The following is a 72089-nucleotide window of genomic DNA, read 5'->3' on the forward strand; positions in this document are numbered from 1 at the left end:
TTGATGACCCGCCTGGGTGATAGCTTCCGCATCTACACCAGTGGCATGGTTGGTGATATTATGAGAGATATGCGGCCAGTGGGATGACATGCAGTGTGATAGCCATATTGGATCACTAGAGACTGGCATAGTTATAGTGCCAACTTATTTAGTTGGGTTCACATTATGGACCATTCCTTGTATGTTGTAGTAGTTGAGTAATAACCCATATATTGTGTACTCTTATCTTTATATTATGTTGGTTGAGAAGAGAACTATTATCTTTATGTTATGTTATTTTTTCAGCCAGATTTGCGTTATTACGGGCCTCGTTTTGTCACTACAGGGTATTTTTGGTAGTTTTCTAGAAGTTCTGCTAGAGAACTTTTTCTACTCAAAATCTGGTTATTGCAGTGCAGCAATGCATTTTGGAAGTGCTGACAAGGTTTGCACATGTATTGTTGATACTGGGTGTATGTACATGTACTCTAGTCACATTTGGTGACACACAGGTTGTGCTAAAGTACCGTTGCTTTGGCACAATAGTTTACAGGAGATACTGTTGTATTACAGGTTGCATACAGAAGTTGTCTATTTGTAGGTTATTTGATTGCTGTAGGAAAACATGTCTGATAGAATTAATCAGATTGTTAGTGAGAAGCTGGATAAGAATACCTTCCATGCCTAGAAGTTCAAAATAACTAATTTCCTAATGGTGGGTAAAGGATTTTGGGATTATGCAGAAGGAGATAATGAGGAGCCTCCAGAGTTATCTGAGGAGAATGCCACTCCTGCAGATATAAAGGCATTCAAGGATTGGAATTAGGGTGCAAGAAAAGTCATGTACTGGCTTTCAATTAGTGTCACAAACACTATGATAGGACACATACAGGATGCAAACACTCCAGCACTTGGATGGCAGAATGTGGTTCAGATGTTCAAGACTAACATAAAGGCAAGGAAGTTACAGTTAAAGCAAGAGTTGCAGACTATGGAAAAGAAAAGCATGTCCATCAATGAATATGCCTTCAAGATCAAGGGAATGGTTAAATCCCTTGGATCCATCAATGTATCAGTGGAGGATGTTGAGTTGGTGAGTGTCTATCTGAATGGGCTTGGCAAAGAGTACAAGCCATTCAAGACCTCCATTGCAGTTAGGGAGAATATTCCCAACTTTCGGGACTTGATATCTATGCTGATCATAGAAGAAAAGGCTTTAGGTGAGGATTCGTCTTCACAAAGCAAGAACACATTGGAACAGGCCTTCTACTATAATTTAGGTAGACACAGAGGTAGAGGCTATGGTCAAGGCCAAGGTGGTGGCCGACAAGGAAATCAGAATTCTGGACAACAACAGTCCAATGATTCACATCAGCAAAATCATAGAGAGGTGGAAGAGGTCATTCTAAAGAAAGGGGGAGCCAAAGAGACCGAGGTGGTTTACAAAGCAATCAAAATGCAAATAGCATAGAGTGCTATTACTGTGGCAAACTAGGACACATGGCAAAGGACTGCTACAAAAAGCAGAATAACATTAAAAGTGGGAACTTGCAGCAAGGCAACTATGCATCATCTACTAGCAAACATGGAGGTGATGATAGAAGTGAGTAGTTGTTTGTAATGCAGCACATGCATCATCTACTAGCAAACATGGAGGTGATGATAGAAGTGAGTAGTTGTTTGTAATGCAGCACATGCTTAGTTCCATAATAGGGGATGTGTCAGGATCTCAAGATATATGGTATGTGGATTCTAGCACCTCTAACCACATGACCAGTCATGCTGAGTGGTTTAGAGATATGAAGAAAATGGAAAAACCAGGTTATGTAGAAACAGGTGATGATACTGCGCATCCCATTGCGCATGTTGTTGGTAAAGTGCCATTGTCTATGCAGGATGGAAAATGAAGTACTTGGCTAATGTACTTTGTGTTTAAAGGCAGGTCCATCTATGATAATATTTTAGTAGCTTTACTGGGAAGGGATGTGGCTATTAAAACAAAGCAGAAATGCATCATGTTGCAATTGAACTTAGAGAAAGGTTATGATAGGATTGAGTGGTCATTCATAGCTAGGGTGATGGAAAAATTGGGTTTTGGAATCAAAACGGTAACATGCATTTACACTCTTTCATTGGCTGGATTTTCTAAAGTGTTTCTTAATGGAAGAGTTGTAGGGGGATTTAAGATCAAAAGATTAGTTAGACAAGGTTGTCCATTAGCCCCCTTGCTCTTTGCTATTGCTTCCCACCCTTCAATAATGTCATTAGAATTAGCATGCATTGAAGGAAAGATTATTGGGTTAAAACTCAAGCACAATGAATAGTTAGTTATACAATGCTTTGCTGATGGCTCTTTATTGTTTCTATGGGCTGAGAACAATAATGTGAGATTGGCCTTAGAGTTAGTGCAGGAGTTTGCCAATGCTTATGGCTCTAAATGTAACATTCTGAAATCTAGAATTATAAGCCTGATTGAGGATAATGATTTTGATCTTCAAAAGTGGGGCCGTGAGGTGGTGCAAAAAGGCAAAATTGTCAGACTGCTTGGTGTTCCTTTTGGTGTCGGACTTACTAATAAACAATTGGTAATGTGGGCCATTGATAGGTTTTTGGACAAATTGAAAAAGTGGGAAGGATTTAGAGTCTCCTTTCATAATAGGGTTGATATTTGCAATTCAGTACTGAATGCCGATGTCATGTTTTTATGCCCTATGCTAAACTTTGGAAAGTGCCACTATAAGAAAATCATTGGCCCTATCAGAGATTTTCTGTGGGGAAATGGCAACGGGAAAAAAAGAGTTTCTGCTTGGCTTTCTTGGGATAAACTTTTAGTTCCTAAAAAGGAAGGGGGCATTGGTATTATTCACTTGCCCACTCATTGTGTTGCCAGAAGGACTCCAGAAGATGCTTCCTAGATTTTTATGTCAAAATGTCACCTGGGCTCTAATGATGAGGGAACTCATGGAGCTTGCTGATGTTATGGCTAATGGCAAATGGGGAAACCTAAACTGGAAGGATAAACGTTTCTCATGTGCCCCTCTTAAGATCACATGCTCAGATCTTTGCAAATTGTTATGCAAATGTGGAAAGACAGTTTGGGTTTCATGGTTTGGGATGGAGGTGGAAGGGTAACAGGTAATTCCATGCTTACTTTCGGAACTCATGGTGGACTCATAAGTTTAATCCTCCTCTAGCCATGCTTGATGACAAAGAATCTTAACAATAAAGGCATTAGGTATCTGGCTGACTACAAGAACAGGCATCTCGCAGGGTGGAAAGATGTGAACCTGCTATCTGTGGAATTTCAGCAAGCTAGAAAGGGAAAGAGATTTTATGGTTTAGGTTTTGGAGGTGCTTCATAGGGAATTATGTTCCACAACAACTGACTCCTCAGTTTGGATCAAGGATTGGACTTGGATCAATGGTGTTAAACTTAAGGAGGGAAAAACCAGGGACATTTATGCATTAATGAGAAATGGGGATGCCAATGTGTTGTATTGTAATAAAATCTGGAATGTAAAGTGGAGCTCCTCTAGCTGGAAAAAGAGATGGAGTTTGATTTGGGATTGTCAGATCCCTACGAAGTTTTAAGTATTTCTGTGGAAGGTTTGCATGTGGGCATTACCTACTATCGGCTCTAAATTGCAAAGAAGAAATATCTCTAGTGGCATTTGCCCCAGGTGCAAGTCTCTAATTGAAGATAGCAAACATGTGTTTTGGGAATGTCCAGCTATTAGGGGTACTTGGTCCAAAATGACTAAATGGATAGGTATGAAAACATATTGGGGGGACTGGTGGATCTTTGGTAATTGGTCAGTTACTTAGTGATGAACACAGTGGGCTGGTGTTTAATATTATTAGAGCATGCATCTTATGGAAAATATGGTCTAGCAGGAATGCAATTGTATTCTCGAGGGTAGCATGTACAGGCTTGCAAGATTCAGAGTTGATGCATAAATGTGTGTGCATGTGTTGGTCTGTATGTACTGTGAATAAAATTAGGTGTCCTGAGATTGATTTGTTGATTCAGAATCTGCAGAGGAATATGCTCTGAATGTTGCCCAGGGATTCTTAGTAAGCTTCAAACATACTAGGGTTATTCCCCTTATGTTGGATTGTTTGATGATGCAGGTGAGATGTTGGGAGGGGAAGAAAAGGCCTCTTGAATTTGGACCTAAAACCTTGAGGTGGTACCGCAAGGAAAAACAAACTGATCATACATTTGTTGCTTTTATTGAGAATCTAGTTGGTACCAAACCCACTATTAAAGTTTGGTCGAAGAGAGGGGGAATGCTGGAAAAACAGTCCCCCCATGGTTTCACTAAAGAAGCTATGATGGAGGCTTGCTTACTGTTGGAGTATCAGATCTCTTGGTATCAATCTTTCTGAGGATGAAAGATGGGAATTTTGATGCAAAATTTTGAATGAGGTGGAGAAAGAGTAGTACGTGGTAATCTGGTTTTGGTTGTATGATAACTTTTGAACAGTTAATATAAATAAATATTATTAATCCCAAAAAAGAAGAAGGGAGGGGGGTTCTTGTGGAGAGAAGAGGGCAAAAGGAAAGGAAGAGGCAGGGCAAGGCTTGGATCATTGCAAACAGAAGGTGTTGCTTGTGACATGCTCTCTCAACTCTCTCTTTCTCTCACACGAGCCACCCATTTCCTCTCCTCCTCTTGAGCTTGGTAGGATGGGGGGAAGTCTAGTCCTATCACTTTTTCAACTCCTATGACTTTGAGACCCCATTCTCAAGGAAGCTAAGAGAGAAAAAATTATGAGGACTCAATGATGGGATAGTATCAGAGATGTGTGTTATATATAAGAAAATTAGCTTTTATAAATCTATATATTTATAATTACTAATGTTTTTAAAATTTTATTTTCTTTGATGATATAACTATATTTTCTTCCATAATGTGTTTTTTTAAATTTTATTTAAAGGTTTTTCCTACACATAATAATACCATGAAATATTAATTTAAAAAATATTTTTAAAAATGAAATAACATGGAAATTAAAAATTTACTATTTAAAAATTTTAAAAATATAATCCTTTGAAATTAGTGATTTTAAATTCTTTTATATTTATAAGTTATATATTTTATTCTTTCAAATTTATATTTTTATTCTCTTTCTTTTTTTAAAAATTACTAAAAATATATTAAAATTTCATATTTTTATTCTCTTTCTATGTATGTTTCTCTATGTATGATGTTATCTTTAGAAGATTAAAATATATTAAATTAATTTAAAAATTAAAAATTAAAAATATTAATGAAAAGATTGGAGGAAGGTGCCACAAGGCAAGCGTGCATGCCACATGGCACTTACCTAACATGTGGCACCATTATGGCTAATGTGGCTATATTCCCCATATTTACATGGGTTAACATATAGAGGGATGATGTGGAATGATGCATGACATGGCATTCCATGATGTGGCATGCCATGTCACCAAGTTCAAGGTGGCATGCAAAAGTGACAAGAAGATGTGGAATTAATGATGACTACGATGATGAAAGTCAACTAGGTGGATCCTCTAATATAAGATTTATGCCCATGCAAGGCTCACACATGGCATGATCTCTAGGCTTTGAAGATTACAAAGCCTACATTTCCAAACCTAGCTAGGATTGGTTTTAGACTTGAAATCGGAAGGGTGGACACAATATAGGAATTTTCACCTGAGAGGATTGAAAATGGACCTTTTTGTACTCAAATGAAGCCAAAATTTTTAAATAAATTTATGTTGACAAGTATAGTAATCCCTAGAGTTTTTAGATCAAAAGATTCAATATTTTATTTTTTATAATTAAATTATAATTGATTTAATGGGCCTCTAATAGTCAGAATAATTTTTACAAATTACATCTACAAAAATCCAATCGTTAGATTTTTAATTTTACCTTAGATCCACGTTCGACTAATACTTCTTAATCCAATCATCACTAGATCCATAAAAAATGAGCATTTTAAATGGTAGATGTGGTAGGAGGACAAAATAGTATATTTTTTAACCAATTCTAATGCTTTTTAAATAATATAGAAAATATAAAAACACATTTAAAATTACTCGATAAATCAAGTTAAGCCCTATGTTATATGAGTTTGTGATATACAAAGTGGGAACATCATATGAGTAATAATGTAAAAGTTATAGGCAATTTACTCACATTTAGTATACCTATTCAAACCTGGGGGACAAGGTCTGTGCATAATTTTTATGCCCAAACAAAAGGGGATTTGCAATTATTGGATATTCAATTGGATTATAGTTTTAGTTGCCCAAATTTGCATGTGATGTTTCATTAGAAGACCTTGAAGTGAAACCCCTTGGATGATGTTTCATTATAGTTTTAGTTGCCCACCTTTGCATGTGATGTTTCATTAGAAGACCTTGAAGTGAAACCCCTTGGATGATGTTTCATTATAGTTTTAGTTGCCCACCTTTGCATGTGATGTTTCAATATAGTTTTAGTTGCCCAACTTTGCATGTGATGTTTCATTATAGATTTAGCTGCCCAACTTTGCATGTGATGTTTCATTAGAAGACCTTGAAGTGAAACTTCTTGGATGATGTTTCATTATAGTTTTAGTTACCCAACTTTGCATGTGATGTTTCATTATAGTTTTAGTTGCCCAACTTTTCATGTGATGTTTCATTATAGTTTTAGCTGCCCAACTTTGCATGTGATGTTTCATTAGAAGACCTTGAAGTAAAACTCCTTGGATGACTAGGAGCTGACCAGGAGAGACTGGCCATTCTTCTTGAAAAATTGCCTGTTTTCAGGCTAAACCCAAGGGTGCCCACTAAACAAAACTAGATAACCTCATCTTGCAACCACCCATAGGAACCTTATAGTACCATGGATCCTAGCCCTTGGTAGGACACATTGGTACAAACCATCACCTAGATAAACATTAATCTCGTAGGTACCTCTAAAGAGCTTCAAATGAATATAACCTTTACCTTTAACTCAATTTCAGCACAAATACAACCTCACCTTGGCTAACATATTATAGCCTCAAAGAGGCCTAATCTTTAAGCATCAAGCTGTGAGATCTGGGACTGTCATGCTAAGAAGGTTCAGAGTGCCATCTATGCATGCAAGTCATTCAATGGTAGCGCTGATTCCACCAATCAAAAGCCATGGGATGCCTCTACCTACAGCCATGTGATTTTGAAGGGCCCAAGCCACTTTCAAAAGCCATGGGATGCCTCTACCTACAGCCATGTGATTTTGAAGGGCCCAAGCCACTTTCATAAGAGAAGGAGGCTTTAGATGAAGAGCTTCTATTTCATGCCACCTCAACAAGCTACCTACTACTACCACCAGGGTGACCCAAAGATTATTGCCAACATGCCCTGCATCCGATTAGTCTCAAAGATACCACTTAATCTTGTATGCTGAATTCACAACATATCCTGGACCATCCAAGCTTCTCTGACTGGCAACAAACTTCACCACCAAACTGGTGTAAGAACACAGTCACCATTAGGAAGGGGATATGTTAATAATCGCTCTGATTAACATGGTTTTATACACCCATCTTTTTGTAAGGTGTTCTGTAAGGTGATTTGCCATTTGTGGGCTTGAATGGGTACCTATCTTTTGTAAGACGACACTTGAACATGTAAAGCGGCTTGTTACAAAAGCCTAAGGGCTTCTTCTATATACTTGCTTAAGACTAGTAATAGTGACCTAATCCTTTTCAAGTTTTAGTTGGCCTAGTGTGAAAACTAGCTACTTATATATAAGTCAATTTTGATAATAAGCAATACACATGCATTACCTTAGAATATAAGTCAATTTTGATTTCATCCCTTGTATTTTTTAACATTAAGAGAAAAAAAAGTAACCAATACATCCACACGCTTTTCTAAATGTTGATGCAAAAATAGTAACCAATGCATGCACACCCTTTTCTAAATGTTGATGAAAAAATAGGGTGGCCATGCATTGGTCACTCTTTCATAGAGATAGAAAAAAAGAGTAAGAGTAACTAACGAATGCCCACCCTTTTTAAATCTTGATGCAAAAATACTGCAGCCATACATTGGTCACCCTTTTACAGAGATAAAAAAAGAGAAACCAAAAGATGGTTACGAGCTAGTCTAAAGTGATGACCATAAAACCATCTTTTAAGCTAGTCAACATGCTAGTTTCAAGCCACATTTTCAAGCCCTCTTTCTTGTAATCTTGAAAACATAAATTTTTCAACATCCACATTGTTAGTAACTCAACATTTAACAAGAGATTGAACAAGCCTTTGATCTTTATCTGCAACATGAGAGTTTCCTTTTTCTCCAAAGTATCTATGAGTTTTCTACTTTCAATGATGTTGCTTAAAAGACCTAGTAGAGCCATTGTGAACTTCAATACAAAAGATCTTGATATGTAGTAATGATTTTTTCATGTAAAAATATATATGTACATTAAAGGTAATTTTCACTAAAAGTCCAATGAACTAACTTTGAAGATGATATTATCTCTTAAGAATTAGCTTATATAATTAAAAATTGGGAAATTCTCGTGCTTAAAGTGAGTAAAACTTCCATGGCTACTAAATGTTTGATTATAATATCATTGCTTACATGAGGGTTTGCATTTAGAGGCATAGATAAGTTTGGTGGATTCCATTATCTTTTTATTCTTAAAAAGGACTAAATTACTGATAATTAAGGCATGGATTACAAAAACAAATGAACTAGATTTTCTTAACTTAGATATATCACCTTACCATCATCTCTTACCACTAGTCGACCCAAAGATTGTTTTTTTGATTAGTAAGCAATACATTTAAAAAAATAGAAATAACTAAGAAATGTACTCTTATAAAAAGAGCTATATTATGTCTTTACACGACTCAATGAAACATTTGGCACATGGTCTATATACATGAAATAATTTAAATAAAACACCGGTACGACAGGTCGTTTTTGTGCATTTATTTATTTATTTTCCGAAAATTTGCAGGAATTTTGAAAATAAGAGGCCTTTATTTAATGTCTTGTTCGAGTACTCTTTCCTTCGCTCGCTCTCTCTCTCTCTCTCTCTCTCTCTCTCGCGCACACACGCGCACACACAGACAGACACACAGGTTTCCTCTTTAAGAGCTCATCGCCGAGCTTTGCCTGTCTGTCTTCACCTGTCTTACGATTTCACCTCCTCTCGAGTAACCTTTCGCTCTCTCGAGTAACCTTTCCCCCTCTCTCTCACACACACAGACAGATACACACGTACGTCCTTTTCCTCTTGCTCATCGCCAAGCTTTGCCTGTCTGGCCTCACCTACCTGTCTTACGATTTCACCTCCTTTGCCTCAGATCAGTCTCGCTGCAACAGCCATGGCCAACTGTCATGAGATAGCGCTTAATCATCCAAGCTCCCTCCATGATATCGATGATTCTGACCATCAGGAGTCGCGGCCTCACGCAGATCCGACCTGCAGTAGCGATGGCGAAGAGCATCGTGGTGGCGTGCCTAGTAACCCTAATATCATGGACGTGGTGGTGGAGAAGAAGGGCGGCAAATACAACGCCCGCGGCAAGATCCCCATACGCAGGATTGAGAACACAACCAGCAGGCAGGTCACCTTTTCGAAGCGCCGCAGCGGCCTCCTCAAGAAGGCCTTCGAGCTGCCCTCATCATCTTCTCCCCTACTGGCAAGCTCTTCGAGTATGCTAACCCCAGGTACGTCTACATACTAGTAATTAAGTGTTTTTTAATTTGTCTGATTTTTTTTTTGGTTAAAACAGTGGAATATATTAAAAAAAAGGTGAGGTTACAAGTCCCCATGAGGAAGGTCTATGGGGAGACCCTTAGAACTATTAAACCCGCTAGATAATGGGATTAACTTATATAACTTGAAACTTCAAAAGCAGATTAAAATTGAAGATGAAGCAATAGACATAATCAAAGGTTTCATGAATCCAAAACTTGATGAACAGTTTTATGAATCCAAAACTTGATGAGCAGCCTGATGAAATCGGCTGAGGTGAACATAATCCAAATGCAGCTTGAATTCCTTCTTTTCGGGGAGAGGAGCTGCGCAATCTTTCTTCTTTTCCTCTTGTAAGGTCATGGTCGAACAACGTGAAAAGTAGCTTGAGTTCGGGAGGGATTAAAGGACCCCTCGGAAGCCTTCTCATGCCTGAATGTGATGAGCAGAGTGCTGAAGCCTTCTTTGACATTCGATATCCAAACCTTGTAGCATAGTTTTCTTCTTTTTGCAGAGCGAGGAGCTGAGAACCCTTTTCCATTTCCTCCATGGCAGGTCTTGCCAACGATCCACCTCCATAGGAACACCAGTTGGTTGGAGATGATGGATAAGCTTGCGGACACCGTCAAGAAAGAGATAAAAATGGTGATTAGTTTTAACTTCATAAAGAGCTTCATTCCGTTGATTCCATACATGCCATAGAAGCAGCATTCTGACGGACTGCCACGTTAAGGGGTCCAGGGTGTGACATTCTCCTAAGAGGACTTCTTTCCAACTGAGAGGGGAGTTCCTAATCTTCATGAAAGCCTTGTTCAGAACACTCAAGAACTGCCTAGTGTTTGGGCAAGAGAAAAAAAGATGTGGGACAGTTTCTAGCTTGGTTTTGCAACGGGGACAAAGACCATTCCCATGACCAATCTTCATAGCCTTGTCGAGTGTCCAGGTTGCTTTGTGGATGACCAGCCAGGCTAGAATGGCGTGTTTTCTTTCTTGAGCGAAGGCCCAGATTAACTTGAAGCGAAAGGCCCAGATTAACTTGAAGCGAAAGGCCCATTGATGTTTGTTCCAGGACAAGGACCATCTGTTGTTAAGTTTGAGAACCAGGTTCCCTGCATGAAACAAGTTAGGAAGCTTGACCAGATTACTAGAATACCCCCACAGAAGAGATTTGTCTGATTTTTTATCTTATGCTATGCTTTCTATGACTTGTATCTACATCTTTTTTTTTGAACAATAATAATTATATATTTATATTCACAAGGCAAAAACATCCATTTACAATTCTCTATTGAGAAGATCACATATTAAGTCCCACCTCTCATCCTCCCAAACAACCGAAGATGTTTTCCAAAATATATGGAAGCTCAACTGTATACAAGCAATCAACAAATTCTCAGAAGTAAAACCCTTTGTGGTCTGCTCTTCAAAATAGTCTCCTTTAGCCCAGAACTTCACCACGGGTCTCCTCCTCCCATAGGGTTTTCAATTAATGCCAGAAAGAAATCCACTGGTTGTTTCTCCTTTTGGTACCACCTTTTGGTTTTCGGCCCAAACTTGGGATATTTTGCCCTTATATCTTTCCAAGTGTACACTTGCCTTATACTAACAAACATTAGGGTATCCTAGTATATGTTAATACCCCCCATAGGCAACACTATCTTATAATACAAAATATTAACTCCACCTTTTTTGTCCCACTCATTAAGCTCCCCCGTAGCTAGTCACCCCATGACCCCTAACCCCCAAGCTCTCAAAACCCCTTGGTTGCAGGGCAATCCCAAAAAAAAGCATGCTTCCCCTCTTCAATGATTTGCATCTGGGACAGATTCCAGTAGTAAAGTTTCTTTGTAGCAGTTTGAATCCAAGGGGTAAGGCCAACAAAAGATGTGTCTCTTCCAGTTGGATCTCCCAATTGTCTTTAAAAAAGAGTCTGCATGGGTAATGCGATACCAAAGGTCTCCCAGTGTAGCATTTATGACCAAGGGACCGTCCTTGCACAAATACGGGTAGTGCATCTAGGGTGATAGGTTTAGGGACTCCTCTGTAGATCAAAATGGCCTTGTTTAAATACTCTCTCTCTTACATAACTTGAGGATTTGATTGTCTAGCCTACCTATACTAGGGATCTCCAAGTTGTATAACAAGATTCTCTCATCCTACCAATCAAGTGTACACTACCAGTCTACCTTGCCAGATTTTTCAGGTCTCTTAGCAACTCCATATGGAATATTGAGCGGACATGAAAGTTGCGAAGTATTGCGGGCATTTGGGATCTTCTTTGAGCAAGATTTCTTAAAAAAAAAGCATTTAGAGTTTTTTTTTCTCAAGGTTGGGAGGGGGAAAACGTACTGTACAATATCGTACGGTACCGTATGAATCGTATGATACGAATAGATTTGTACCGGTACGAGAAATAACCCTGGAAGAAACCATTTTGATGTAATTTGTTTAGTGATTGGTTTGGGGCAGCTGGGTACTTCTCACTCGGGGCAACCGACTCTAGAAATACTTGGAATAGAGATCGAGGCAACCGTCTTCGTTGGGTAATCCACCATGGGGTGGGGCGAGGGTTCTTTCTAGTAGTTACAAGCTTGAGATGGAAAGGTCTTCCATAGCAAGAAGAGGGTGAAGGGGACACTTCTCATTCTACTATGCAAGTGATTTTTCGTCACGACGGTTGCTCTAGACTGTTTTGTGACTCGGTGAGCCGAGGAATTGGAGATGGTGGATAAAACTCAAGACTTTGAGAGTTTGAAATTACAGTTGTTCGTATGATGAATTTCTTTTTGTGTGTAGGCTGATTTGATTAGAAAACAATGTATTCATTAAGAGATAAAGGAACCTTTGCATAAGAACAAATAAATGAATCATGTTGTAACTTGCATCAGTGAAACAATGTGCCTAGTAATTTGGATAAACCTCATAGATGAACGGTTCTAGTCACTGGGAAGCGGATGGTTGGGTGGACCTGATAAGTTGGGTGTTTTCTTACAAGAGACTAGAAATTGAAAAGAGATCCTTGATATATTCAGTAAGATCCCCAACCATGTGGAGATTGTTTATAAATCGGATCGTCCAAGAGAGGCATCGATGAGATAGCTCTCACAATGGGTTGGGATTGATCTTACCGAGTGAGGTGCCTCCCTATCCCTAGTGACGGGGATGGGTGGTATCTTACATTTCAAAGCAATCTGGTGAATATTCCCAAATTCCTAGCCTCTCTCATCTCTGACTTGTCCTTGCAATTCCCTGCTCCCGCTATCTTTGGTTAACCCAAACATATATCTAGTTAGTTTCTTGTCACTGATGTTAAAAGATATCCACCTATCCTCCTTTTCTCTTTTCTTATGTAGCTTGTTATCCTTCTTCTTTAGATGCTCTTGGCGCTCCACATATTGGTCAATATCTATCCTAGACAAGTCTTCCATCTACCTCTTCTTTTGTAATGATTCCAACAAATCTCTCATTATTTCCTCTCGTCTTTTTTGAAGGCTCTTAATTTGTCCACCCTTCTAATAATGCCTTGCTTCTTGTTAGAAAATTTCCTCTAAGACCCCTCTCTTCTCCCTTTGTTCTTTAGCCTGGTACTAGCCTCTTATGTGAGGAGAATGAATAATTCATCTTGCAGTAGCTTAACGTTCTCACTGGAAAATTTTTGAGTTCCTCCTCCCCTCAGTCAGCTAATTGCCATCCCCAAATTAAAGGCATCTTGGAAAATTTCTAAGTTTCTTCTCCCCCCAATTAGCTAACTACTATCCCCAAATTAAAGGCATGTGATTAGATTACACAGAAGAGGTTTCAACTTCAGCTAATAAGGTGTGTCCCTTAGATTTATCTCTTACCCTTGTCCACCCTTGCTCTTCAGGGTCCCTTTCTTCCATAATCATCTTTCCCTTTCCCTTGTCCTCCTTATCAACCTATTTGTTAGAAGTTCCAGCTTTGCTACCTCCTTTGAACCCTCTTCCTTCCTTCCTACTCCATCCATCTCCATTTTGTTTTGCTATGCACAATTCCTAGCTATGTGCCCAAAGTCTCCGCATTTGCAGTAAGTCCCTAGAAGCCCCTAAATTTTAACTTTAACTCCATTTTTCCTAGTTCCTCTAAATCCATTTCTAACGTTTTCGGTGTTTCCACCATTGTGTTCCAAGATATATAGACCTTATTCGAGTGTCGACCATTATCATCATCCCTTGGCACAAATAGTATTGGGCCTAAGGCACTTGCTAAGTCTCATTGCAGGTCTCAGCCAAGGCGAGAGACCTACTATATCAACCTATACTCGGCATGCTTCCCTGAGGCTTCTATTAACATCAAATGAGGGGTCAAAAGGCATCACTTTCACCAACTTTGTGCCCATCGGCGGAGCCCTCGTAAACAAGTCAATGACCATTTGGCCTTTGACGAACAGAACATTGAAGAATTCTTTTTTGAGATAGAAGATTTGAGAGACTCTACATTTCTCCAACTCTGTCTTGTTAGGGCGACTTCGTGGGACAAAATAAGATAGCACTACACATGGAAAATAGACCAACCTGTCTTATGATCAGCTCTGATGGGATAACACATACCTTGCCATTGCACAGATTTTCTTGACATTGCTAAGCCTACAAATGTGAAGATATCTAGTCTTGTTGTGACCTCTTCATGACACTATCACCTTCTTGTTCCTCCCTTAGCCTCTTCATCTCCTCTTCTAATTCCCAGTCGCTCCATCCTCAGTTTGTTGATTCATCCAACTGGTCCCAGTCTCCCACCATCTCTCACCTCTTGCACATGCAAGACACGTGCATGATTCGACTCATCATACTAGTGCATGCACTGCCATGTGCACATTAACACTCCCCCTCAAATGATTATCTATGATTTTAGACACAAATGATTATTTGCTTATTTTTGACACTCGCCCTAAAATGATTATCCAACCATCACTCTAGACACATGTGGATTTACAAAGCAATCTCTGGCTTTAGTTTCACCATCTTAGTCTTTGTTGACATGTTTGAATTTACCTAGAAACGTTTGGATTAGGTTTTACCAAGTTAGTCAAGGTGAGGCTTTACAAAAGAGTAGGGATATTAAGTAAGTTGCTTTGGTTTAAGGAACCCTTTTAAAAGGCCCATTCATAAATTTTGATGAGATTGGCCTCTTCTTTGAAGGTCTATTCTTCTTCATTGCTTGATAATGATGATCTCTTTTTGATGGAGAAACCCTTTTTCTCATAATTAGGATTTAGTATTGGAAATCCCTTTGTTGATGCTTTTGTTAGAGTAAAGAACTAGATCTCCATTTGGCAATTGTAGACATCACCATTTGGCAATTGTAGACAACATCACCATCAAAACTATCCAAAATCATGGAATGAGAAGTGGTTTTGTGAAATTGAAAGGTCTTACCAATTGAGATTAGCTTCAGTGGTAGTGTCTAATCTCTAATAGTAGAGATTAATGATACATCTAAAAAATGATTAGTGTAAATCTCTCCCTTAAAAAGTTGGCTTGAAAACTATTGCTGATGCTTTTGTTGGAGTAAAGAACTTGATCTCCATTTGGCAAGTGTAGACAACATCACCATTAAAACTATCCAAAATCATGGAATGAGAAGCTATTTTGTGAAATCGAAAGGCCTTACCAATTGAGATTAGCTTCAGTGTGGTGGTGTCTAATCTCTTATAATAGAGATTAATGACACATCTTAAAAATGATTAGTGTAACATTGCTCAGCGGACAATTGTAAAGATTTACCTATGGTCTCGAAAGTCTTTTTACATGCTCGTTACCGCTAAAACCATTGGTACCTCCAAAGGAGGGCGGCAATAAGGCAAGGGCTACCTTGAGAAGTCACAGGTCCACCAAGATAATAATTCCTTATCCCACTTATCATGAATCATCAAAGAGGTCCAAAATTGGGTTAAGCATGAGGAGCTAATGCTAAATGAGACATTCACATGTAAAGAGAGTAATTGAAGATAAGAGAATGGCAATGACACAAGATGCTCAATTGAGGAGGCTTCACTCTTTGATTTGAAAGGGAGAGGAGGGCTCCTTTTATAGGTGGAGAATCACCCCCTCTTCCATTGTTACAAATTACAACATAAAAATCTTCAACCCTTCAGTGACATAAGGGTAGATGTCACATTAATTGTCCTCTTAGGCTAAGTCTTCTATTGATTATTAAATTGAAGACTTTTTGACTTTGAAAGTGTGATGAGATAATAGCCAAGCCTAAGTGGCATGTAGGTGGAGATCCCACTTATACATGACGGAATTCTCCTTTTCCATGTAGGCATTCTAGAAGAATCTTTTCCAATTATGCACCTACACACACTCCTCCACATGCCTTCCACACTCCTCAACTTGTAGCCTTATGGTGAATACTATATTAATAATACAATTAAAATCCATGTGAGCATGAAGGCCTACTTTTATTTTCCACATCACTAGCCTATCTACCATACCAAAGTATTTATCAAGCATACTTGTGGCATTTACAATGTGTGCACCCTAAATCAAGTAAAACCATTATATTTGAAGATAGAATGCTGTTATTAGGGTAGCCGCCAAGTCGCCGCGATAAGTTTTGAGATGATATGGGCTTTCATCTAGGAAGGTTGAGGTTCTAGAGTAGAACCTAACTCCCTGACCATTTTCCTACCCATCTCAGCTGCAATATTTAACAAGTTTGTCCTTGTGGCTCCATTAAAGTCCATGGCTGGATCGTTTCTAGGTCTCTGGGGAATTTCTCTCCCCCTTCCTAGACCTCGTCCCCTACCCATATTGGCTCTTCTTGGTATCTCAGGTTCGTGGACTTGTCCGATTGTGGTATCCTGGTGGGATTCCCCAATAGTAGCCTCTGTGCGTCTTTGTGTAATTAAGAGCTCCATATCTTGTAAGAATGTAGGGTGATTAATCATTAGCTCTATGTCCTTGGTATAAAGGCGGTCCTCAACTTCTACAGCCAAGTTGGCTATGGTACCCTCTTCTCCGGTTGTAACCCCTTCCTCCATTCTAGATTCCTCCTCATTGATGGGTTCCATGTTCGGAATATCCCCATCGCCGTTACCTGTAGCAATTTCAGATTCCTTTTCTCGTGATTGGAGATGGTTAACATTATCTGTCTCCTTTCTCTCAGCTCTTGTCCTATGAGTATCAAGCTCTTGTTTCCTTAAGCTCAATTCTCGGAGTTGTCGTTCCACCTCACTTCGCGTTGGAGGTCCAATTCCATTTCCTCGGTGTGGTGGAAAAGAATATTTGACTCGTCCTAACTGCACTTTCCATATCTCATCTAATTCGAGGGGTGCCAGTATTCGATAGCCTAGAATTCAATGTCTGGAATGGCCCTTCTTGTCTTGGACCGAGTCCAGCACTATTTGACGGACCCCTGCCTGCAAATTGCACTTCTTCATCATGATTGGTTTGGAGACCAACAAATCCCTAGGCTATATCAATAATCCCTTTGGACTTGGTTGGAGAGTGTGGTTTGTCACCTTCCCCAAACCCAGTGTATCTCAACCCTTTTTCCATGGATTCCTCACTATTGGTTTCTACGATGGTCAGGTTTCACAAGACACTCAAGTGTGTACTCGCGGATTGTCCCGATCCCACACTTCTTTGATAGGAAGTCCTGGATGATTCGATGCACTATCGTCAGGTATAAGATCATCTCCGATAAGTTTTCCAAATCTTAAGTGCATGTATGTATGATTTTATAAGATAGTATCCAACCCAAACTGATTCAATTCCTTATTCTATCGCTTTGTTCAGGAGGCATAAATCAGCAGAGAATATTTCACGTCATGAAAAAATGGTTTACGTTGTGAAACTGCAGAACAAATGGTTCACGTCGTGAAACAAAAAGGGTTTCATGTCGTGAACTACTTCGAAAATGATTCACGTTGTGAAAGTCTACTGCACTTTCACGTGATCCAAATTTTCTTCTTAAGATTAAATTCCTTCTTTATCCGACCCTCACAACCTTAGTTTTGTCAATTTGTTGTTTTTGGTTTTCTTGTGAAACAGCAGGATTGAGTTCACGTCGTGAAAAAATGGTCCATGTCGTGAAACTGCAGAACAAATGGTTCACGTCGTGAAACAAAAAGTGTTTCACGCTGTGAACTACTTCAAAAATGGTTTACGCCGTGAAAGTCTACTGCACTTTCACGTGATCCAATTTTTGGTGGATTGAATCGTATCAGAGGTGTCAGGATAAGGGTTTCTAATTTTTTAGCTTACTTTTTGAAACTAGACTTGAATTAGGAGAGAGGAGAGCTGAAATATCTCAATTTTTGATAATTTAAAACTCCACCACACATGTGAAATAGGCACCTCCTTCATGAGGGGGAATCCCCATCTTGAGGTGTCAAAATTCTAATTTTTTAGTATTCCCTTTGGTCCTTAGTCCACTCTTCATCTTATGTGAGTGTTTACTCATTTTTGGGGGGATTTTCTTTATTTCTTTTATTTATCTCCTCCACACATTTGGATGAATCTGATTGGCCCTCTCAGAACCTTAATTTAAAATTTTTCAAAAATCTTGACCCCTAGGATAAGGCCTTCTGAACAGATTATAATTGATTTCTAATGCACCTTCTGAAAATCTTTTTGAACTTCTGTTTCGGGGGAACTTATTTTAATAAAAAGAGATTTTTTCATCCAAAAATATTCAAAATCTGAATAACCTCTCTCTAGAATATTTTCTCTCTCTAGGCTAAAACAGGTAGATATAATCCCGTGATTTTCGGCGCAAATGCCGGCGCTGATTTTGTGAGCAACTTAAGCGTGAAATTGCGAGAAAATGGTTCACGTCGTGAACAACTTCTTGTACTTTCACGTGAAGTTTTCTGCATTGGCAATTTGTAGTTTTGGGTGCATAATACTTATCTAATTGATGAAAATTAGATTGTGCCAATGCTAGGGAATGAAATGCAAGTTCCTCGCTCAATTAATGGTCTCTTATGTTTTTGATATTTTTGAATTTTTAAAAAAAGAAGAAAATAACACACAACCTGCTTCTTTACGTTGGTGTTTTTTGTGGTGCTAACATCAAACTTATCAAGAGTAACCAATGAATCCTTTCCTAAACTACTTTCCACAACATTCACAACATCAAAACTATAATTTTTTTCTCAACCACACACACCTTATCCTTCCATTTTCCACACAATGCATTACCAAAATGCAAAGGCAAATAATGAATACTATGCAATGGGAGCTGAAACTCAAGGAGTATGGAAGAAACAAAGGTGTTTCCCTGACGAGCGGCGCCAAAAATGTTATGCCTGACCACACCTCCAAGAGGAAACTCTACACATTCACCTAATGGATGAGCAATGAAACACAACCGTCGTGGGGTACTTACCAATGCTTCGAGCTCGTGTCTCTTGAAGCCTCCAAGCTCCAATGTATGCTCCAAACTCCAAGATCCACCTCCACACTGTCACCATGGAGTTGCTCACACCATCACATAGGCCAATCACACTCTCTCTCACTCTCTCATACAAGCATGAAAGAGGCACAATGCTAGAATGCTCTCACTCCTCACGCTCTCACAAGAATAAGGGAAGAGCTATCAATAGCACAAAGGGGATTGTGTCCTTTCATTATGAGAAAATACCTTATATACAATTAGCCATTATTCACACTTGGGCGCCCAAAACTTACTAACTAGGCCTTGGGTGGCCAATGTCTCATAATGTACAACCTTTACAGTGCCTTTACATGACACTTAATAATGTCCTCAATTGAGGATCATGGTGTTAATCCAAATGGGATTAACAACATGCAGTCATAACATGGTAAAAGATAGAAGACATAAATGTCTCTGGAGTAATTATATAAAATGAATCTGATGTCCTATAGCACCATATTAATTCCATTTATCACTCCTTCAGAATATAAGTTTGAGACGGAGTAGGCAGCTCTTTGAACTTAAAATTTGACATAAATTTTATTTATCTTTATTTAATTAAATTTAAATTCTTAATTAGGATATTAATAATTCTTAATTAGGATATTAAATTTAAATTCTTAATTAGGATATTAAATTTAAATTCTTAATTAGGATATTAATAATTTATACCTAAAGTGTGAAAATATTTAAATTATGCATGCTAAAATCTGCTCTTATTTATAAAGTGCTAAATGAATAATATGCTACTGAATTTCTTTTCAAAATCTTATTATAAAAGTAAAAATGGTTTTTAAAGAAAATTTTAAATTATTTTCTTGAATGTCTAGGGAGACTTATCATTATGGAATCTAAATATTTTGACCTAATTTTAATGTTTAATCTCTAATTTACTAAGGTTTACTATTTAGGCCTTTAGGTAGTAGAAATGATAAAATAAATGTAAAAACAAATGCGAACCGTTTGTGAAATGAAGTGTATGTATACCTCCATCGTTTAATAGTGTATTGATGATGATACCCTCTTACTTGAGATGTTTGTTATCACTTGTGAGTGTAGATAGGGACTTGATCTTCTTTTTTGTTGGGGACAATATTTAGTATAATGTTCTTCTTTGGATGACATCTGCAACATGTTAAAATAGATTTCTTGGGCTTTTTGTAATTAGTGAGCTATAAGTGTTTGTTTTCTTGATTTTGTTAACTTTTCTTATTTCTTTTTTATTGCTCCTACACAACCGTTTCAAAAGTTTCTTCTAAAATTCCTCTTAAAGTTCTCGTTCTTTATATAAGGACTCGCGAAGAGAGTCAATTTATTCTTGTATTGTGGAGTTCTGAAGGTGGATAAGGGTATGTGGAGATGTCCGGGTCATAATGCTACAGACAAAAGAATTTTGGTGGTTAGAACTTTTCAATTTTTAGAATAGAGAATCCATGAGGATCTTCACTTTTTGGTGGTATAGTCTCTTACAACTATTTTTGGTCTCAATTGGGAGCTTTTTGTTTCGATGTTAGATTGTATTATGTAAATGAACAATAGACTGATTGAAGTTTAACACATCCAAAATTTAAACATATTATAAACTTGAATATAATGAATGACTAGCATTAATCCAACAACCTTGATTGATAAAATGAAAACATGGATTTGACTATTTCACTATAACTCTCTCTTTAAGAATAAAAATAAAAAAGTTCAAGTCATAGGTGAGTTAATGTGAAAAAACATTACTTGGAAAAAGTCATATGTGAAGATCTCTAAGCGAGGTAGGACTTTGGGTTTTGTTTAACTTTTTAAACAAGGAGTTATGATCATGTACTTGTGTTAATGCAGTTCCACACAAACTCGCATGTACACAAAGAGGACAGGATAATAATTTTCTAACACATCTTCTATTATCTCTAATACAAACTATAAACTTGTACATGTTATGAACTTTGAAACATTACTAGTTCATCCTTGAATAGCTCTCACGAGGATTGTTCTCCTATAATTTAACTTATCTAAAACTAGATTGTTGTCAAATTAAGTATTATTCTTTCTAGAAATGGACAAAATCTATGAGATAATTCTTTTAAATCTTGTAAAATAACCTTCATAAGTTATATATAGGGCATGTGCCTCTCAAACTTAAAGAAAACCTTAGTCATAATTGTTCAATTAACATACAAGTCTCTAATAGGTTTGCTCTTAGTGTCACATGGTAGAAAAGTACCCCACTTGTTTCACCATCTTTTGGTTTTAGTAAATCTTAACTCATAATTACCTAAGTGAAAAAAAGTATATATTTACATAAGCTATTTAACACCCTCACATAAGAATTATGGTTTTCGGTCACTTAAATTTTGACTCCACAAGCTTTAAATTTAGAGCATGATTAAAACATTTTGGAGCGGTTAAAATAACAAGTCTTTTAAATGTTATAACTGTAGAAGTTAGGCTTAATAGTTTAGAATAGATATATTATTAGCTCTTAGCTATTCTAGTCTGAAGTCTTAGCTAATTTTAGCTTTACTTTGGATAACAACTAAACGTACATGACAACACCAAAAGGAAACAAAAATAAGGAAACATAAAGTCTGGACTTTGGAGATGACCAGTCTGAACTATAATATTAAGCTCTTTTTTAAAATTTAAACTTTAGAAATTTTAAAGCTTTGTTTAAAGCTTATATTAAGCTTTTGAGCTAAGCTTCTACACGGTCCAGCCCACTAGCGCATAATTGAATCCCCCCCTTTCAAAGCTTTAACTAAAACTTTTTTTTTTCAAAGCTTCTTCATAGCAGTCGGTTGTGAGAAGAACACAACCAACTGAAATATGAAACCCTTTTAATTTTTTTAATAAATTAAAGCTCTTTTAAGATTTAACTAAAGCTTTAATTTAAAGCTTTTTAAATTAAAGCTTTTAGGTAAAGTTGTGCTTCTCTACGGTTGCAACAGCTAACAACGCACAACACTTTGTAGAAGAGAAGAAAAAGAAGCCACAAGTCTCCGTGGTTTTTGCTGTTGCTCGTGAATGGAAAAGAGGGAGAAGAAAAACTAAAAAATTTAAAATTTTAATAACCTTTAATTATGCTTTAATCCAAGAGTCATTTTTGTAAAAAGAAGTCAATAAATAATTTCTTCTTTTTCCTTGAGAATCCACCATGACCATTCATTATAGAAATTTGTTGCTTTCAGAGATTTAGTAATCTAATGATGGAATCCTCCTTCCACTGCTGATTCCATTCATACGGTTGGATGTTGGAGAGGAATAAGAAATTGAAAGGTGGTTTGTGAAGAGAAGGGTGGTTTTTCAATTATGCAGGTAACCGATTTTCCATCTTTCTTTACTCTTTGGTCCTTGTCCTTTGGCTAAAAGATTTCTTTCTTCTTATCCAAGGTTTCCTCCACCTTGTTCATAGGCTAGAAATTGATTTGTATCCTTATGTAAAATCTTACAGCCTTTTATAAGTCCTGTTCAAATTGTGCACATATTTTCTAAATTCACTAAGTTCAAGTTTACAAGAGTTTAGCTATACCTTTGAATCTTTGAATTGCATCAAAAATATTATTTTGATTTAATACCTTGAAGAGGTGTCTTTTGTACTTGCTAAAGTTATGATACCATTGAAATATGAATCTTTTTTCAATTACAAGCTTAAAATAAACTCTCTAATAACAAATTAATTGAATAGAGAAAAATTAAAACAAATATAAGAAGATGAACGTAAACACTTGAAAAATATCCTTCACCACACAAAAGACAAGTATTGGGTGTAATCTTCCTTTTGACGTGTGTGGCTCCTTCTCCTGCACACGGTATTTATGTCATATTCATATTTTTAGCCCTTGGAGCCAATAATAGTACCTTTTTTCACTTTTGGACTTTTGCTTTATACATAAATAATCTTGTCAATTTTCTAAGGTTTATACATAACAAAACCTTTGCCTAATGATAAATACTAATAAAATAATCTTGTGCATAATCACACATAAAATAACCATGTGCATATTCACACATAAAATAATCTTATGTACACTCGCACATAAAATAACAGTGTACACTAGCACATAAACTCTAGCCACATGATAGGCTACAAATGATTAATGAAATTTTAATATATGATTAGCATATGATTATCTTCACGCCACTGCTTAATCCACCATCCATATGACACCTCAATTGGTATCCTCATATAGTGCGATACCTAAATCGGTACCCTTGTACATCTCATTCCATACAACACCTCAATCGATATCCTTGTATAGTGTAACATCTCAATCAGTATTGTCACATATCTCGGTAACTATACTCATAGACATAATCCACGTCAGTTAAACAATCAATTGAACACATAAATAAATTACAATGTTGTCATGAGAAATAGGTACTCATAATATCAAATTACATGTACTAACTAGTACAGTACACATGGACATCTCCGATATAAAATAAGAAATATAATTTTCAATAATCAAGAGTAATTCTCATAACATAATCTTTGTCACATGGGATGCCTATGGTCTTCCTATCTCAATCAAAAAGTGATGAGATGATACCTTTGGTGGTGTTGAGAATCATGGATCAAGCTCTTCAAATGATAAAATATCTACCTAATCATGTACTAATTCTATACTAATCACAATACTAATCTAAGGTAGATAGAAATGAAAAAAACTCATAATGAGTGTGCTCTAATTAAGTTGCACTCAATTACAATTAGATATCAAGATGAATTAGCTTGGATACATAAAGAGACGTGAGATAAGTGCAAGGATATGTTCATTGCTTGAAATGCCCCCCTTTTATATGAGGAGAGTACATGTTGGCTTTGCTTGCTCATGTGGGATAACTTTGACTAGGTGACTTGGCACTTTGGTATTACTCATTTCAACATCCCTCCTTGATGCTAGATTTGGTATAATTTTTAGACTTTTACTCTTCCTTTAAAAACTACTTTTGTCCTTGGTGATATCTGTCAAAGGGGTTATAATTTTGGAGAAGTCACGGATATGTTTGCGGCAAAATTGTGTGAAGCCTACAAACTCTCGGACTTCCCTGACGTTTTTAGATATTGGCCACTTGACCAACGGCTTGCACTTTGCTTGGGTTCACCTAACTGCTTCTTGAGTTCTTTCAACTTGGTGGCATCCATTTTGTATGGTGCCTTTGCCGGCGGAGTGTGTCCCGAAACCAACTCAATTTTGTGATCTACTGAACGTTGCCACGTCAATCCTGGCGACAACTGGTCCGGTAAGACGTATCTGAACTGATCAAGGACTCCTTTAATCTCTGGATCCCCAATCACCACTTGGCTTCTGCCCTCGTCAATATCCACCTGCATGATGCACAGGTGGAGGCTTGGGCTCCCTGCCTCATGTCCAGTTCCACTTGCTTAGCACTATACCAGTACCAATCTAGCGTCATGTCATCCCATGATACCCTCTTCTGCCCATCTTGCCTCTGTCCTGTTGCATTTCGTGGCTTATTGCCCAACACGCCTAGCCCCTGCATGTCTGACCAGGCATTTTCTTGTCTCTGCATATGGTGGCATTCACTCTGCATATGGTGGCATTCACTGGCTTTATGTTCTCTAGGATCACCCTTTTTCCTTTGTCAGTGATTGCAGGGTTCACCTGACTGATTGGGGCCCTTCTGTCACTAGGCCACTGCGGTGTTGTTTCCCTTGGCCCTTGTCTGTTGACTGGGGTCCTTCCGTCCGTGAACCTGTACCTTGCTGTCTCCTTTGTCTTTTGCGGGGCCTTCTTTTAGCCGAGCGGGGAGAGGCGGTCCTCAAGCACGGCACCAACACCCCAGTCCCTTGCATGTCTAGTAGGAGGTTATTGATCCCTTTTCCCAGCAGGGCCAACATATACTTGTCCATCCATGAGAGTCCCACAATGGCTTCAAAGGCATGCATCGGAACCACAAGAAGGAAGTCCATCTTGGCCCTCCATGCGCCCGCTTGAACCGGCACGGAGTACGCCATGAGCACATTGGAGTTAGTGCCTTGAGCAAAAGACACCTCCATGGCTGTGGCTGTAAGAGTTAGCCGCACGCCCAACCTCTTAGCACATTTGGGGGTCATGAAATTGTGTGTTGCTCCCGTGTCCACCATTATGTTTTGCTTTACCTCGTTTATCTCTGCTTGAAATTGTGTGTTGCTCCCGTGTCCACCATTATGTTTTGCTTTACCCCATTCATCTCTTCTTTGCCCCATTAATCTCTGCTTGAAAATACAAATGTGGAATGGTTTGCAGTTGTGCTGCCATACATCTCGGAACTGCCTGCACGGCCCCCACACGGGGCATGTTTGGTGTACTGTCTCTTGATTGAGAGCACTCCCGTTCATCAATCTCTGTGATCCGTACTCCCTCATGGTGATGATACCCATCGTGGTGATCTCTGTCATCTCCTGCATCCTGGGCATCCACTGTGTTCACCCTAGATTGGGTTGGTCGTTTTGGGCATTCATTGTCATAGTGATCCCCACTGCACCAAATGACAACTCCTCCAGGTGAGGGGTCTCTGATAGTAGCCACTGCTATTCGTGTTTTGAGCCGTGGATTGGTTGTTACTTGCTTGACTGCCATAACCACCTCTGCGAGGGTTTGCATAGCCTCCACCTCGATTTCCCACTGACTGTGTTCCTGATGACTCATTCTTCGTGTCACGGGTTGCATTCTCTTGCTTCCCTTGCACCTTAGGTGCAATGACATTGTTAACTGCCGTTATGTTTGCTCAGGTATTCACCCTGCGACGACTGTCTACATCTGCCAGTCTTTCGGCCATAACCATGGCCTCCTCATAGTCCCTTGGATTCTGCTTTTCCACTTCTCTTCGAGCCCAATCCTTTAGCCCAAACAAGAATCCATGCAGCCTATCCACCGAAGTCATCTTGGCAATTTGCAGCATGATTTGCCGATACTTGCTTATGTACTCAGACAGCTTGCTATCCCCTTGAGCAAGATTCCTCCATTCATCCCTTATCTTGAAGACTTCATTGCGAGGAACAAAGTACTCTGTGATGTCTTTTTTGAACTCGTCCCAAGACCTCCAACCACACCCCCCACCGCGTTTCTCCACGGCTAGGAGCCACTTGAACGCATCCCCCATGAGAAAACGGGCCGCAATTTTTACCCAATGCCGATTTGCCACCTGATTCATTTCCAAGTACTCTTTCACTTCACGGACCATCTCTGCAGAACTAGAGAGTCCCGTTGTACCGAGTATGGGGGTTAAGGTTTGTACCTCCCAAACCCGTCGTCTTCTTGCCCCCTATGCCTTTCATGACGCTGGCGGCCAGGTTGGGCAAACTCCCTTTTGGAGTCGAGGGAGGACCCGGGGTCTCTCCTCTCGGGTGCCAGCGGGCAGCCGCTCCATGAAGGTGGCTAACATGTCCTCCAGGCGGCCTAAGCGCTCGCCTTGCTTTGTCATTCGGGCTTGCACCTTGGAACTATCCCAGTAGTCCCCTTCGTCATCCATGTTCCTCACCGTCGAGGGTCTTGGCCGTTCACCTCGCCTTTGTTGGCGTTCGGCGTGATTGACCCACCTCCAGATTTTGATCGAGAGGGCTGCTTCCTCTTCAGTCCGTTGCACTTTCGCTTTGGGACAACGGGGCTTCGTTTTGGAAGCCTATGGGAGGCGTGCGATGCCAAGTTGGAAAGAACGGCAAGAACGGCAAAAATGGCAAGTTGGGTTGAGTCCAAGTGACGGCCACGAGCCGAAAACGGCACAAAAGTTACTGACCGAGATTTGAGCATCAAGACGAAGGAATTTGCCTGTGGTGACCATTACCTATCTTCAGCAGTGGGATGCAAGGCAGAGGATGGCATGGTCGGCCTAACCCGTCGGGTCCTCGAGCTGCCGGCACGAGGCGCCCCAAAACAACGCAGCTCCGACGGGGGCCTGAACGATGGAATTTGGGGACGTGCTATATATGAAAGATGATCAGTTCGGGGGGATCGCAACCGTGCGGTCCGTTCGAAGAAATTTCAAAGTTGGCCGACATGCCTGGAGGCCAGTGGACAATCGATTTCCAAGTGAGGTGTGGTCCCAGAGCAAAAGATGTTGGCACATGAGCTGAGCAGAGAAGCACGCAACTGGATCCTTGTGGGGCTGTCAGCACTTTCGAAAAGAAGATCAGCGGGCTTGGGGATCTTTCAGAGTTACCACCAAGGGAAGGTGATACTTTGAAGAAAACGGCAAGGTTGGCAACAAGTCAGGGTGGCACTTCATGGACCGATAGCGCCTCAGATGGGGACCGCGGGCTGGTAGCCACTCAAAGGTCAAGCAAAGGAAGAGAACAAAGGGGCCACGCATGCAGAGACAACGTCGGGAATGGGATCGGGTTTGCTGATGCTAAGAAACTGGATGCGGCGGAATGGGACGTCATGTTGGTGTGGTGCCCAGGAAGACAGAGCAGAATGCAAGCTGCCGAGCCAATCTTTTGGGAAAACATGCAAGCGGCAAAGACGTCCGCTAATGCCATGGTGTGCCTTGTGGCAATGGAGCCACTCCCCTTTCATCATGATGCAAACGGGCTAGGCTGGAGGAGCCGACGCCCTTCCAGATCATCAAGGATTATGTCTTGGGCGGATGCAGCAAAGCAGAAGCCCCAACTTCTCCACAGTGCCAGAGTAAGGGATAGGCCGAAGGAACCGATTCCCTCTTCAGATCACAAAGGATCAAGCCAAAGGGTGAACGCGTCAAGCGGGCGTCAAGTGGGATAGGCTGAAGGAACCGATTCCCTCTTCAGATCACAAAGGATCAAAGCCAAAGGGTGAACGCGTCAAGCGGGATAGGCCGAAGGAACCGATCCCCTCTTCAGATCACAAAGGATCAAGCCAAAGAGTGAACGCGTCAAGCGGGAGAAAGGGATAGGCTGAAGGAACCGATTCCCTCTTCAGATCACAAAGGATCAAGCCAAAGGGTGAACGCATCAAGCGGGCTCCCACTTGACGTGTTCACCCTTTGGCTTGATCCTTTGTGATCTGAAGAGGTAATCGGTTCCTTCGGCCTATCCCTTGCTCTGCACTGTGGAGAAGTTGGGGCTTTTGTTGCATCTGCCTAAGACGTAATCCTTGACGATCTGGAAGGGCGTCGGCTCCTCCTACCTAGCCCGTTTGCATCGTGAGAGATGAAAGTGGAGTGGCTCCATTGCCACAAGGCACACCATGGCGTCTTTGCCGCTTGCATGTTTTCCCAAAAGATTGGCTCGATGGCTTACATTCTGCTTTGTCTTCCTGGGCACCACACCGACATGACGTCCCATTCCGTCGCATCCAGTTTCTTAGCACGGTCCCATTCTCGGCGCTATCTCTGCATGTGTGGCCCCTTTGTTCTCTTCCTTTGCTTGACCTTTGAGTGGCTACCAGCCCCCGGTGGCATTACACTGGTCCATGAAGTGCCATCCTGACTTGTTGTTGCTTGCCTGGCCGTTTTCTTCAAAGCATCACCTTCCCTTGGTGGTAACTCTGAAAGATCCCCAAGCCCGCTGATCTTCTTTTCGGAAGTGCTGACGGTCCCATAAGGATCCAGCTGCATGCCTGAGCTCATGTGCCAACATCTTTTGTTGAACTTGCACCCGAACTTGCACCCGCCGGGACCACACCTCACTTGGAACCCAACTGTCCACTGGCCTCCAGGCATGTCAGCCAACTTTGGAATTTCTTCAAACGGACCGCGCGGTTGTGATCCCCTCGAAAAACTGATCATCTTTCATATATAGCACGTCCCCAAATTCCATTGTTCAGGCCCCCGTCGGGAGTTGCGTTGTTTTGGGGCGCCTTGCACCGGCAGCTTGGGGTCCGGCGGGTTCGGCCGACCACGCCATCCTCTACCTTGCATCCCATTGCTTGAGATAGGTAATGGTCACCACGGGCAAATTCCTTCGTCTTGATGCTCAAATCTCAGTCGGCAACTTTTGTGCCATTTTTGGCTCGTGGCCGTCACTTGGACTCAACCCAACTTGCCGTTTGTGCCGTTTTTGACATTTTTGCCATTCTTGCCGTTCTTTCGAACCTGGCATCACACGCCTCCCATAGGCTTCCAAAACGAAGCCCCGTTGTCCCAACAAGTGGAAGCGCAGTGGATTGAAGAGGAAGCAGCCCTCTCAATCGAAATCCGGCGGTGGGTCAATCACGCCGAACGCCAACAAAGGCGAGGTGAACGGCCAAGACCCTCGACCGTGAGGAACATGGATGACGAAGGGGACTATCGGTATAGTTCCGAGGTGCAAGCCCGAATAACAGAGCAAGTCGAGCGCTTAGGCCGCCTGGAGGACATGTTAGCCACCTTGATGGAGCGGTTGTCCTCGCTGGCACCTGAGAGGAGAGACCACGGGTCCTCCCTCGACTCCAAAAGGGAGTTTGCCTAACCTGGCCGTCTCGCCGGCGTCATGAAAGGTGTAGGGGGCAAGAAGACAACGGGTTTGGGAGGTACAAACCTCAACCCCCCGAAAAATACTCGGGACAACGGGACTCTAGTTCTGCAGAAGTGGGTCCATGAAGTGGAAGAGTACTTGGAAATGAATCAGAGGTGGTAGATCGGCATTGGGTAAAGATTGCGGCCTGTTTTCTCACGGAGGATGCGTTCAACTGGCTCCTAGCCGCCGCGGAGAAATGCGGTGGGGGGAGTGGTTGGAGGTCTTGGGACGAGTTCAAAAAAGACATCACAGAGTACTTTGTTCTCCGCAATGAAGTCTTCAAGATAAGGGATGAATGGAGGAATCTTGCTCAAGGGGATAGCAAGCTGTCTGAGTACATAAGCAAGTATCGGCAAATCATGCTGCAAATCGCCAAGATGACTTCGGTGGATAGGTTGCATGGATTCTTGTTTGGGCTAAAGGATTGGGCTCGAAGAGAAGTGGAAAAGCAGAATCCAAGGGACTATGAGGAGACCATGGTTATGGCCGAAAGACTGGCAGCAGATGTAGACAGTTGTCGTAGGGTGAATGCCCGAGCAAACACAACGGCAGTTAACAATGCCATTGCACCTAAGGTGCAAGGAAAACAAGAGAATGCAACCCGTGACACGAAGAATGAGTCATCAGGAACACAGTCAATGGGAAATCGAGGTGGAGGCTATGCAAACCCTCGCGGAGGTGGTTATGGTAGTCAAGCAAGTAACAGTTGGAGGACCAACAACCAATCCACGGCTCAAAACACGAATAACAGTGGCTATTAGAGACCCCTCACTTGGAGGAGTTGTCATTGGTGCAATAGGGATCACTATGACAATGAATACCCAAAATGGCCAACCCAATCTAGGGTGAACACAGTGGATGCCTAGGATGCAGGAGATGACAGAGATCACCACCACAATGGGTATCATCATCATAGGGGAGTACGGATCATAGAGATTGATGAACCGGAGTGCTCCCAATCAAGAGACAGTACGCCAAACGTGCCTCGTGTGGGGGCCGTGCAGGCAGTTCCGAGATGTATGGCAGCACAACTGCAAACCATTCCACATTTGTATTTTCAAGCAGAGATGAATGGGTAAAGCAGAACATAATGGTGGACACGGGAGCAACACACAATTTCATGACCCCCGAATGTGCTAAGAGGTTGGGGGTGCGGCTAACTCATACGGCCACAGCCATGGAGGTGTCTTTTGCTCAAGGCACTGACTCTCCAATGTGCTCAAGGCACTGACTCTCCAATGTGCTCATGGTGTACTCCGTGCCGGGTCAAGCTGGTGCATGGAGGGCCAAGATGGACTTCTTTGTGGTTTCGATGGATGCCTTTGAAGCCATTGTGGGACTCTCATGGATGGACAAGTATATGTTGGCCCTACTGGGAAAAGGGGTCAATAACCTCGTACTAGACATGCAAGGGACTGGGGTGTTGGTGCCGTGCTTGAGGACCGCCCCTCCTCGCTCGGCTAAGAAGGCCCCACAAAAGACAAAGGAGACAGCAAGGCAGGGGTCCACGGACGGAAGGGCCCTAGTCAGACAAGGGCCAAGGGAAACAACACCGCAGTCGCCTAGTGACAGAAGGGCCCCAATTAGTTAGGTGAACCCTGCAATCAGTGACAAAGGAAAAAGGGTGATCCTAGAGAACATAAAGCCAGTGAATGCCACCATATGCAGAGACAAGAAAATGCCTGGTCAGACATGCAAGGGCTAGGCATGTTGGGCAGCAGTAAGCCAGGAAATGCAACAGGACAAAGGCAAGATGGGCAGAAGAAGAGGGTGTCATGGGATGACATGACGCGCCAGATTGGTACTGGTATAGTGCTAAGCAAGTGGAACGGGAAATGAGGCAGGGAGCCCAAGCCCACCACCTATGCATCATGCAGGTGGATATTGACGAGGGCAGAAGCCAACTGGTGATTGGGGATCCGGAGATTAAAGGGGTCCTTGATCAATTCAGAGACGTCGTACGAGACCAGTTGCCGCCAGGATTGATGCCGCAGCGGTCAGTAGATCACAAAATTGAGTTGGTTTCAGGGCACACTCTGCCGGCAAAGGCACCGTACAGAATAGATGCCACCAAGTTGAAAGAACTCAAGAAGCAGTTAGGTGAACCCATGCAAAGTGCAAGCCGTGGTCAAGTGGCCAATACCTAAAAACGTCAGAGAAGTCTGGGAGTTTGTAGGCTTCACACAGTTTTGCCGCAAACATATCTGTGACTTCTCCAAAATTATAACCCCTTTGACAGATATCACCAAGGGCAGAAGGGCTTTTTGCTATATAGAAAAAGAATGAAAGTGGCCATGTGTGGCACTCCCATCTTGAAGCTACCCGAATTCGACAAGGAATTTGAGATCCATACCGATGCTTCTTCGGATGGAGCTCTTGGCGGGGTACTCATGCAGGACGGTCATCCCGTCGCCTATGAATCGAAGAAGTTCTCAGATGTTCAACAACGGTGGCCTAGTCACGAGAAAGAGATGTACGTCGTTGTCCATTGTCTGGAGAAATGGCACCACTATGTAGAAGACAAACACACCAACATCTTCACTGACAACATCTCCCTCAAGTATTTTCAAACGCAACCCAAGTTGTCACCCAAGCAAGCTAGGTGGCAAGATCTCCTTGCAAAGTTTGACATAGACAGTGCACAAACCCGGCAAACAGAATGTAATGCCTAATGCATTGAGCCGTATGCCAGAGATTGATGCAGTGAGTGTGTGAGGATTACTGTTATTACTTAGTATTTCATCCACTTATCTGTGTATTTAAGACTGAAACTGAAAGTAGACTTGAACACAGATGTTTGATTGAAATTGTGATACAACAGGCTCCTTATATAGGAGTTCAAGAGACACGAATGAAAAGACACATCCCATGACCAATAGTCATGACTCTAGGTGAAGAGACACATCCTTTGGACGAATAGCTGCAACCATTGGGTGAAGAGTTGCAACCCTAGAGCGAAGGGGTGTGACCAGTCGTCGAAGGAGTGTGGCTCTTGATGAAGAGGCATGTCTCTAGAGCAAATAGTCGTGACCATCCAAGTGTAGGGGTCCTCTGTAATCATGTCACTTCAGTATCTGTAACCATAAGGAGACTGTGTATAATGAACTAAGTCACAATCGTGACATTCCCTCCCATTTAAAATAAAACCCATGTGATTAAATGAGAGTCGGTCGTCTGCCAAAGAATTCTTGGAGGAGTTGAGGATATTGTTGCATTTCTTCATCTGTCTGCCAAGTAGAATCTGACTCATCCAAGTCTATCCACTTAACAAGAAATTCTGTAGTAATCTTCCGTCTTGTTTCTTTCTGACGAACGTCAAGAATCTTCTCAGGAACAAGAATAATGTGATCATCTTCAATCTTAGGAACATAAGAAGATAACTCTGGAATAGATGAATCTCCTTGTATGTATTCCTTGAGCCAAGAGATGTGAAATGTCGGATGAATTTTTCCCCAAGATGGTGGAAGATCCAACTTATAAACTGACAACTGAAATCTTCTTTATAACTTTAAATGGACCATAGAAACACGGTCGCAACTTCGGAAAGACTGACTTTACTGTCTTATATCGATGCGGTGCAACGTAAAGCAAAACCAAGTCACCTTCTTGAAACTCAGTATGCCTTCTGTGCTTATTCGCATACTTCTGATACTTTTGCTGAACATGAACCAGTCTGTCTCGAACTTGCACAAGAATATCTTGCATTTCTTGAATCAACTGATCTGCTAATGCCACCTTGTGTTGAAGAACAAAGTTTGTAGGCACAAGCGGAGTGTGACCATATGCTGCTTGAAAAGGAGTCATTCCAGTGACTCAATGCGGAGAATTATTGTAAGCAAACTCCACAAGAGGCAAATATTCTTCCCAAGAAGCTAATCTTGTCTGAATATAATGTCTAAGCATTTCTTCCAAAATTTGATTTACCCTTTCTGTCTGTCCGTCTGTCTGAGGATGATAAGCAGAACTGAACAAGAGATTCGTACCAAGAGATTTGAATAGGGAAGTCCAAAAATGTCCAGTAAACTTCGGATCTCTGTTTGAAACAATAGATCTTGGCAATCCATGAATTCTGAAAATATGCTGTACGAACAATGCTGCAAGATCTGGAGCAGCAACTGTCTTCTTGCAAGGAATAAAATGTGCCATTTTGGAAAACCGATCAACCACTACTAAAATTTGAGCATTGCCTTTCTGCGAACGCGGCAAAGTAGTGATGAAATCCATGCTTATGCTTTCCCATCTTTCCTGAGGAACTGGCAAAGGCTGAAGCAATCCTTGAGGAAGTTGTCATGAAGCTTTCATAATTTGACAAGAGTGACAAGCTTTAACAAACTTAATAACATCCTGTTGCATCTGAGGCCAAAAGTATGCTGCTGATAACAGACGATATGTCTTGTTAATTCTAGGATGAGCTGCAAAGGGTACTTCATGATGCTCTTGAATAAGGAGTTTTCGCAAAGATGCATTGTGAGGAACACAAATGCGATCTAAGTAATAAAGTAAATCATATCCACACGGCACTCGTCCAGGAAATATGCAAGATGTGGGTACCGTCCCAAAATAAACTCGTAATGAGCAAGATGGTGTGCTGGACACGTCAAGTAAATATGCCAGATCACCCACACCTGGAACTGAGTGGTGTGGCGGTGACTGACGTATAATAAAAAGTCCAGGGGACCTGGTACATGAACTGGAGCCGGAACAGGTTCTGCAACAGGTTCGGGTAATGGGGCGGGCTTCGGTGTGGGTGTCTCGAGTATAATAATTATTTCCGAGGCTGGGCGAGGATTTTCGGGCAATATGGCTTCCGGGACCTCGTCTATGTACGAGATGTAAGGCGCGGGCTGATTGCTGTTGGGTTCCATTGGACGCCTTGTTGAGAAGGGGAATGTGTGCCAGAGTGGAGAGAAGTCCCTGGCGTGGCAGCGTGGAAGAGGAGCGCACCTTCTCTCAAACGGCGTGCGAGTGAAGCGAATGGGCTGGCCGGCGAACTAAGTCGTTGCGCTGGCCCCATAGTCGCTTTTGGTTGTTTTTTTTAGCTTATCAAAAGGGCACGTCCATTAATAAAAAGGGCCGCCCAAGTTAATTAATGGGCTGGCCGGCTGGAAAAGGTTGCTGTTTTATGAAACCCACGAAGGGCTGCGCTGGCCGAATTGTAGAACGTAGTGCTTATGCGCTAGCGACCAAGAGGTGCGCAGCCATGAGGATCAGCGAAGAGATGCCATGCGAAGAGGTGCCATGCGAAGAGGTGCCATCTCATGGTGCCATCGTTCGTGTGAAGGGATGCAACCCATGCACGAAAGGGCACAACCCGATGAAGAGGCACACGAAGAGCTACCAGCCGGAAATCTCTGCGCACTCACGGGTACGCCACACACACATCTGTGCATCTGTCTTCTATATGTGAATTGAGAGAGAAGGTTTAGGTTACCTCATACTCGTAGATGTAGGTTCCATCTTTCTTCTGCTTCCATACAACGCCGGGTAGGGGAGTAGAGCGGAGAGGGTGAGAGGCTCACAACTGTAGGCCCGGGAAAATTTTTGCTCTGATACCACTGTGAGGATTACTGTTATTACTTAGTATTTCATCCACTTATCTGTGTATTTAAGACTGAAACTGAAAGTAGACTTGAACACAGATGTTTGATTGATTGATTGAAATTGTGATACAACAGGCTCCTTATATAGGAGTTCAAGAGACACGAATGAAAAGACACATCCCATGACCAATAGTCATGACTCTAGGCGAAGAGACACATCCTTTGGACAAATAGCTGCAACCATTGGGTGAAGAGTTGCAACCCTAGAGCGAAGGGGTGTGACCAGTCGTCGAAGGAGTGTGGCTCTTGATGAAGAGGCATGTCTCTAGAGCGAATAGTCGTGACCATCCAAGTGTAGGGGTCCTCTGTAATCATGTCACTTCAGTATCTGTAACCATAAGGAGACAATGAACTAAGTCACAATCGTGACAGAGTGCAGAGATTAATGCAGTGAGTGTAGTGGACAGTGGGGTCCGAGATGAAATTAGAACAACCATTAAGCAGGATGCTGCAGTGTGCAGAAGATGTTCAACGACCTCCACAAGGGCAAGTCAGCTCTAGGCTTATATGATTTCAAGGATGGACTCTTCTATGCCCATGGGAAAGTCTATGTGCCAGATGTGCCTAGCTTGAAAGCTAGATTGATGTGGGAAGCCCATGATTGCAAATTGGCAGGCCATGGTGGCCAAAAACGGTCGTTTGACAAATTGAGTAGATTCTTCTATTGGCCCAAGATGCAGGATGACGTGATTGAATATGTAAGATCATGCCCCACGTGCCAATTGGTGAAGGTGCAACGGGTGAAACCGGCAGGTTTGTTGCAAACCATGCTGCCAATACCGTCTCAACCATGGGACGTGGTAAGCATGGATTTCATAGTCGAGTTGCTCGAGTCACATGGGTACACCACCATCTTCGTTGTGGTCAACTATTTTTTAAAACAGGCTCACTTCATTCCCGCCAAGCCGCCCCTTACTGCATATCAGATGGCGAAACTATTTTTCAAACACGTTTTGAAGTACCATGGGTTACCAACGGCCATAATTTTCGATTGGGATGGAAGGTTCATGAGCTCGATGTGGAGAGAGCTCTTCAAGTTACTAGACATTCAACTTTGTTTCTCATCATCTGTTAGTTTATGGAGAAGTTGTAAACAATATTTGCCTAGCTTGCAGACGGATGGACAAACGGAGCGAATCAACGAAGGAATCGAGGATGACACTCGCAGCTATGTCAAAGCAGATCAAAAAGATTGGGCAGATTACCTCGAGATCCTAGAATTCCACTATAACAGCTCCATACATAATGCTATGGGGTTCTCGCCTTTTGAACTCGCAATGGGGTTCTTACGGAGAGGCCAAGAATGAAGGGAATCAGGCTTGTCGAGATTTTGAAGGAATCGGACTTATATGGCACACCAACCATACACTCTATCACTTACTATACTTCCAAACTTTCCGTCAATTAGATGGCTTCCACAAACCTTACAAGAAGTAAAACTTCACGGGTGAAGTTATTATGAATGATGAAGAGGAGCTTACATACGGCTGTGACTACCGTGCAGGTGATTTCATTCATTCTAAGCCTCGATATGTCCACATATTCTCCAAATATTGTTTACAACTTCTCCATAAACTAACAGACGATGTATTATTTTCTTCTAGTACCAAAAATTTACAGCATTGTAGTCACATGGATGCCATTTTCAAGTGGAACGGATCAATAAGAAGAGAACAATGTTTGATTGTGGTGTTAAAGCAAATTTCATACAAGAAAGAAGGGTTAGTGAAAGTGATCTAAATATGGATGTGAACGTGCTTGATTACTTTGGAACCATCCAAGGTTGGCTTTAGAAAGTTTCATATGTTTATCTTTGATGTTAAGTGGTTCAAGATAGTCACAATAGGAGCACATGCAACCATATGAAGATACAAATCCAGATTAGTTCTTTACGTGGACTCCACAAAGATATGGACATACCCAAAGGACACATTTTTACTACTAGAGCATTGTGAGCAAGTGATCTTTAAGGAGGACCCAAGAGATCATCGATGGTGTTTTGTAATCAAATGTCACCACGCAGTAATCAAATATATGAAGACATGGAAATAGCAAAAGATGAAGTAGAGATTGGTGCAGGCCACCAATAAGAGCAAGTTACTTTACATATTGAAGTACATCAAGAGCAAGGTTACACGAAGGTATAGAGATTAAATAATTAGACACAAGAGATGCCTCAAACACTGCAAGTGGTAATATCCTACAAGATTTGAAGATGGAGAGATTTTTCCTTGAAATATATCTTTTCGGGGCCAATGATCTTTTTGAAGATGTGACAGTTGATAATGATCAACTATGATTTTGTGAACATGCAAATATTCTCATGAAGTGCCCAACTTTTCTCCTTTTGTTGGTTTCATATATGTTTATACGTATTTATGTATACCAAAAGTGAGAATATATATATATATATATATATATATATAGATTTAGATACAAAAAAGGCCAATGGATAAAAAATTAGAGGAAAATAAAATTTTGACGTCGTAGTTTTAAATTCTCATTCCGACAAAATTATAGACAATATTTTTGACGTTATTTTGGATGCTCATTCCGATGCAAATTTAGACCCACATTCAGACAAAAATTCCAACGACGCGGAGGCATTAGAACTCGCCTTAGGAACATAAGAATCTTGTAGTAGTGTCCAAAATGTACCCTTCACACACACGTTTGACAAAAGCCTCAAGATATGGTAAATCTAACACCATTAAGTTCTAACAAAATGCCAAAATTTAAGTGACCAAAATGGACGTACCATATCTCTACATCAGGCATGGCATGTATGGCAATAAATGGGGGTAAATCAAGTAATAGAAGACATGCTTTGAGCTTTTTATATCCAAGACCCTACAAATGCATAACTCTTCTTCATTTAATAGAATTTTCTTATCCTTGATTTAATAGAAGCTTGGGTATGTCACCATTCAAGGCTTTATATGGGCAAGAATATATTACACCCTTATCTTGGTTCAACCACTTAATCAAAGTTGAAACTACCAATTATATGAAATGGAAATTCAAATTAAGCTTATCCTGTTGAAACTTAAAAGCAACTCAAGACCATCAAAAAAGCCATGCGGCTTTACAAAGATATATCAAAGCCTTTGAAGAAGGAGATATGGTATTCCTTAGAGTAGTTTGACCCAAAACAAGTTCTTTAAAAAGATCTATTGGAGAATTTGAAGGAGATATGTCATTCCTTAGAGTTCGACCCAAAAGAAGTTGTTTAATCTTAAGCAAATTTCAGAAACTAGCTAATAGATATTGTGTATCATATGATGTAATTAGGAAAGTCAGAGAGTAAGCTTATGAGCTTTTGTGACTTTCCCATCTCCGAATCCACAATGTGTTTCATGTTAATTTACTAAAGATACATGTTCCACGTGAGGCTCATGTTTTAGATGACAAACTCATAAAAATCAAAGGCCAGACTGAATTTCCCATAGACCAGAGAAAATTTTGGATATTCACAAAAAAACCCTAAAGGAATATTAGGCTTATTCATGAATGTTAGAATGTAGGCTCATGGGAATTATCCCACGTACATGCTAGTGTACCTTTGGACCTTACTATAAAGAATATGTCATGATAAGGGCCTCCCCTATCCCTCTTTATGGGTGAGTGGATATGGGGATGGAGGTGCGACGGGGCCTTTTGCCATGTTGCTTGGTGGGTCCACGTTGTATGTTCCTTCTGCTTCCTACAATGAAGTCCTAGTAAAATGGAAGTTCTAACCTATAGTATAATGTTACTTTTGCTTCCGACAATGAAGTCCGATTATAATGGAAGTCCTAGTATAACCATGATGTATGTTCCTTCTGCTTCCTACAATTGAGTCCTAGTATAATGGAAGTTCTAACGATTAGAAGATGTTACTTGCCGACTCCATGAAATCTTTCAAAAAATTTCCTGCTTTACAAGCTACGGACAACTCGATTTCTTTTTATTGGGGGAGCTTGTAAGTTGACTCTCACCCTCTCCACTATGCAATGCCTATAGGAAGCTTTGCTTTCTCACAAAATTTAAGCTAGATATTTCTAATTTTTGAATACTTATAATCCTTGATTAAGTTATGCAATTGAGAAATGATGAATATTAGTAATGTAAGAGCTGTCTCAATACATGCCATTTAGATAACTTAAGTAATCTCTTGTTGTGCTTGAGTAATAATTAGGTGTATTTTTGGTATTATTATCAAGCTTATGGCTCAGGGGATGCACTACTAAGAAATCCTATGTATCATGTGTGTTCAAATGCTAAATATAACTTTCTAATATCTTAAAATAAATAAAAACTACATTATTTTTCACTATTTGCTTTCTTTATAAATTTTTATTTTAAAAAATTGACATTATTGATTGCAATGCTAAAGGGCAACAATAAATGATTACTTTAAAAACATGGTGAATCATTAGCAATGTCATGAGTCTTTCTCATCCTCTTCTCTAATCATTTTACTCTTAGATGCATGCTTTTAGTATTTCATTTTTGAGTACATGGATTGATTTGAAGCTTTCATGGAAGCTTGATGCTTGAATGTGTGCATGCTTGTAGGAAGATAGGAGTGGAGTGAGGTCTTTCTCTTTGCTTGAGTGCATAGTGATTGTATTCCTCTTGCTTGTATTTGTGAATGAAGGGGTGTGTAGGAATGAGGACAAGTTGAGCTTGTGTGTATGCTTAGTCTAGTGTCAAGTGATGGTAGCCATGAGCATTCTCTCCATTTGTGGATAAGCTCTTGTGCACCGGTACGGGTCGAATCCCTAGCTCCGACAGGGATGCAAATCCCATTGGATTGAGCTACATGTGGATTGTGCTACTCTTCCTACAAGTGAGAGAGTTTTCCGTCTCTCCATTGGCGCCGCTGCCGGGGAGAAGACTCAAATCCGGTTGAGAGTGTGTGGAAACCACCACTATTTCCTCTTTTGGTTGCAAAACCATTGAGTGATTAGGTTAAGTTTGGGTGTGTGATCCCGGTGTGAGTGGATAAGGTAAACCATTGAGCGGTTGAGGTTTCTCCCGCATTGTTTTTTTTATGTTTTATTGTTTATTGCTTTTCAAGTACCATCATTATGCTTACATTCATTGTTTTCTTTTGCCATTTCATGCTTTCATGCTTTTCGCTAAACTTGTAATTAGTGAAAAATAAAAAAAAAAATAATAAAAAAATAAAAGAGGTGCATTGCTAAGCTCTTCCATAGCTTATGCAAGCTCCATGGACTCTCAAGCGTGAAGCCCGCTTAAGAAAGAGAGGAGAGAGGGAAAGAGAAGGGAGAAAGGAAGAGAGGAGAGGTTGAAAATTTGTTTTTATTTTTTATTTTGTTTGAGAATATTGCATTGATCTTCACTCTAGCCGCACGTCACTCAAGGCGCAGCAAAAAGAATTAAAGAAGTGAAAGCCTGCAGAGAAGGCGGCCTTAAAAAAAATACATATATATACATCTATATATATATATAGATTTATATTTCTATCTTTTACAGTGGCGTTGAAATGCAGCATCGTGGAGGAGACGTTTTGTTTTAAAAAAACAAAAAAAAAAAACAAACAAACAATTATATATATATATATATATATATATATATATAATCGTTTTTTTTTGTGTTTACGTTGGTCGTCTGGCTAGCGAAGGCGTTGGAGGTGGTTGGAGTAGGCGGCCAAAACAGCTTTAATATATATATATATATATATATATATATAACATTTACGTGGAAGGCCAGCGAGAGGTTGTCGGCTACAAGCTGGACGAGGTGGCGTAGGTGAAGGGCGCAAGCGGCCGGCGGTGTTGGCTTCGGCGAGTGCAGAAGAAAAAGAAGCGGCAGTTGGGACGTGGAGCCGAGGTGGCCGCAAGAAGAAAGAACGGTGTAGGAGACGAAGGCAGATGCGAAGTGGCTGCTGCTGGGCTGGCAAGGAGTGCCTGGCAAGGAGGTGAACCAAGCGTTGACTGGCCGCGCCGGTGATTGCACGACCAGCGGGAGAGGTGTGGAAGGCTGGCGCAGCAGGCGTCAGTGAATGCAGAAGAAAGAGCAAAGGTGAGCCTGGCTGCGAATGAAGTGGCGTGAAGAGTTCTGCTGACCGACGAAGGCGTGGAGTGGCCAGCAGGCAAAGGCGAGCTCGCTGAAGAATCCGGCGAAGTGAAGAGGAGAGGCGGTGAAGGCATCAGCGCCAACTGGCTGCTGAAGGCAAAGAAAGCAAGGAAGAAAGAGGAGGGTCGAGGGGCTTGGGCTTCTCAACGGCAGCGTCCGCCCGCAGGGCTGCCACCTCGGCCGCACAGACAAAGAAGCACAGAGTGTAGAAGGTGGTCCGCAGTGAGGTTGACTAGTCGGCGGCTGCAGTGGAAAGCGACTACTGAACAGAGCAAGCGGTGATAGGCAGCTGCGAAGGCTGCGGTGGAGTGGGCGCCTGGCAGTAAAGTTGAGGTGTTGAAGGCAACCCACGCGCGCCAGCGAAGAATCCAGCGACGAATCCGGGCAAGCCGATCGGTGCGGATAAGGTAGGTGAATTTTATTATTTTTATTATTTTTTTTAATTTTTTATTAATTTTTTATGTTTATTTGTTAAAAAAAACAAAAAAAAATAATAATATTTTTTTAAAAAAAAAAAGAAGAAGAAGAAAAAGGCATTAAAAAAAGGACAAAAAAAGAAAAGAGATCAAAAAAAAAGAAAAGAATTAAAAAAAAAAAAAAGAATAGTGGAAAGCCTTAAAACTTTTGGAGTAAATATGGTTTGCATATTTTTTTTTTATTTTTCATTTTTAGCATATTTAGAGTAATTTGCATTATTTTAAATTTTTGTAATATATTAAAAAAAAAAAAACAAAACAAAACAAAACAAAAGGAAAAGAAAAAAAGAAAAAGAAGAAAAAATAATTTTTATTTTTTGAATCCACTGTTCATTATTTAAATTTTTGTACAAAATTTTGCATAATTTAAGGTAGCCTGCATTTTTTATTTTTATTGCATGCATAATTAGTAGATTTATAATTTTATATTTGGCACGAAATTTATTCATTTTATCAAAAAAAAAAAAAACAAACAAACAAACAATAAAAAAACCAACAAAAGGGGAAAAAAAAAAACAAACAAACAAAAGAAAATTTTTGATTTTTTTTAGGAGTCTATTATTTTTTGTATATTTTGTAGTTCTTCATTTTTTTTAATTTTTTGCATAATTAGTGTAACCTGCATTTTTTCATTTTTGTAACTTTATGCATAGTTAGTATTCATAATTTTGTGTATATTATTAAAAGAGAAAAAAAAGTAAAAAAATTATAAAATCATTAAAAAAAATATATATATAATAATAAAAAAAACAATAAAAAACTTAGGATAGATAGTTACTCCCCACATATTCTTTTTTTGTCTTTAGTGATTAGGTAGGGAAAAATATATATATATATATACATATATATATATATTTTTATCAAAAAAAAAACAAAACACAAAAACCAAAACCAAAACAAAACAAAAACACATTAAAAAAAAAAAAAATTGACCTTATGCACTTGCGGTCGAGACATCTTGTAGAGTCTAGGGCACCTTCTCGAGTACCTACGCAAGAAAGTGGGACCCAATCGGTAGGCAATTTGGCAGATATTGCTGAAACCCTATCTGAATCCCAATCCGATACCCTTTCCTCCAGAACAACTAGTTCATTGTCCATGGACAATCTAGGGCCATCAACTAGTTATCCCGTAGCCCAAAATAGGACACCCACACGATCCTTTAATCCATTTGAGGCCGACACCATGGGGTTAACATTCGATGTGCGACTCCAATATGTCTACACAAATGCTCAAGGAGCTGAGATCTTTAGGGACCCACAACAACGGTATCTTGTTAAGATCGCAGACATTTTCTCAGAACTTGACAGAGCACCTCTAGTCAATGACCAGGGTAACATGTATATGGGTGGAGATGGTGTTCGCTATGAAGTCACCTACCATCCAGAAAAGGTAGACAAATTAGGGGAGCTCTCTAAAATCGAGTTGTTAGACTATTCACAACTTTCCAGAGCAAAAGAGTCTAGAGATGACTGGCTTATCGAGCCGGACATGCCTGGACCATCCAATGCCCAATCCTCAAAGCCATCCACCATAGATGATTTACTTCTTGTAGATCTAAATTTGGACAAGGATAGGAAAGGCAAGTGTAAAATGGATCAGGGGGCTGAAAGCCAATGGGAGTTTGTACGACAAATTCCTGTGACAAAGGTTTTACAGGATGACCAACTTCAAGAGGTCTATAAGGATTCGTTAGAGGGATACTATGCCACAACTAAATCGCCAGAGCTAGATCTTCCTCTAGCTCATGTGGTGGTAGTTGAGAAGCCGCAGGACACATGAACAGAATAGTTGATAAATGGGCCAATGAATACCGAACCTTAGATTGGAAGGAGATTCGGGAACTCACATGGAAAGGACAACCATTATTTATGGAAGTGTTCTCAACACATACAGCCAAACCAGGAGAGACAGCCTTTCTTGGGGAAACTGTTGCTCCTCCCCTACGAGAGTTCACTAGAGAGGGACCTTCAACATCTAAGTGGACCACTGCTAGTAGCCCAACTCTAGCACCAAGATATCGTCCTACACCAAATGTGCGACCACAGGTCACACCACCACAACAACATCTTTCCCACTATGACAATCGGATGAGAAGGGAGCCAACTCGGCCTCCTATAAGTGCACCTCCTGAAATGAGGGTGACAAGATCTTTGGAGGGGTTTGGTGAGGCTGGTAATAGGGTACCCACACCAATTTTGGAAACATGTGGACCATCTTTCCAAAGAGAGGAACAATTTCCACTGAGAGTGAGAGGCCGTAGGCCCTATGATGAGTATTCACGACAAGTAAGGCCATCAACTCTTCAGAAAAACTGGTAAAGAAATATGAAGGGTCGGGAGATCCATACGACCATGTAGCAGCTTTTAGGCAAGCAGTTCGAGCTGAGCAAGTTGCTGATAAGCATACTCAAATAGAAGGGTTTGGACTCACTCTTGAAGGAAAAGCCCTGCCTTGGTTTCAGGCATTAGAGGCTTCAGACAAAACTTCTTTAAGAGTTTTGGAAGAGAGATTCATTGCTGCTTTTTCCTTGATGGGAATTCAACATGACACGGTAGCACACATCTACTCTTTCAAGCAAGGAGAGAATGAGAGTGTTAGGGACTGTGTAAATAGAATGAAGCAGTACATTAATCGTTGCCCAGAAGATGAGAAGCCCGCCCAAAGTCGATTAATTTCTCTCTTCTTAAAAGGCCTCAAAAATTCAACACTGCATACACATCTCTATGCGAAGAAACATACAAGTTTCAATGAGTGTTGCCATGATGCTATGGATTTCACCGATAATTTCAAGTTCCAAGATGGTTCTGGCCCTGAGGTGAAACCTAGAAATCAGTGGGGTGATGACCAAAGTTCAGGGTCTAGCGCACTAGTAAATCCAGACCAAATAGCCAACCTAGTGCTAAGGAGATTAGGACAGACCTATCGTCCACCCATGCAGCCACAACAACAGCAGCAGAGAATGAGGAGTATACTTCCTACAGGTCCTCATCTTTGTGGAGCATGTGGCGGTGACCATAACCCACGAAGAAGTGGTGCCAAGCCTGTGCTTGGAACTTTACTCATACCACCCAGGATTGTACTCGCATTGCGAGAATGAGACAGGAACGTGAGCAACCGAGGGGTGGAGTGGCTCCACAAATGTATCAACAGTATACTAGTTTTGAACGTAAGCCACCGATGACACAAGAACAAGCACGACCTGTTCTTGGTGCTCAACCTCCTGCTTCAGGGACTGCTCCTGTGAGGGTTGTCGACTACGACAATTCAAATATGTGTAGAGAATTGGTAAACCCAGGCTATGTGGAGGAAGAATATGTATCATATTCATCCAAGGAAAATATCTTTGAAAGTCCCGCATACCCAAGCCCAGCACTGGAGACTCAACCAGGGGAACAAAACTCTTTAATGTTGCTAGGCGGCTACCAACCTAGGACTCCAGGCCCCTCAGGTCAATGGCAGCCAAGGAAAGTAGAGACCAAACCAATGGGCCCCTGTTATGAGTGTGGAGAACCCCATTGGGCTCGTGATTGTCCACATCGCTCAAGGCAAGCATCTAGATCCAATACAACAGCACAACAATTTCCACCAATAGAAAGATATTGTCTGGGGTGTTGTGTCGAACACTTCCCGAAGGATTGTCTGTTGAAACCACATGAGGAAGGCACCTCTCAACCAAAGGTTTCACTTAACCTTGTAGGGGCAATTCCATCACCACCTTCATCTGAGAATGAGGATGTCGTGCCACTTAGAGTCATAACTCGATCACAGACACGAAACGCGGAAATACAAACTGATGAGACACCTCGAACTAGGGACGCTAAGACAAATCCAGTGGATAAAACCCTACAGTCGAGTAGAAAAAAGACCACTAGGAGGAAGAAGAACCGAAACAAACAAACTAAAAGTACATCCACTAGTTCTCAGGAAACCTCTAAACAAAACTTGAGGGATAAAACTTTTACTTCCCAGGAAGTGCGTGAGGAACATCAACCTCAACCTGAGCCTAGTGTTAAACAAGATAAGGCTAGTACGACTGAGGATAGTTCTGGGGGTTCTGTTTTTGTGGATAAAGTAAATGAGACTCTAGAGGCCATCATTGATGCTCATAGAAGTCGCATTGCAGCTTTATCTGAGCTACCCAAAAAGCTTCAAGAATACCCAAACCCTCGTGAGGAGAAGATCAATCTAGCTGTACACCAGCAACTCATTAGGGAAGCTCAGTCAATACTTGAGGGACCACCACCACCTATTCCTCGTGGCCCAACCTCTCTTAAGCCAACATTAGAAACTATACCAGAAGTGTCATCAAGTAGAGAAATGAAAAGTGAGCTCATTTCACAAGCTCAAAGCGAAAGATCGGCACCAATTGACACTCCATTGAAAGAAGAAAGTCTACCATCACCTAGCCTTGTCTTCCCATGCAATGATGAAATTATTGATGCTAATGAGGACATGGCAAATGACATGTGGGCCGCAGTAAATGAGAAAATAAATGAAAACATGTCTTCTGTTAGTTCGCCTCCATTCTCTGAGGTGGATTTTACCAGAGACACGGAAAACAACTTTGGACGCCCAAGCATCCAGGAGGAAGGTCAAACAATGGTTTCTCCTAGAAGTAAGCATACAATGAAAACCTTACCGTCCTATCTGGGAGAATATGAGAACTGTTCTCAAACCTTGAGGATACCCTCCATGCATAAAAGGTTGACTAAGGAGAAAGATATGAGTATGGTGCAAGCTATTTTGTCTGCACCAGTGGCTTGTAACTTACCTTTGCTTGAATTGATAAAGCTTAAACCTGAGTTGTGGAATGATATTGCCACATGTTTGTCAGAGCAGGTATTGCTACAAAAGGGTCACCATGAGTGTACTATACACCCTGAGACAAAGCATGTAATGCCAGTTCCTATCAACAAAGTTGGAAAATTTTGTGAGGACGATCAGGGAAATGCTACCCTCCCATTAGAAGTACGAAAAGTATCTTCAACTGCAATACTTGATAGTGGCGCAGGAGTGGGCATTGTGACAAGGTCCATTTGGGAAAAATGGGGCAAACCAGCTATTAGGAGTACCAGGATGCGCTTGCAGCTAGCAGATGGAAGCTTAGAACATCCCCTTGGGCTGCTTGAGAACATATTGGTCACCACATGTGGGATTGAATATGAGCATACCTTTGCAGTAGTGGATTTTGGAAAACATCCAAACTACGAAGTGATATTTGGTAGACCATTCATGCGACAATTTAAAATGATTCAAGATTGGGGATACAATTACTTGTACCTCCGACATGATTCTGTCATCACAAGGGTCAACCTAAGGAATCACTCATATCGTGATGTAACAAGGTCTCCAATAGATGAGTTTGATTCTGCTTCATCTGAGGGCTCAAGAGTTACATTGTCAGATGGGCGAGAAGATCTATGGATGTGTGGAGCCTCCTGTAGGGATTTCAACACTGAGACTTAAGGGTAATCGAAGTGTATCTGACGAGGCATACATTCCACAACCCTTCCCTGAGCATTTAATTGATCCATTAGAATGGAGTCATGTCCTTGCAACATTATCGACATGTGCTTTACCAAAGCCAATTCAATTCTGTGACTCTGATGGATATGATATTATTCCTCTACGAATGGTACAAACACGTGCCCTTCTAGATGATTTGTACTATAGGATTGCATCCACAACAGCACTGCAAGTAGAGGAAGTCTCTGCTACTTCACGAGCTTTATCGTGTCAAAAGGGTAATGTTTCTACCTTACCCAACCCACAATCAAAATCTGCTCTTGAAGCTCCAAAACAAATGATGTGGATAATTGATGAGTACTCAAGTGAGGGCCATGGCTGGTATGTTCCAACTACTCTAGTTGCTGCTCAAAGAAGGCCAGGCAAGAAGGATTCATCAATGTGGCTACCCAAAGATGCGTACAAACTTGTACCACCTATTCCAGTTGCTAAGCCTCTTAAGAAGCACATCATTTCCAAGCCTAAATCTCGCATTGTTACTCGATGGATCCCAAAACGGGTTCTTAAAGCACAAGGTTATTATGAGGGTGCAACATCAATTTGGCTTCCAAAATGCCATGGATTGCTAAAGGTAAAAGAGTGTTTCAAAAAGATTCCAAGAGTCACCCCTGATTGCCCATATCAGTGGGTGCAAAAGAAATCAATACAAATTCCCCAAGAAAGGAAAGGTGGCTGTGATAGCACTTACAAATCCACTTGTGTTGATCTTCCTAAAACATGTATTGAAACAACTGTTGCACCTATTTCTCCTTGTTTCACAAGTCCAATATCAACTGGTGTACCTAAGACACATCCAACTTCAAAGGAGTCTCATTTGAGCATGATTCTAGCATTTCAAAGCCTAAATCCTCTTATCTTGCTCAAATTCCTCGACAATTGATAAAGTTCCCACCCAAGAAGGACATACCTAAAACCAAAGATAAGGCATTAACACTACAAATGAAGCTCTTTGGTAGATCAATGTTTGAATAGTGTGGTGCCTTACGCCTTTAGAGAATTATGTTCTTTTTGAGATGATCTCCACCACCAGCGCAAGGGTAAGTTCAAACGACTCCACAATAAGATCGACAAGCCAGGGCACTTTTCTCCCATTGGGTTTTTTCCCCTCGGCTATATTTGGTGTTTGGCACCACTAATAAATTTTATTCTTTTGTTTTTTCTTTGTTTGTTAATAAAACTTTGTGCAGAGATCTCAGCTTAAGAAGAGCATCAGATACGCCCCTACAGTCCACCTATCGTGCACACAAATTAGGAAGGGGGGAGATATGCTACGCTTACAAAGGTCAAGGAGAAGCAATCTGCACAAAATCAGCAATTATTCAAGGCAAACGAACAACATCAACAGGGCACTACAACAGGTGTATGCAAATCTTAATCTTTATTTCTTTATGTGCTCTTATCTTTCGAATATATGGTTTGCATGTACACAATATTGGCTGGTTTGAGTTTTTGATTTGTAGTTAAAATAGGGTGAGTGACTTCTAGAGTCTTAGAAGACTTAGTAAAAGATATGTCTATCCAAAGACAGTGTAGGATATATACCAAGGGAGTATGCCAAGTACTTATGTCTTCAAGGTATATTAGTTATCCCTAGTGGTAGTTATCTCTTAGATATGAGCTAGGTGCTACGAGTAATAAAAATTTATGAAAATATACCCTACAAAAATATATATATACAAAGTGAATTGCGACATGAAGTGTCTACTGCCATGTGAAATGCTTGGTAGGACCTGAGGTTGTCTTAGCACCTTGGGGCCGATGCCTTGGTTTCCATGGGGTGAACACTGATGTCTAGAAGCTTCAGAAGAAGACCTTTGAGGAATCTATCACCTTGATAGATGTTGGTAGGACTCCGGGGTACACTATGGGCCCTCGAAACCGATGCCCTCATCTTCAAGGGGTACTCCTTAGATCATAAAAGAAAGAAAAAGGGTCTGTCGCCCTTGAGATACTTAGCGGTCTTTAGATTCTCTTGGCGGAGGTCTCTTGGCCATTGCTCGGGTCTCATGGGGATAGAACCTTAATCTTTAACTATTAGTGAGTAATTATTTCTTGCAGAGTATGTTGCCACCTGCATACAGACTTGTTGCCATGCATACTATTATGTAGCATGGTGTTGTCAAGACAGAAGGAGACACACCAGCTTAGTGAGTTGGTGATGGATGTCAGCACTTCATGATAGATTCATCTTTATCTAGTGAGTACCGCCTTGGGCATTGTGAAGAATCCCATCATGTTATAGATAGTGAAGATGAAAGTGAAATCCAATGCATCAAGAGAAGAATGAGAGGCCAGCATGTTATAGATAGTGAAGAGGACATCATGTTATAACATTAGATTTCTTTTTGATGACTATGCCAAGAGATTAATAATTCAAGAATTATAAACGCTCAAAGAGAGATTATAATTTTTGAGTTCAAGTACTGGCATCTATCTTAAGACATCCGAATAATTTAAATTTGAGTCAAGACTATCTCAAATTCTAGAACGAGATTTGGAGAATAACCTGTCCTCCCACCAAAGTGATAGACTTAGAGCACTCTAGGGAGGTCAATAGAAAGTTGTTAGCCTATGGCGGACATTGAGACGTATTACTTTTTACGTCATATAATTAATTTAAGTATTCTGAGTCATGGGTCGGGCTTGTCGGCACCACATGTAAAGGATAAAGAGATTGGGTGATCGCCGATGAGAGGCACACCTCGAATGTCCTTAGGATAAGGGTTAGGATCAGCTGGCCATGTGTGGGCACCCATGTGTGAATGGTTAGGTCACATATAAGAGTCAAATGTAACCCTAAAACCTCTCATTCTCAATGTGTTAAATACAAGGAGTGCTCTTGCTTTATCTTCTCCATCCCCTTCTCCTGTGTGTGTGTGTGTGAGAGAGAGAGAGAGAGAGAGAGAAAGAGAGAGAGGATAGCGATCGAGCATTGCGTGGCGGCACGGCGGTAGAGCCGCGGGCGGCGTCTCCTTCTTCACCACGGCGCGAGAATCCTTCATGACGGCGGTCTGAGCGGTGAGTGACACACCTTTGCTCCCTGTTTGAGCTTGCTAGTTTCTGGTTGTGTTCTTGCAGCCATTCGTGGCTCGCATACGATGCCTGGCAAGTCCCCATCTCCCACACGCGCGACAAGAGCGCACATTTTTGATGTCGTTGCTATCGGGGAAATGCCGTGCACCAAGCTTCAGATGCAGCTCGGGCTGCTGTTTGAAGTCAAACTTATCCTGCATGAAACTTGGCAAAGAGAGGCGTGATTGTGTATATGGTGTTGACTTCCATTCGTTTTTTCATTTTTGATTTACTCGGCCATTTCTCAGTTCTGCGCACTGTGTGTTTGTGTGTGAACACGGAGGGTTATTCTCTCAGTTTCGCGCGTTGTGTGCGTGTGCAAGGCGCTGCGGCCAACCCTAAAACATCTTCGCAAAAAAAAAGAAAAACGAAACCCGCGTGGAGCGGAAAGAAATTTTTTATTTGGAAAAAATTTTGAAAAGAAAAAACCTCCAATTGACCCCGACCCCGACCTCGGTCTTTTGATATATATATAGGAGAGTGAGCCTCCATAGCTTTCTTTCAAGTGAAAGCTTAAGGGGAGTGAAGCTCTATATGTAGTCTACCCCCCAAGGAGTGGAGTTGGCATGTGGGACAAAGCCTTCACCTTTTCTCCCAAAGGCACCCTTGGACTTTCAAAAATAGGCCTCACACCTAGACACAAATAGAGTGTTCTGAGGACCACGGGAGCTCCGGATAGGTGAACACTGTGCTGTAAAGCATGCTAGGACCCCTTGGACGATACGCTCGTCTTGAGCTATCACATGTCTTAGTCCAGTTTCGACCATAAGTAAGGGGATAAAAATGGGGTGCGAAACACCTGAGAAACCACGTGTGTGGGCTTCAAGGGTAGTTACCAACGCCCGTAGGGTACCCACGTCACATGCATCTATGCTCTGGTTGGATGCTAGAGTCTGAGCAACTAGAAAGCGTTTTAGTTTACGCAGGCTCACACCGTCCCTCCACGTTAGCATCTTGGCCTTCAGTTGGAACCCAAGGAAGTGCAACCCAAGATCCACGAATAGCGGCAGCTAGTGACTCGTCCTCTGACTCTGAAGTCATGGAAGGGCACCCTACCAAGAACTCTGAGGAAGCAAGCCAAAATGTGCCAGTTTGGGTCCCACAACCTGGATCTAGCATGTTTAGTCATCTAATAGAGACTTTTAGTAAAGCTACGCACTCTGAACTTGCGATAAGTGAAGTAAACGAAGGAGGAGGGGAAGTAGATTTACCATTCACATCTCATGTAGACCCTGCCCTCCCAAAGAGTGTCCATGTGGATATTCTACCCACTTCATTTAATGAAGGCCCTACTGAGCTACCACCTTCTGACGCTCTTCCTAAAGTAGAGGTTTCTAGAAGTCAAACCATAAGAAGTGACATTGCGTCCACTTCGAGAGAACCTTTTGGCACATTAAGTTTAGATGGGATATTTCTCAATGAAAATTGGGAATATGACCTACACACTGAGACTCTGACTGACCTATACACGGGTTACACATACCATGTAGGTTGGTTAGAAGTCATACGATCTACATCTAGTGCCACCAATCTCGATGAACAACAACAAATGATATGTGAAGTTATCCATAGAATTGTCCAATTCGAGAGGCAGAATAGGGGAGTGAACCTAGTTTCCACTGGCCCTATGAGATTTTTGGATACGGGCAAGGCTGAACAACCAACCCTGTCCTCGCAATTGGAGACTCCCTCGGTGAGTCTCGTAGATCCTTCGTATGTTGTTTCGCATGGAGTCTCAATGCAGGTTGAGCCCACGAGCAGTAACTTTAGCTTTCCAACTTTGGCTCAACTTTCCATTAGGGAATTCACAATGCCTACTCCGATGATGAGCATGACGGAAAGCGCACCCGTTATTTACCACTGTGGTTATTAGTACAACACTGCTACCTAGTGGTACAGTACCTACAACAGTGCATAATACCAGCGTATATCAACTATATGTACCTATCGCTACTCATGCTCATGTAGCTCCTACGCCTCCGGTTATGCCAATGGCGTATGCTCCATGAATGCCTTATCACAACCCTTATCCAAGAGGAGCTATGTCTAGTCACATATCATATCCTATGTCAGCTACATACATATCAAGACCAATGCCAACTCCTGTCAACCAGGCCATCCCAGAAGTGCCTCCACCAGCTATGCCTGCTTACTTAGGTGATCTAGCAGCGTTTGCTCAAACGATCGGACGATCTATTGCAGAAAACATGTGTGGCATGCCTGAGAGAGAGCCTAGAAGCAAGGCGGTACAAGTTCACTGAGAACTTTAGTGGTAACAAAGATGTTAGGAAGCACATTGAAGTTTTTGAACACGTGTGTGATTCCTTGGAAGAGCACAATGAGCTACATAAGTGTAAAGCCTTAGGCTTAACCTTGAGTGGAAAAGTCGGAGATTAGTATCGAACTTTAAGGGCGTACTCACTATCCCACTCTCGAGAGATTGTTCTTGAAAGAATACATACGTGAGGGTGTGCTTTGGGGAGTAGCATCTCAACTCCAAAAAGCTGAACGCGAGGAAGGAGAGTCAGTGTGTGAGAGACTTTATTAGTCGACTAAAGCATCTAAATTCTCGCTGTACTCCCGATGAGCGTTTCAATAACAACCCCTTAATAGATTCATCCGAGGATTGCACCATGAGGATATATATAATGGCCTAGTCATTAGAGGTCTTACGACGTGGGAAGCAGTCACTGCCAATGCAATCCAATTAGAAGACAACTTGATGATTGCAGGTAAAAAGGTGTCTTCGGAGACAAAGTCTGTTAGTTCGCAAGTATCTAGGCACAAGCCAATGACTGTAAAACCTATTGCCAGGAGCCCAATATATCCAAAATATCTGTAGAGCTAACCTTACTAAGGCTCTCCAAGAATACTTTAGGGGTAATCGAGCTCCTCAAAATAGCCATATGTACCCAAGAAGAGAGCAACAATGGTATTCGGTTTGCTTAGGACCACATAGCACGAGTGAATGTCCCACATTCAGAGTTAAATTCAATGGGACTTGCAATACATGTGGTAAGTATGGCCATCAATCTAAGGATTGTCTAGTACTTAAGCGTATGTTAGCAAATCATGCACCACTAGCCTGGTCAAACACACCTCAAGTACCCGCACTGATGCTTGCACCACCCGTCGAGCAACCGTCACAACACATAGTTCCAAGGAACCCAAATTTAGTCCAGTCTGTGCCGTTACCACCGCCAGTGCTAGGACCACAATCTCCACATCCAAGGATTATCCCTATAAACCAGATGGATTGTGAGTCACATAGTGCGTGTGGGGATTATGAAGAGGATATGGACCCCACCGTTCCATATGGGATTGATACGTTTGAAATGACTCCCCAGTACTACATGGAGGATCATTTTGGGCAAGTCAATCCTGTATATCAAGCGGCTCTCTCGCCACACAAGAGGGCAAAACCTTAATACCTTGGCGAGGAGACCACCTCTTTAATGCTACGATTGTGGTGGACTGCATCGTGTAGCGGAGTGCCCTAATAGGCTACAGAAGATTGCTACTCAAATGCAACCAAATCAAGGGAGCACGTCGGGAATGCCGGTACTTACATGTAATCATTGTGGCATAGATCATCGTGTAGCGGAGTGCCCTAATAGGCTACAGAAGATTGCTACTCAAATGCAACCAAATCAAGGGAGCACGTCGGGAATGCCGGTACTTACATGTAATCATTGTGGCATAGATCATTTGATTGCTCAATGTCCACATAATCTGAGTGCACCCAAGATTACGCCATTGAATTTGGTTGAGGTCACCAATGAGGCACTAAGAACCACACCTGTTGTACCCGCGAATGTGGTCACACGGTCAATGCTTCAAAATCAAAACTACATTCTTGAAGAGAAGAATACTGCATCAATTGCTCGAGCAAAGAAAAAGAAAACGCGACGGAAGAGATTGCTTAATGCCACAAGCTCCAAACCTAGTTCAAATACTAATGTAGGGACAGGAGACGATCCCGTGTATATGAATGATCCTGAAGATGATTTTGATTCAATAGAAACCATGGGGACCAAAGCCACTACTTTAAGGGAGGAACCCACTCGGGAGCTCAACGAAGGAGAATCAAGTGAATACATAAATCACGAGAAACAAAAGGAAACTCCTCTGGCCCCACAACCAAGACAACTAATGCCCTCTCGGCTAGAAGACTGACTGAGACTCCCAAAGACAATCCACGTGGGCCAAAAACCCTTAAGAAAAAGATTGGAACTTACCCAAACCTAGTAGAAGAGATTGAACGAGTGCAACACTTAAGGGCTTTGGTGGAAGAAACCTACCTCCATTGCTCAATCTCGTTCCAGACAAGAAGCCTCGTAATAGGAAAGCAGCTACCCATCCAAGAAAAGGCAACGTAACATCACGTTGGATTCCTAAAATATTATTAGCAGCCCAACGGTACTACAAAAGGAATGACTAGATTTGGGTTCCTAAATATAAGCTGAATCCCTTTGCATTGCCTGTAAAACCTTGTAGACCAAATGTTGCCCAACGACAATTCGAGACCGTGGTAAGGGAAAGGTAACCGAGTGCTCCACACCACTTCTTTCAGAGCTAGTTTGGATTCCCAAACGATATCGATCGATACCACCTAGCTCAAGAAGGGGGGAGCCACATGAAACTTCTAGCTCCTCATGCCAGGCACACGTTGATATAGAAGTTTCTGCACGCTCTACACCTACCCTTGTCAATACCCACCAAAAAACCAATGAGTCTACGTCTCCCCTTGTAAAAGTATCATCAGAAACCATTTTCTCTGTTCTTTCATGGGAGCGTACACTACCATCTCTGTAATTTGATGTGGCCACCCACAAGGATCATAAAAAGCTATCTACCCACATCACCACCTATAACCCACTGGACAAATTGGTTCCAAGGGGCTACAACATCGTTGCAAAAAATATGATCTACCCAAGGAAGGAGAGAGCATGTACTCACGTTCGACATTCTATTGCTTCTTCCCTAACCTTCTCTCCTGACCATGTAACTCCAAAATTCGAGGGAATGTATATATATAGCTTCATACACAAAAAAGAAAAGAAAAGAAAAACAAAAAATAGTAAAAAGAGCAAGAGAAATATCCGCATACAACTAGGAACTAGATTTACCTGTCTTCATAAACCTAGTGATGCTATATCTGTGTTTGCAGATATGGCAGATGCACGAGCATCACAGACTTCATCCACTCCCACCTTTGGTGAGAGGTATCATCTATACCTTTCTCAGATATTTCACATGTGCTATCCTGTAATTAGACCGAATGGGATCATATAGATGTACTAGCCAGAGAGTGAAATGTTGAGGAATTAGAATAGCTAATTTGCCTATTGACCACGATTGACCCCTACTCTGTAGAAGACGTATCCCCGATAGCCCCCAAGACTTTCTTTTCCACAGGATGACTATCCTCGCATAGTTACATCCTTGACGAGTTTATGTGGATGGAAAAATGATGAAGATATATCTGACGAGATGAATGGATGGATGAAACTCATGGCACTATCGAGGTTGATTTTATTTATTTGGATGATGCGGATAGAGGCTTAGCCATAGGGCTAGAGCCAGAACTCTACAACATCCTCTTACCTTGATCCTCAGTATTAGTGTGGTGAACTGGTAGGTAGATTAATGTTTTCAAGTTGTTTCTAGTTTTGTGTGCTTAAACGAGTCCTTATTTTTTCCCATTGATGTGCCTCTCTAGGTATAGTGTTTGTTAGTTAATTGTACAGGTTGAAAAGTTTGAGGTGGATTCGCTTTCAAGACCTGAGATTGTCGCAATGTTCATACATAAATATCTACATCAAATTGCGGGCATTTCTCATCGAATCAAGGAGATCTCCAAAATACAGGTGTAATTCTTCCATGCCCACTCTCTTTAATTTTTAGTGTTCAATTAATTTCATGAACTATAATGCATGACCACATGGAATTTCTCAAAGCACTACTTAGTTTTTGAAGTTGTCTAACGTGTTAGTGTAAATCATTAATGAGTTTAACCTTATTTTAGAAATTCTTGGGAATGCTTGAAGTCTTTAGTTAATCTTGGAATATGGTTATCTTAGGTCTAGGGTGAAAACCATCTTAATGTTTGAACAACCTGGCCGTGTGTGTTGACCTCTGAGACATAGCTTTTACCCCTTTGTCAAAAGGATGTAAGAACACATTATAGTTTAGGAGCAAAAATTCAAAAAGATAAATAAAATAAAAAGAAAAGCCTACAAAAAATGACAATGTAAGTCTATTATGTACTTTAATGTCGGCCTATCGCCCTATTGACACTTGGTAGGCGAGGAGTATTCTACTCCAGACCGATACCCTAAATTGGTAGGGGGTAGCCTTGCCTAAGGTGAGCTAATAGATTCCTGGAGAATGTCTTGTGTTAAACATGGCACCAAGATCGATGCTAGTTTTGCCTTAGGGAGGTCGCCATTGTGTGTAAAAATTATCACGTGCATAAAGAAATAAAGGCAAAAGGCTCCTATAACTCTGATGTTTCTTGTGTCCCTAGGCTCTTGGGATTAGCTTGTTCTTAGAGTAGATACATTGTGGTCATCTGTTTATTTATTAAGCTTGGTAATTTTCCTTGACTTAGACTAGTTATAGACCTTGATTAATCTTCGACACCTTGCTAACTCTTGAATTACTTTCAATAATTTTAAACTCCTGTTAATTTGCTACGCTAGCTTATTCATGTGACCCCTTAAACTAAGTTCTCATGGCAAACTTCCATTGTGGTCTAACATGCTTGATTTTATTACACTCTATATCTTTTGAATTCCAATATATTTTCACTCTACTTCCCTGTTTTGCAGATACAATCTACCACAACAAACCCTGTTGAGCTTACCATCCCATAGTTTCCGAGGACGGAATCTACATCAAGAAAGGGGGCATGTTAATCTATGGGGGACATTGAGACGTATTACTTTTTACGTCATATAATTAATTTAAGTATTCTGAGTCATGGGTTGGGCTTGTCGGCACCACATGTAAAGGATAAAGGGATTGGGTGATCGCTGATGAGAGGCGCATCTCGAATGTCATCAGGATAAGGGTTAGGATTGGCCGGCCATGTGTGGGCGCCCATGTGTGAACGGCTAGGTCACATATAAGAGTCAAATGTAATCCTAAAACCTCTCATTCTCAATGTGTTGAATACAAGGAGTGCTCTTGCTTTATCTTTTCCATCCCCTTCTCCTGCGTGTGTGAGAGAGAGAGAGAGAGAGAGACGGAGAGGATAGCGATCGAGCATTGCGTGGCGGCACGACGGCGGCGAGGCGGTAGAGCGGCGGCGGCGGCTCCTCCTTCACTACGGCGCGAGAATCCTTCACGACGGCGGTCTGAGTGGTGAGTGACACACCTTTGCTCCCTCTTTAAGCTTACCAGTTTCTGGTTGTGTGCTTGCAGCCATTCGTGGTGTTTGGCAAGTCCCGAGCTCCGACACGTGCGGCAAGAGCGCACATTTTTGGCGTACATTTAAGTATTCTGAGTCATGGGCCGGGCTTGTCGGCACCACATGTAAAGGATAAAGGGATTGGGTGATCACCGATGAGAGGTGCACCTCGAATGTCATTAGGATAAAGGTTAGGATCGGTCAGCCATGTGTGGGCGCCCATGTGTGAACGGCTAGGTTACATATAAGAGTCAAATGTAACCCTAAAATCTCTCATTCTCAATGTGTTGAATACAAGGAGTGCTCTTGCTTTATCTAATCTATCCCCTTCTCTTGCGTGAGAGAGAGAGAGAGAGAGAGAGAGAGAGAGAGAGAGAGAGAGAGGATAGCGATCGAGCATTGCATGGCAGTACGATGGCGGTGAGGCGGTAGAGCGACGGTGGCGGCTCCTCACTGCGACGCGAGAATCCTTCACGACAGCGGTTTGAGCGGTGAGTGACACACCTTTGCTTCCTGCTTGAGCTTGCTAGTTTTTGGTTGTGTGCTTGCAGCCATTCGTGGCTCGCATACGGTACTTGGCAAGTCCCCAGCTCCGACACGTGTGGCAAGAGCGCACAAAAGTCTACAAGATGAAGGTGAGATTAAAAACAAACCATAGTCAATCCACAAGATCATTGACTTGGAGTTAGATGAAAACTATGAGGTTGATTTAGATGGTGATGATGAGAGGGCTAACAACTTAGTCAAACATGTGGTTCCATGGCTTCTACAAAATGCTAAAAGTAATTGCATGAAGACTCTTATAGTACACTTAAGCGATCAGTTGTAGTCATAGAGATATCCAGATAATATGATGAAAATATTTTCTTTGAGTTATCTCCAACATTTGGGCAGGGTTCAGGTATGGATGGGATGCAACAAAAATATGGTGATCATTTGTGGTCAAGGCAAGGAAAATCAATATGTCGATGAAATGCACAGTCAAACTCAATTATTGTCTTGGGTCTCTACAGTGTTAAATAAATTCTTGTATTTTTGGTTCAATGATACATGTTTCCATGGCTTCTTGGAAAACAAGGTGTCAAAGGGATTTCCAGAAGAAGAAGAAAGGACATGTGTAACGTGTCATTATTGTAACAAGATTGTGCATTGTGTTTATACTTGTGGTATATTATGTCATTTCAAATGAGAATGCCATGACACGTCTAATGATATAGGAGGGTGAACACAATCATCCAACCTGGAACATCAAGGGCTGCTATTGGGAGATTAAGGGAGCTAGTTAGGACTATCATCAAGGTGAATAGAGGTACTAGACCAAGAAAAATATAGATGTTTGTGGCACGACAACTTTTGATGGACACTCTCACTATCGATCGTGTGAAAATACTTAGAAAAATATCGACAACTTTTGATGGACACTCTCACTATCGATCGTGTGAAAATACTTAGAAAAATATGGAGGATATAGAGCTAAAATGTTTTCTCAACGAGTTGATACCGTTAGTATAAAATTAAGGGTTATAGCTCTCCCCTCATTTAATGCATTTCATTCATCTAGACAAATATGTTCTATGAATATTGATAATGTTTATCATATAAAGGTTCAAGTTCATTGTCGCATGTGAGAAAAAGAAGGAGTCTATGGTTATGACAACATCCTACAACTCAAAAGTAGGCGTATGTTCTCTTTTTTTCATGGCAGTCAATTTTAGGGTCAAGGCAAAGCCTTGGACAAGTGCTTTCTCTTCAAAATGTCTACCAAAGGTGTGGGTTCTGGAGTGGATCTTGTGAATCTCATGCGTCTAACTAGCAATGGACTTGCATGATTCTTGGGTGCATTTTGACCACACTCATAGAATAGATGGTTGGGCCATAATGTCATGTTTCGTCTTTGACCCAAGGTTTGCAATTAGATGTTTCATCTTGTTTGTTCCTAGCGTGTACTCTGATTTTTATCGATATGTTTGTTCTTGCAGTTTGAAAAGGATTGATGGTAATAGCCATATGTGAAATAAAGGAGGAAGATGCGAAATCACAATTTTGATTTTGGAAGAATCTAAACAATGTGATGATTGAACAAGGATTCATAGCAGTTGACTTTGTAGGATTTATGGGCAGATGAGGCTGGTGCTAATTGGATTGCGATACGTACTGTGTTGTTCAAGGGAGGCCCCAATAATATATTGCAAGGTAGGGAGCGTTCTTGTCTATGTCATTGGGAGCATAGTCTACAAACACACCAAACATTTGGTACCAGCTGAACATAAAATAACACATCTGAAGTCACATGTGCGAATCATGGAGGATTTCTCAAATGCCTGAGGTTGCAGCTTTGTAAGCCTCCCTAATTGAGAATTAGTGGGTTGAGGGTAATGTTCTAAAAGAAAATATTAAATTTTTGAGGTGGTGGTTTTCATGGTGGCATCAGAGAATTGCTCATTGGGAGAGTCTACGTGAGGTTAGGGAAACCATAGTTGTGTCATTGTTTTTCTAAACTTAGAAAGGAGAAATATTTATTTACATGTGTAAGTTTCACTTTAGATGGCACAGGCTATCACGAGCTTGTGGGAAAAGAGAAAAAATCCCCAGCACAAATCCCTTAGAGAGTGTGCATGCTAGTTAGCTGGCTAGAGAAGAAACATTTTCCTATTTGATGTGTCTGCTCTGATGTGATAAATTCTTACATGCAATGTGCAAAGCATCTTGGTTTTGAGACTAGACGATACATTGGGACATGTATCGATATATGGAGACATTTCTACATTAAGTCTTGGTGGGGAGAACTCCAATGCTTGTTATGGTTGCTCGAGTGATGCATTCAGTAGTAGGGACTCTTATGTGTAAATAGCTTGATATGGTTGCTCGAGTGATGCATTCAGCAGTAGGGACTCCTATGTATAAAGAGCATAAACTTCATGGAGACAAACAGACAATTCATCGATAGAAGAGGGAGAGTGTTGCAGCTAGCTTGCATAAGCTTGGCTATGTGATGGAGTCAAGACAACACAAACCTAGAAAAAGGCCAAGGAAAATCAATTTTCAAGGCACATCTAATAAAGCCATAGGTCAGATAGTGAAAACATTTGTTCTCATCTTTTTGTGGACTTTTATTACCTTTTTGTAATCGCTCTTTGTAAAAGTTCACCTTTGCATATTTTTGTAATCATTGACAAACACTGAAAGTGCAATGTCTTGGCTCTATAATTATTCACTGAAAAATCTTTGTGTGTGTGTGTGTGTGTGTGTGTGTGTGTGTGTGTGTGTGTTGAATTGGGGTGTGTGTCCAATTACTATGTGAAGTGTTCAATTCATGCATGGTGTGTCATTTTTTGTATGTTTATGGTGTCCATTGGTGTGTGTGTGTGTGTCGAACTAGGGGGTGTGTGTCTAATTGATGTGTGTGTGTGTGTGTGTGCCCAATTGGTGTGTATGTGTGTGTGTGTGCCAAATCGGCAAGTTCATATATGTTAGTCCAATTGGGGTGTGTGTCCAATTGGGATGTGTGTGTCCAATTGGGGTGTGTGTCCAATTGGGATGTGTGTGTCTCTAATTGTTGTGTCTCGAGAAATGGCCTTTATGAGCATGAAAAAACAAGGGCAACTTAAAATTTTGGGATTCACACTAAAATGTTAAAGAATGATGTAATAGAGCTCAAATTAAAAGAAAACTTTAGATTGCAATGAAATAACAACTTCGTTAAATTAGCGCTATTTGTTGAATTGTGATATGACTCAAAATAGGAGTTATGTCTAGTATTTTACCATATTGAACCTTTTTTTGAGATGTTAGAAATATTTTGTGTTGATAATCATAGTGTATAGGTGAATATTCTCACTATGCATGATTTGCATATTAGTAAATTAGAGTATGTAAGGTGGTTTATATGCATGTAGGCAATCAGATTGCAAGAAATAGCTCAAGGAATCACTTTTGGTAGGCCGTTTAGATTGGTAATATTTGAATAGAAATACATCTCTCTCTCTTTCTCTCTCTCTCTCTCTCTCTCTCCTCCAAGGGAGGAAGAATCGAGTGAGTGCATCACTCTCGTGCATTGAAAAAGCTCTATTTTTTGGTTTGTTTGTGGGAAAAGATCTAAATGAGAAGCTCCCTAAATTATAATCCTTGTATGAATCCCACACACACATGGTTGGTTAAACACACTTATATTATGTGCACATCCCAGCAAGTGGATTATTAATTAGCTCTCTCAATAGCCAATGGCTGAACCTTGTCGATTTATAGAGTTGAAATCATACCCCTTGTAGGGAATGTAAGCATACGGATAGGTTTGTTAAAGTAACTTTTTTAAGAGAATTAAAAGCTAGCACTAGAACTACTCGTGTGGGTACTTAAAAGTTGATAACGTATAGTAGCACTACTACATAGTTACTATGTATGTATGTTATCTTGCTCTATGGAACCCTTTCACTAACAGCTTCTCTCTCAATGGATGCTGCATTTGAACACATTTCATTATGTGGCCATGCTATGATCACGTACATTGTGAGCTTGGTCCAAAAGTTGAAAGCAATCCAAACAACGGTTTCTCTATGGTCATAAGACGATTGCACATCTCGTAAGGTTTCATAAGGGAATGAGGTAAACTATAATTGTTAGTTTTCGATAATAATAGGTCCTAGAACTGTAATGCGATATCTCTTATAAGTTATCATAGTCGACTGCATATAGCCTTCATTGCAGTCACTCCACGTGTGACACGTCTCATTGGTGGAACATCTATCCACCTCATCATTATGAGAGGAGCTCGAGCAACTGTGAGAAGGAGTTACTACTCATATCCAACATCTACTTACAACAGAAAATGATGAGATGGATAGCTCAGCTACCTCATGTTCATCACTATTGGATTCCCAAGATTGTTAAAAGCATAGGGATAATTCGAAGGGAATAGAAAGATATGGGTACCCAAGTCATGAAGCCCTGCGGTAAAACCATATGTGTAAAAACCTCTTCACCAAACAGCAACCACTAATAACCCCAACCAACCACGACAAACCCCACTAGGAAAAGTGGTAAGAGAGACAAGAGGTAGAAATGGGTTCATTAGAATACGTGACCTATATATAATAATAATAATGAGTTTTAAAAAAACTATTTGAGAACTTCATTATAAACAAGATAATAAAAGTGACAAGTAGGAAAGTATACATTTTGATAACATCCAAGATGTTAGGGTCACTATCTTGTAATTTAAAATGAAAATTTAGTAAATTTAATACATAAAACCTCCTCTCTCTCTCTCTCTCTCTCTCTCTCTCGTTTTCGTTGTTTAAATTGCTAGATATTTCAAAGTATCTATACTTTTTATTATGTAGTAGTACTAATAATATTTATCTTTGTAAATAATTAGGGAGAAGGACAAGAGCTAAAAAGGCTACTTATGCGCTATCAGTTCCTAGTGATACATGGGCACAGTTTAGGGACGTACAAAGTAAACAGGGAAAAAAATGGATACATCAATAGAGAGTGACATATGAGCAAATGAGGAGAGGAATTGCTAGCCATCTTAGCACGAGGAAGGAAAGTCTAGATTTATAATTTAAAAGATTTGTAAGTTAATCAATATCTTTATTTACAAATGTCTTGCATGCATCCTCATTTATATGAATTGATTTGTCTTTTTGTTTGAAAAAAAATACAAACCAAATATAATGCCCATGCTCTCACATCTAAGGAGATTAGTGATGGCATCACTCATGGATATACATGGGTGAAGTAATAGATGTTTGTGCATGGACTTTAGCCAATCATTATATATATATTCTTTTCAAATACAGCCTTTGTATATTAATTTATAATTAGTTCTTTTCAATTGAGGTATATATATATTCTTTTCTATTGAGGTATATATATATTCTTTTCAGATACACCGTTTGTATATTAATTTAGAATTAAATCTATGTATGCATCTTCAAAAAATGTATATTAATATTGATTAATTATATTATATCATTGCAAGAGGCTAGTGTACAGGTGTCTTCAAAGCAGATTCTATGAGTGGTGAGGGTGATAGCAAGGATGCTATATCACGTGATAGAGATAGACATGACTTACCCTAGGTTACATACACTAGGATTTTGATAGCTTATAGGCATTTATTTTTTGATCACTTACCCACTTTGCACATATTTGTATCGATACAATGATGGATATATGTAGGTTTGATTATATTGGATCTTTTGTATTATATTGATTCAATCATGGATATTTATACATGTATTGGTTTTTATCTTACATCTTGTGATGAATGTTGCAGTATACAACCTTATCATATATATATATATATATATATATATATAAAACTTGTCTTTTACTATCAATCTTTCTATGTTTTTAATGTATAAGCTCATTTGTTATTGCACGAGATTAATAACTAATCTAAGATATAAAAATATATTTATACAATATTAAAAAGAGATGAAGAACAAGATGTACCTCCATGTAAATTAATTGGAGGATAATGTACAAAGCTCTCGTCTATGTGAAACTCCCATACCACTCCAAACGCACTCCAAATAAACATTAGTAGAGAGAGAGAGAGAGAGAGAGAGAGAGAGAGAGAGAGAGAGAGAGAGAGAGATGAGAGTTGCGAAAGTTACGAGTTGTGTGACATAGTCTCATAGCTAAAATTGAGGCATATTGAACACAAAGGCTCTAGATGCTTATGCAAATATATTCTATAGGGTTGATAAATGTTATAAAAATGCTTAATAGATCATAAAAATGTAAATGCAATCCATGTCTAAGATATTCGTTGGTGCATGCAACTTGAGTGTGGCTATACCACAAGCTTCTTCACTAGTACAAATAACACGCATTGATCCAATTTTAGTTGGTGATGCTCAAATGCTATATGATATTTTTTATGACTCAACATTCAAATTTGTCACATAGAAATGGCCCCTGTTGGTTGACAATGTTCAAATTGGGCCATTACAAATGAAAAATTTTGAAATAACCAATCCTACACACAAGGTACATGGTTTTGAAAAGCACAAAACACCCTTATTTGTTAGTGATGCTCAGGAGTGACCACATAACTCCACACCAAGCCACAACATGATAGGAGAGACCACATAATCCACAACATGCTAGGTCCAGCTCAATCAAACTAGTGAGATGAAGGTCAAACTCGGTCTTTTAAAAGGATAGCTTCGATTCATGTCAAACTCTCCAATAATTTGAAAATCCCATCAATCCTAATGGTAGAAATGATAATCCAATGATGCAATGAAGAAGCCCTAATTTCCACTTTCCAGATGAAAAGCCCAATGATGCAATCAAATAGCCCTTTGTTTCCCTTACACTGCATGCTATTTTGATAATCTTGATTCAATTGGGAAGGGAGCATGTCTTTCTAATGACCCCATGTTGACCTGTGAGGACACCCAGTTGGCTCATTTTCACCATGGAGATTTTGAACTGTTGGAAGAATTTGTTCTGGTCTTGGGCGTACAATTGAACGAGCTTCATGGTGTCTGGTGCATTCAAAAGAGCAGCATCCGAATGAAACACGGCGACCTTCGCCAGCACATTTTTGAAGTAATTGTTGTTAAACAGATCTCTGGTTATGAAGTCTAGGTGAACTGTGAGTCCCGCCTTTGCTGAATTGTTTGCCGGCAGACAAATTCGAGATAAATTGGCTGCAAATCTCGGATTCAAATCCGTCGAAACTGCCGGTGTTATCTGTAGATCCACAACCCTGCAATGCGCTTGGCCAAATGTATGCCCTCCTGTTTTGATTTCAAGATAATAATCATGGATTAGGAGGGTTCATAAACGCTGTTTTATAATTAATCAGGCATCCTACGAATCCATGAATGCTATCTTTTTTAATCAACGAATGATTAGAAGCATAATATGAGTCTTAATCATGAACGAGAAGGGTTCATATACATTAATTTTCAATTCATCATTTTTTTAAATCAAGAAATGATCAGAGGCATAGGAGGGTTATAAACACTTTTAATTCAAGGTTGTTGGTATGATACGGCTCATTTTTATGCCGATCTAATACGAAACGAGTTATAATTAAGAAAATCAAACCTCTTCTGTTGAATTTTTGTGTAGTTTTAGGACTTGATGCAGTGCCCAAGCTGAGAGATTTTTTTGAGGAGTTAATGTGCCCGAGTGGCACGAATTTGAGGAGTTAATGATATGGATTAAGGTCCAAGGTTAATCAATTACGAAGTGGGTCGTGAGAGGAGTTGTTATTTCATGCAGGTTTACGAGGATGCGGCTAATGAGGTGCTAATGAGGTAGATTAGGGTGAAATACTGTACCGGATAAAGCAACAAGGTCTTTGACGTCCAAGCCATGGTTTTGGAAGTTCTGCTTGAGCGCGGAGATGTTCATGACAGGCGCAGGGATGTTTGCAATCACAGTCTGATTCGATGCAGCAGCGAGGCTGTCGCGGCGGCCTGTCAATATTGCGATCTCCGGACCTCCGACCTGCTCCAACAGTTTTATCATAACCACCTAATTAATGCAAATATACGGTTTAATCCACCTAGATTAGCTTCACCTGTTGATCATTATTAACCCATGAGAATCTGCCGCACAAGTAGATATAATCTTCTGTCATTTAGAAAAGCAGAGATCGATACGTTCGTTGTCGTTATATAACTGCCGTAATCATCACTAATTCTGTTCACTTTCCAATTGATTAAGCGTTTCTAACTGGCCAGCTATTAACCAAATGATTCCCTTTATTTTCAAGGTTTAACACGGATACTCTTACGTGATTAACTAGTTTCAGTATCACCAGACGAGCTTGATTTGCATGGTTTAACGTTTATCTTACGTGGTTAATTACTCTAATCTTTGATTAAGTATTAGGAGATTCAACTTCGATCATTCGTGGGTAATTACTTTATTCATTGATTAAGTATCGGGAGACTCAGCTTGGATCATTCGGGGTTAATTACTGTATTCATTGATTAATTATCAGGGTTCTGCTAACCAGATGGAATAATTACCCACCAGGTGAACAGCTATGGTTGCTGAGAGCGCAACTGTGTCTGCGCATGAAACCACTCCGGGGCACACAGCGTCCACTGCGTCTTTGATTTGATCAATGATCCTCAGTGTTGAAACCCGCAGCGACGCATTGTTTGGAGTAGCAATTTGCTCAGTAACAGGTTTAGTCAGTAGAATGGAGGCATCACAACCCTGCATCAAAATAATTAAGTATTGCACGTCAAAATAATTAATCTTTAAACCATGGATTAGAAACTGCATCACGAAAATTCACTAATGCATCACAACTTAGCATCAGGTACACAAAATCAAGTAAAACCCATCAAAGTAATTAAGCGCAAAAGCATGGATTAAGAAGTGCATTATGAGAATTCACGTATCAGGACCCTGCATCAAGTATACAAAATTAATTGAGCCCATCAGAGTAATTAAGCTTAAAATCACGGATAGATTAAGACCTGCAAAATGGTAGTGAAAATTCATTAAGAAAAAGGAGCTTACTGATCATAATACAGCTTTTGATCCACGCATTAAGAAGCAAGATGAGATTGCGTTTACCTGAACAAAGCAGTCATGGAACATTATCCGGAGGAGGCCAGCGGCTTCGCTGGGGTTTCGATTAATGACAGATTTGACTTGCTGTTTAATAACACCATAAGCTTTGGGGCACGATTTCTGATAAAAATCATAGGTAAGGCCTTGCACAGGCCTAAAATGAAGCTCGGAGTTGCTCTTGTTTTTGGAATTATCTTTAGAAGCAGCTGACAAGGCCCCATTAGACCACATAATTAAAAAGGCAAGAAAAAAGCTAAAGCTAGTGGGCAGACCCATTAGACTTAGTTAAAATTTGACCTAATTATGATAATTATCACTTAATAATCATAAAAGCTTTGTTATAAATAGATGAGTGGACATGGCCATGCAAACTCCTGGGCTTAGATTCCAAGCTTTCGTGTTCTCCAAAACATGGAATATAAAATTTCGTGTTAATCTGCAAAACAATCAAACTCAATCTTTAAGTACATCATCAAATCAAACCCCTTCAATCCCGTTCAATGAAATACCACTGTTTACTACTCATCACATCAAAATTAAACCCTTCATTAATCCCATGCAATTATCCAATCATGCACTCCTCACAATATACCAAAACTAGCCATGCTAAACCCATCACTAAGATCACACTAAACCCTTCACTTATGACATTATGAGGCTAAATTTACTCGTCCCTAACCAAATTTATCCTTAATATCCCAAAAGCAATGTAAATATGGGTCATAAAACCACAAGTATTCAGATTTAAAACCCTATTTTATCAAGAGAAGGAATGCAAACACTTGGCATGTCATGCACATATAGAGGGTCTTACAAGTTACTCTCAACATTTTTCTCCTAAAGCTGCAAGGTGTGCTAGGCACTATAGCTAAGGAAGGGTCTAAGAAGTACCTCAATTAGACACTTTCCTATGCATGGGCTTTTGTATATGATTTTGACCCCACTATATATTTTCTTTCTATATTCTCAACTATGGACAAGGACAAGGGTGTTCCTAAAATAAAGAGGAAAAGCCAACTACTTTCTCAACTAGCAATTCCATCCTTTTTGTATTTTCAAACAAGAATCAAACTCATGCACGTGCTTGCACTCTCATGAACGCACTCACCCACTTGCCCACAACCACACTCATGTACACTACATTGACTCAATGCGTTCTCTAAATAGATTGGGCTATTTTTATTCACCTACTTAATTCACCTACTTACAAACAACACATACATCCTTGGAATAACATTTGGCCTAACAACTATGCTACTTTTTATCCCAGTTCACCTACCTAGATTCTTGAAAATTTTGCACCTCCTTTTTACTTTTGTCATGTAACATGTAGTTGGTATCTACTAGTGTTGCTAGGTGGAATTTATGGCCATTTCTTTTACATTATTATGTAATTGCGGCATGATACTAACCCTCATTTGACATTTCTCAAGACCATTTACAAAAGGGTTTGACTATGAAGTTTGTAAAAGTAAAACAAATGTTAACTAGAAGTCTTTTCCGCAACAAGTATTGATATATCAAATTGCTTCTAGTGAAAAAGTGACAAGATTTTGTATTTCAAGGCATCCTAGGTGGGATGTATGTCTAGTCAATCAAAATAAGTACCTAACTTGGTATCTTGGGGGGTTCACTCAAGGACATTCTCATGAATTATTTGGGATGATAGGAGGGGCTACTTAGATTCATAAGCATATTAAGCATTCTCACATATATGTTTCTCAATTTTTTTCTAACATAAAAAATAAAACTTTCTCAACAAGGTAATTTTACATTTTTTAACTCAAATCTTGCTATCATTTTTATAAGTTTCAAGATATAAAATTATTAAACTCTATAGTTCATATTCCCAAAGATAAAGGTTTATGAGAATGGTCTTGCAAAATAAGTATCACAAGCAATGATTACACTCGACATACAATTGTTTCCACATATTGATTTTTTTAAAATACACTTTGAATGAAAAATCATTATGAATATCATTAATGTTCAAAATGTCAAAATAGGTTCACCTTATAAATATGGTCAATACCTTGTATTCACTTACAAAAGACTTCATTTTGAGCTAAGGATTTATTTATATAAGGGTTCACCTTATAAACATGGTAAATACCTTGTATTTATATAAGGGATCACCTTATAAATATGGTCAATACCTTGTATTCACTTACAAAAGACTTTTCATTTTGAGCTAAGGATTTATTTATATAAGGGTTTATACTGGTGTACTACAATATCCACTAAAATTCTCAAAATATAATCATAAAAATTTCTTTATAATTTGTACCACAATCATCAAAGCATATGGAATGCCAATTGTGTGCAACATCCATTGAAATATAACCTAGAGTACTACAAAAAAAATTCTCCAAAAAGGGTGGTCATAAGGGGTAGCCATATCATTGGGTTGTCAAGGGTAGCCATACATAATTTTGGGTGGCTAAAAGAGTGCCCAAAACTTTGGCTACCCTTTCCATAACAAGAGTAGCCCAGACACTTGCCTTTCGCGGGCTGATTGCTCTTCTCTCTCTCTCTCTCTCTCTCTCTCTCTCTCCCCTATAAAAAAGGCATAATTTTTTCCCATTTAAAATAAAACAAAAGCCTTCTTGAAGTATATCTTCTCTCTCTCTCTCTCTCTCTCTCTCTCTCTCTCTCTCTATACACACACACATACACACACACACACACACACACACATACACAAATTAATACACACACACACCCCAGCCATTGTATAAGTTCTGTGTGTGTGTGTGTGTGTCTCCCCCTTTGTCTCATTTTTCCTTCTCCTCTCATTTTCTTCTCTCTCTCTCTCTCTCTCTCTCTCTCTCTCTCTAGAGTTTCTCTTTCTCTTCCTTCTCCTCTCATTTTTTCCTTTCAAAACAGGCTTATTTTTTCCCCATTAAAAAAAAAAATTCCTTTAAAAACCCTAATTCTAGTCTGTCTCTTAGTCTCTCTCTCCCCCCCCTCTGTGTGTGTGTGTGTGTGTGTGTGTCTCTAATTATCTCTAACTCTCCAACTTTGTAACTCTCACTTGCTCTCTCTAACGCTCTCTCTCTCTCTCTCTCTCTCTCTCTATATATATATATATATATATATATATATGTATATATGTATATATATATATATATATATAAAAGTCTCTCACACTCGTTCACTCTCTCTCTCTCACACACACACATCTTGCTCTCTCTAACGCTCTCTCTCTCTCTCTCTCTCTCTCTCTCTATATATATATATATATATATATATATATATATATATATATATAAGTCTCTCACACTCGTTCACTCTCTCTCACACACACACACACATACACTCTCTCTCTTTAACTCTCTCTCTCTAGCTCACTAACTCTCTCTCTCTCTCTATCTCCAATTCTCTCTCTCTCTCTCTCTCTCTCTCTCTCTCTCTCTCTCTCTCTCTCTCTCTCTCTCTCTCTCTCTCGCTCGCTCTAGCTCTTTCTTTCTCTAAGTCTTTGTAGCTCTCTATCTGTAATTCTCTCTCCCTTTCTCTCTCTCTAATTCTCTCCCCCCTCTTACTCTTACTCTTTCTCTCTCTCTAACTCTCTCTCTCTCTCTCTCTCTCTCTCTCTCTCTCTAACTCTCTAACTCTCTACCTCTCTTTCTCTTTGGATATTTCTCCTTTTAACTCTCTCCCTCCAAATCTCTCTCTCACTCTGTCTCTCTCACTCTCTCTCTCTCTCTCTCTCTCTAATGTTGAAAAATATGTTCGTGATGCATTCATTGTAGGGAGATTTCTTGTCAACCTAGCATGCTATCACACGAGTAAGCAAGAATAATCCCACATGAGCAAACAAAGATAATATGTAACTCCCTGATATAAAAGGGGCCATTTGCAAGCATTCAATCAAGCAAGCTATACCAAGTCTTTTTATGGGTACAGGTCTCAATTTTGTAACCTAAATGAACTTAAGGGCAAAACTTCATTAGCACAACACACTCATCATCATGAGTAATCTTAGGTATCACCCACCTTAGCATTATCTCAATTATCATAGCTCACTTCATAGCCATCTTTCTTAAGATACTTTTTTTATACCATGGTATCCCTTTACCCACAGCTCACCTTAGTCCTAGTGCACCTTTGTTGGAAATCTAGGTGATCTCCATCGCATAACCTTAGTGGTTGTGTGTTTATTCTAGGTGAATAAATTTAAGCCTTTAGTCTAAGGTCTAGTGAGTGTAGGTGTACTCCCTATGTGGAAATCAATCCCATTGATCTAGGGCAACTCCTATGAGAGGTGGATATGATTGTGGAAAAGGGTGCCTTCCCTCTAGGAGATCTATGAGTGGGTTGCTCTCCCTCTTGTATGTATGAGAGGAGAGAAGGCTATGCTTTTAAGCTTTGTGCTTTCCAAGTCAATATACTTAGTGGTTCCTTTATGTGAATATACTCTTCTCTATTGCATTAAGGTAATCATGGTGTTTATTGTGTTCTTTACATTGCTTAGTGCTTAATCACTTCATTGCTTATCGCTAATTTTTTCACTTTTGTGTTGGCAACAAGCATTGTGTATGCAAAGGTGGATTGTGTGTGCTTCAAAGAATTTACCAAATCGAAGTGGTTGAAGTGTTGCATTGCAATCCTCCTATTTTTCAACATGGTATCAGAGCTTCCCTTCCTGGGAGATTTCTCTATGTGAGAAGTGTGTGGGTGTTTATGAGTAATTTGTTCACCATCATTCTCTCTTACCATTAAGTGGCAAATTGGTGAGAGATCTCTTATTGCATTTATTGCTTGCATTTGTGCTTGTTGTGTTGGTTTATTTCTTCATTGAGTGGCACTTGGAGCAAGAAAAAAAGCTATCATTTTTAGTTTCTT

General features: G+C 40.5%; 2 protein-coding genes across 6 annotated transcripts; one reads left to right on the plus strand and one right to left on the minus strand.

Annotated features, from left to right (window-relative positions):
- The first annotated feature begins 9046 nt into the window (after positions 1–9046).
- LOC147618303 (uncharacterized) lies at positions 9047–60457 on the plus strand. Of its 5 annotated transcripts, none has more exons than XM_086774775.1 (3): positions 9047–9220; positions 9307–9673; positions 59666–60457. In XM_086774775.1, the coding sequence occupies exons 2-3, from the start codon at positions 9328–9330 to the stop codon at positions 59668–59670; spliced, it is 351 nt and encodes a 116-aa protein (XP_086630901.1). In that variant the 5' UTR covers positions 9047–9220; positions 9307–9327; the 3' UTR covers positions 59671–60457. The 5 variants fall into 5 exon arrangements, with proteins under 5 accessions (XP_086630901.1, XP_086630897.1, XP_086630899.1 ...); XM_086774771.1 differs by lacking the exon at positions 59666–60457 and adding an exon at positions 55995–57480; XM_086774773.1 differs by lacking the exon at positions 59666–60457 and adding an exon at positions 56023–57480.
- A 4439-nt stretch (positions 60458–64896) lies between these two features.
- Positions 64897–68153, minus strand: LOC147618304 (peroxidase P7-like). Its single transcript, XM_086775131.1, has 5 exons — positions 68059–68153; positions 67248–67680; positions 66693–66881; positions 65993–66161; positions 64897–65443 (listed from the first exon to the last, which is right to left on the minus strand). Exons 2-5 carry the CDS (start codon positions 67518–67520, stop codon positions 65043–65045), a joined length of 1032 nt encoding a protein of 343 aa, XP_086631257.1. The 5' UTR covers positions 67521–67680; positions 68059–68153; the 3' UTR covers positions 64897–65042.
- Positions 68154–72089: the final 3936 nt, after the last annotated feature.

The sequence above is a fragment of the Cibotium barometz genome, chromosome 35 (assembly GCF_041138505.1).
Source record: "Cibotium barometz isolate CiBa-2024 chromosome 35, ASM4113850v1, whole genome shotgun sequence".
NCBI lineage: Eukaryota > Viridiplantae > Streptophyta > Polypodiopsida > Cyatheales > Cibotiaceae > Cibotium > Cibotium barometz.

Bases quoted from the DNA above. Each gene is read 5' to 3' on its own strand.
- LOC147618303 (XM_086774770.1), top strand. From the start codon at position 9,328: ATGGCCAACTGTCATGAGATAGCGCTTAATCATCCAAGCTCCCTCCAT. The intron at 9,674-57,105 runs GTACGTCTACAT...CCTGTTTTGCAG, and splicing joins TTCGAGTATGCTAACCCCAG to ATACAATCTACCACAACAAA.
- LOC147618304 (XM_086775131.1), bottom strand. From the start codon at position 67,520: ATGGGTCTGCCCACTAGCTTTAGCTTTTTTCTTGCCTTTTTAATTATG. The intron at 66,882-67,247 runs GTAAACGCAATC...ATTTTGATGCAG, and splicing joins TCCATGACTGCTTTGTTCAG to GGTTGTGATGCCTCCATTCT. The intron at 65,444-65,992 runs GTACAGTATTTC...AAATCAAAACAG, and splicing joins AGACCTTGTTGCTTTATCCG to GAGGGCATACATTTGGCCAA.